Source organism: Salmo salar, chromosome 02, assembly GCF_965601325.2.
Source record: "Salmo salar chromosome 02, fSalSal1, whole genome shotgun sequence".
Classification (NCBI taxonomy): domain Eukaryota; kingdom Metazoa; phylum Chordata; class Actinopteri; order Salmoniformes; family Salmonidae; genus Salmo; species Salmo salar.
The window spans coordinates 86,875,669-86,947,757 of NC_138292.1; the positions used below are offsets into that span (position 1 = coordinate 86,875,669).

General features: G+C 43.1%; 4 protein-coding genes across 4 annotated transcripts in view; 1 reads left to right on the forward strand and 3 right to left on the reverse strand.

Annotated features, from left to right (window-relative positions):
* Nucleotides 1–998, reverse strand: part of LOC106592137 (uncharacterized) — a 15,246-nt gene extending 14,248 nt beyond the window's left edge. The window contains exon 1 of the mRNA XM_082967888.1: nucleotides 371–998. Within this exon, the coding sequence (XP_082824014.1) occupies nucleotides 371–761 (391 nt within the window). The 5' untranslated portion in view covers nucleotides 762–998. The remainder of the gene's footprint in view (nucleotides 1–370) is intronic.
* A 2,731-nt stretch (nucleotides 999–3,729) lies between these two features.
* LOC106593263 (uncharacterized) lies at nucleotides 3,730–17,468 on the forward strand. The gene is made up of 10 exons (XM_014184605.2): nucleotides 3,730–4,376; nucleotides 11,702–11,874; nucleotides 12,260–12,711; nucleotides 12,787–13,108; nucleotides 13,211–14,015; nucleotides 14,096–14,308; nucleotides 14,413–14,750; nucleotides 15,347–15,606; nucleotides 15,756–16,004; nucleotides 16,096–17,468. The coding sequence occupies exons 1-10, from the start codon at nucleotides 3,959–3,961 to the stop codon at nucleotides 16,643–16,645; spliced, it is 3,780 nt and encodes a 1,259-aa protein (XP_014040080.2). The 5' UTR covers nucleotides 3,730–3,958; the 3' UTR covers nucleotides 16,646–17,468.
* A 2,675-nt stretch (nucleotides 17,469–20,143) lies between these two features.
* On the reverse strand, nucleotides 20,144–27,547 carry LOC106594001 (uncharacterized). Its single transcript, XM_014185379.3, has 2 exons — nucleotides 26,798–27,547; nucleotides 20,144–22,673 (listed from the first exon to the last, which is right to left on the reverse strand). Exons 1-2 carry the CDS (start codon nucleotides 27,303–27,305, stop codon nucleotides 21,628–21,630), a joined length of 1,554 nt encoding a protein of 517 aa, XP_014040854.2. The 5' UTR covers nucleotides 27,306–27,547; the 3' UTR covers nucleotides 20,144–21,627.
* A 7,485-nt stretch (nucleotides 27,548–35,032) lies between these two features.
* On the reverse strand, nucleotides 35,033–44,106 carry LOC145850243 (uncharacterized). The gene is made up of 2 exons (XM_082967982.1): nucleotides 43,620–44,106; nucleotides 35,033–36,698 (listed from the first exon to the last, which is right to left on the reverse strand). The coding sequence occupies exons 1-2, from the start codon at nucleotides 43,849–43,851 to the stop codon at nucleotides 35,764–35,766; spliced, it is 1,167 nt and encodes a 388-aa protein (XP_082824108.1). The 5' UTR covers nucleotides 43,852–44,106; the 3' UTR covers nucleotides 35,033–35,763.
* Between the last annotated feature and the right edge of the window lie 27,983 nt (nucleotides 44,107–72,089).

Below are 72,089 nucleotides of genomic sequence, written 5' to 3' on the forward strand. Positions count from 1 at the left end.
CCACTGTTTTGGTAATAAGATGAGGGATGGGGCTGGAGAAATGTAACTACTCTCAAATTCATCTACAGACCTATGGATGCAAGGACTGACCATCCATGATATCAACATTATAGTTTAAACCATGTTGAGGCTATACAGTGTTGATTTACATTGTTTCTAAACATTGGAGTAAAAAAAGCTTATTTGGGGTTTTGATGGGGTACAACAGAACTAAGCTCATGAGGCATGTGTTATATTCTTCAAGAATCAATGGCTATATATAAATAATTTAAAGTCAAAATATGGATGTAAGTGCAGATTTCCCCTTTAACACCACATTTCAGTTCAACAACTGCAGAGTTTGTGCCTCTGTTTTTAAGACAGTACTTACTAGTGTTAATCAGGGCCCGGTTTTTCAAAACCGTTTCACGGCTAACTTCATTGTTAGAACCATTGGACGGCATAAGTTGCCTTTGGGAAACCGAGCCCAGATATCCAGTTTCCTCCTCCTCCCTTTTCGATGTGACAGTCATCTCCCCCTCCTCCTCTTTCACTCCATAAACTGCATCCTCCTCTCTCTCTGCCGCCTCTTCTTTTACTGTAACATCCTCCTCCTCTTTCACTCTGAACGCGTCTTCCTCTTCCTTCACGGTAACAGCCACAACCTCTATTTGTTTTTGTATTGTAACAGCCTCCTCTTCCTCCTCCTCTTTCACGAGAGTTTCTTTCTCCGTCCAGCAGACCTCTTCTTTAGCAGGAGAAGAGTAGCTTTGTGAGCTCATGGTCGGAGATGTTAGCTAGCTAGGCTAATGCTAATTTAACCAGCCCGCTAGCTGACCAATAACAACACCGTAAATATCAAAATAAATCGGATAACTAATTTGACGACAGAAGTGGGTTTAAAACACAGTGGCTAATATACACTAAATCGTCTAAAGAGCTTTCTTGTTTCGACTATTTTGTGTAGCAAGACACCGAGGTGGTTGACGAACTGTTGTTGCTGTTGAAAGCAGCGTTCCGTCCACTACATTATACGTGACACTAACAGCATCGCCTTAAAGCCTCAGATCGCCATCTGCTGACTGGAGTGGGTAAAATATTGTTATGATTATAACATTTCTTGTCACCTTCAATTATTGCAAATGTTCTCATAAAAAGTCTATTTCAACACTCTGTCTGCTCAGGCAAATTTGCCGAACTCCTAAACTTGGAACCAATCAGAAGTCCCGTACATACCCCTGGTGATGTAGGCAGCCAATGGCCTGCTTTTATCTACTATATAACTACAGCCTCTTGTGAAAACGTGAGCTGCTGTCTGATGAAGAGAAACATATTTATCTATCTCCCATAGACTGAAATAAGATTTATATTTATAAAACATATATTTATATCTGAAATATTCAGCATGCTATAAGAATTCTCTTGATAGTATGAAGAGGTAACTCCACCATTTATCCAATGTATTGAAAGCTAGCCAATGTTACAGTTTGAATAGCCTAGCCAGCTACTGTAAATGTCAATTTGTGTTTCATTAGCTAGCTATCCATGTCAGTTAATAGCATTTTTTTATCATGTTTTGGCCTGATTATACAGTACCTTGCTAAAGTATTCGGCCCCCTTGAACTTTTCGACCTTTTGCCACATTTCAGGCTTCAAACATAAAGATATAAAACTGTAATTTTTTGTGAAGAATCAACAACAAGTGGGACACAATCACAGACAGCAGGAGCGGTAGAGGTACTCTGAATGATCAGCTATGAAAAGCCAACTGACATTTACTCCTGAGGTGCTGACCTGTTGCATCCTCTACAACCACTTATTATTATTTGACCCTGCTGGTCATCTATGAATATTTGAACATCTTGGCCATGTTCTGTTATAATCTCCACTCGGCACAGCCAGAAGAGGACTGGCCACCCCTCATAGCCTAGTTCCTCTCTAGGTTTCTTCATAGGTTCTGGCCTTTCTTAGGAGTTTTTCCTAGCCACCGTGCTTCTACATCTGCATTGCTTGCTGTTTGGGGTTCATAGATGACCAGCAGGGTCAAATAAAAATAATCACAGTGGTTGTAGAGGGTGCAACAGGTCAGCACCTCAGGAGTAAATGGCAGTTGGCTTTTCATAGCCGATCATTCAGAGTATCTCTACCGCTCCTGCTGTCTCTAGAGAGTTGAAAACAGCAGGTCTGGGACAAGGTAGCACGTCTGGTGAACAGGTCAGGGTTCCATAGCAGCAGGCAGAACAGTTGAAACTGGAGCAGCAGCACGACCAGGTGGACTGGGGACAGCAAGGAGTCATCAGGCCAGGGAGTCCTGAGGCATGGTCATAGGGCTCTGGTCCTCAGAGAGAGAGAGAGAGAATAGTTAAATTCACACAGGACACTGGATAAGACAGGAGAAATACTCCAGATATAACAGACTGACCCTAGCCCCCCGAAACATAAACTATTGCAGCATAAATACTGGAGGCTGAGACAGGAGGGGTCGGGAGACATTGTGGCCCTGTCCGATGATAGCCCTGGACAGGGCCAAGCAGGCAGGATATAACCCCACCCACTTTGCCAAAGCACAGCCCCCACACCATTAGAGGGATATCGTCAACCACCAACTTACTATCTTGAGACATGGCCAAGTATAGCCCACGAAGATCTCCCCCCACGGCACAAACCCACGGACCGAGTCCTGTATCTCTGCACCACTCAGTAGTCTCACAGCAGCAGCAGAGCCTGCTCACATAGGGCTGCTGCTACAGAGGGTGTTGGCCCAGGCCTGGCACAGAGACCGCAGAACCTGGACACACAGTCACACACACAGTCAACAGCATTGGCATATATATAGTGGTTCTTCCTTTAAAAGTTAGGAGTTTATGCAGTGACTGTTAGTGGTAGACGGTGGCATTCTGTCATTTCACCAGACGACCACAAGGAGGAGTTAGAAAGCTGTTCTATTTGGTAGTCTAAACTGTGGCAATTAATGGAGGCGTTTTCAGAGTGAGAGTCTCTCCTCTGGCGCTAGAGTCATGCATCAGGCAACAACAACAAAAACTGTCGGTGGTCCTGGAGTTCAGAGAGACCTTGGGTAAATACAATGGGGGAATTTCACTTGGGTTTCTGTGCAAAGTATATGATTGGAATGACTCTTCAAGCCTGCAGCTAGTTATTTGAAATTAGACATATAATCAGGCCAAAACATGATTCAAAAATTATATTAACTGACATGGATTGCTAGCTAATGAAACACAAATTGACATTTACAGTAGCTGGCTAGGCTATTCAAACTGTAACATTAGCTAGCTTTCAATAAATTGGATAAATGGTCCATGGAGTTACCTCTTCATATTATCAAGAGAATCCTTATTGCATGCTGACTATTTTAAATGCACTCTAAAACATATATTTATCTTATTTCAGTCTTTGGGCGTTAGACATATCTGTTTCTCTTCATCAGACAGCAGCTCACGTTTCACAAGAGGCTGTAGTTATATAGTAGATAAAAGCAGGCCATTGGCTGCCTACATCACCAGGGGTATGTACGAGACTTCTGATTGGTTCCAAGTTTAGTAGTTCTGCAAATTTGCCTGAGCAGACAGAGTGTTAAAATATACTTTTTATGAGAAAATGTGCAATAATTGAAGGTGACAACAAATGTTATAGTCATAACAATATTTTAGCCACTCCAGTCAGCAGATGGCGTTCTGGGAATTTAAGGCGATGCTGCTAGTGTGACGTATAATCTAGTGGACGGAACGCTTCTTTCAACAGCAGCAACAGTTCGTCAGCCACCTCGGTAGCTTGCTAGACAACATAGCCGAACCAATAAAGCACTATAGACGCTTTAGTGTATATTAGCCACTATGTTTTAAACCCACTTATGTCTTCTAGTTAATTATCCAATTTAATTTCATATTTACGGCGCTGTTGTTTTTAGTCATCCAGCTGGCAGTTAAGTTATCACTAGCCTAGCTAGCTAACATCCCCGACCATGAGGTCACTAAGCTACTCTCCTGCTAAAGAAGATGAGGTCTGCTGGACGGAGAAAGAAGTTAACGTTAAAGAGGAGGAGGAAGAGAAGGCTGTTACAGTAAAACAAGAAGTAGACGGTGAGGCTGTTAACGTGAAAGAAGAGGAAGACGCGTTGAGAGTGAAAGAGGAGGATGATGTTACAGTGAAAGAGGAGGAGGATGTTACAGTAAAAGAAGAGGAGGAAGAGGAGGATGCTGTTTTTGGAGTGAAAGAGGAGGAGGGGGAGATGACTGTCACATTGAAAAAGGAGGAGGAAGAAGAGGAGGAAACTGGATATCTGGGCCTGGTTTCCCAAAGGCATCTTATGTCATACAGTGGTTCTAATGATGAACTTAGCCGTGAAATGGTTTTGAAAAACCGGTCCCTGATTAACACTGGTAAGTGCTGTCTTAAAAACAGAGGCACAAACTCTGCAGTTGTTGAACTGATGTGTGGTGTTAAAGGGGAAATCTGCAATTACATCCATATTTGGACATTTAAATCATTTATATATAGCCATTGATTCTTGAAGAATATAACACATGCCTCATGAGCGTAGTTCAACTGTTGTACCCCATCAGAACCCTAAATAAGTTTTTTTTTACTCCAATGTTTAGAAACAATGTAAATCAACACTGTATAGCCTCAACATGGTTAAAACTATAATGTTGATATCATGGATGGTCAGTCCTTGCCTCCATAGGTCTGTAGATGAATTTGAGAGTAGTTACATTTCTCCAGCCCCTTCCCTCATCTTATTACCAAAACAGTGGTGGAATTACAGCTTTGTTATTGTTTTGACTGCATATTGGTTGATTGATCTGTGGATTTTTTTAAAGGTACAACCTAGGATTTAAACAGCAACAAAATGGCTCCCCGGAGACTTGGTTTGGTAAACAGCTGGGGGATGGGGGCTGGAGAAATGTAACCACTCTTAAATTTATAGAAAAAGCTATTTTAGAAACCTTAACCCCAAACCTAGCGACCTCGTCAAGAAGTTCAGACATCTTGGTGTAACAGTTATAAGGTGTTGGCTTGACAGTCGCTGGACCCAGGTTTGAGTCCTGCTCAAGGCTACCCCCTGAATTCACTACACTATGAATACAAGGACTGGCCATCCATGATGTCATTACGATAGTTTAACCAGATTGAGGCTATACAGTGTTTGTTTACAAACAGTGGCGTTATACAAGCTTATGTTTTGGTTTCTGATGGGCATAGAGCATACAGGTTGAAACATTTGAGGCATTTATAAGTTCTATTCTTCAAGAATCAATGTCTATAATGCCTGACCCCATTTAGTCGACTGGTCGATAGGCTGTTGGTCGACCAACATCTTTTTAGTCGAGCAAATTATATATGTTTTTTATGGCACAAGACACCTGTCTTGCGCTGTTTCAGTGGACTAATCCATTGCGGAGGCTGTGGGGGTGGCACAGTACAAGAAGGGGTGTGTACACTACATGATTTTGGCCCCGATTTAGCTGTCTGACAAGTTTTTGTGATCGGGACGAAGTCCCCATGTCGTTGCCTACTCGGGGTGTGCGGCCGTCACCGACACTCGTTTAATGTGAGCTGGTCAGAGACACAATCTGAGGGCTACTGATCACATCTTTGAGCAGTCCCAGATGTCCCGATATTTTCAAGCATGTTTGATTTTATCTGCACACAATGCTTTTTTTAGTGGTGAGATGTGCAATGACAAGTTTTGAGAACGGTGATCAGAAATAGCCAATGAGAGCTCACCAGAGAAGAAGCCATGGAGATGATGATGATGTTGTGTAGACTCCAGCAGGAGAGATGACTACTAGTATGTGTTTGTATTTGCCTTTAACCAAAGCCAGTGTGAAATCGTTACAGCTTTGATGTTCACAAGCAATGTTATTCAAAATGTTTGGTAGATATTTCAACTCTGTAGTGTAAGGGTGAATATCTGACTGCTTTGAGCCACAGCTAGTTCTAGCTACGTTAACAATCTAATTACATTATCACGTCATTGTTTTAGAGAGAACATGGTGGTAAATCAAATCAAATTTTATTTGTCACGTGCACCGAATACAACAGGTATAGATAGACCTTACAGTGAAATGCTTACTTACAGGCCCTAACCAACAGTGCAATTTTTAAGTAAAAAATAGACAAATAAAAAAACACTAAAATGACAGTGAAAATAACAGTAGCGAGGCTATATACAGGTGGTACCGGTACAGACTCAATGTGGAGGCTGTATACAGGGGGTACCGGTACAGAGTCAATGTGCGGGGGCACCGGTTAGTTGGGCTAATTGAGGTAGTATGTACATGAATGTATAGTTAAAGTGACTATGCATAGACGATAAACAGAGAGTAGCAGTAGCGTAAAAGAGGGGGAGTGACGGGACACAATGCAAATAGTCCGGTTAGCCATTTGGTTACCTGTTCCGGAGTCTTATGGCTTGGGGGGTAAAATCTGTTGAGATGCCTAGACTTGGCGCTCTGGTACCGCTTGCCATGCGGTAGCAGAGAGAACAGTCTATGACTGGGGTGGTTGAGGTCTTTGACCATTTTTAGGGCCTTCCTCTAACACCACCTGGTGTAGAGGTCCTGGATGGCAGGCAGCTTAGCCCCAGTGATGTAATGGGCTGTACCCATACCCTCTGTAGTGCCTTGCGGTCGGAGGCAGAGCAGTTGCCGTACCAGGCAGTGATGCAACCAGTCAGGATGTTCTTGATGTTGCCCCTGTAGAAACTTTTGAGGATCTGAGGACCCATGCCAAATCTTTTCAGTCTCCTGAGGGGGAATAGGTTTTGTCGTGCCCTCTTCACGACTGTCTTGGTATGTTTGGACCATTCTAGTTTGTTGGTGATGTGGACACCAAGGAACTTGAAGCTCTCAACCTGCTCCACTACAGCCCCATCGATGAGAATGGGGGCGTCCTCGGTACTCCTTTTCCTGTAGTCCACAATCATCTCCTTTGTCTTGATTACTTTGAGGGATATGTTGTTATTCTGGCACCAACTTAATGATTGTGTTGGAGTCGTGCCTGGCCATGCAGTCGTTGGTGAATAGGGAGTACAGGAGAGGACTGAGCAGGCACCCCTGAGGGGCTCCAGTGTTGAGGATCAACATGGCAGATGTGTTGCTACCTATCCTCACCACCTGGGGGCGGCCCGTCAGGAAGTCCAGGATCCAGTTGCAGAGGGAGGTGTTTAGTCCCAGGGTCCTTAGCTTCGTGATGAGCTTTGAGGGTACTATGGTGTTGAACGCTGAGCTGTAGTCAATGAATAGCATTCTCACATAGGTGTTCCTTTTGTCCAGGTGGGAAAGGGCAGTGTGGAGTGCAATAGAGATTGCATCATCTGTGGATCTGTTTGGGCGGTATGCAAATTGGAGTGGGTCTAGGGTTTCTGGGATAATGGTGTTGATGTGAGCCATTACCAGCCTTTCAAAGCACTTCATGGCTACGGACGTGAGTTCTACGGATCTGTAGTCATTTAGGCAGGTTGCCTTTGTGTTCTTGGACACATGGACTATGGTGGTCTGCTTGAAGCATGTTGGTATTACAGACTCAATCAGGGACATGTTGAAAATGTCAGTGAAGACACCTGCCAGTTGGTCAGCACATGCCCGGAGCACACATCCTGGTAATCTGTCTGGCCCAGCGGCCTTGTGAACGTTGACCTGTTTTAAGGTCTTACTCACATCGGCTACGGAGAGCGTGAACACGCAGTCATCCGGAACAGCTGACGCTCTCATGTATATCTCAGCGTTGCTTGCCTCAAAGCGAGCATAGAAGTGATTTAGCTCGTCTGGTAGGTTCATGTCACTGGGCAGCTCGCGGCTGTGCTTCCCTTTGTAGTCTGTAATAGTTTGCAGGACCTGCCACATCCGACGAGCGTCGGAGACGGTGTAGTACGATTCAATCCACAGTCACTGTGGGAACGACGTCCTCGATGAATTTATTGATAAAGCCAGTAACTGATGTGGTGTACTCCTCAATGCCATAGGAAGAATCCTGGAACATATTCCAGTCTGTGCTAGCAAAACAATCTTGTAGTTTAGCATATGCTTCATTTATTTTTATGTTATTTTGTTTTTTTCTCCCCAATTTCGTGATATCCAATTGGTAGTAGTTACAGTCTTGTCTCATCGCTGCAACTCCCATACGGACTCGGGAGAGGCGAAGGTCGAGAGCCATGCGTCCTCCGAAACACAACCCAACCAAGCCGCACTGCTTCTTGACACAATGCACATCCAACCCGGAAGCCAGCCGCACCAATGTGTCAAAGGAAACACCGTACACCTGGCGACCTGGTCAGCGTGCACTGTGCCCGGCCCGCCACAGGAGTCGCTAGTGCGCGATGAGACAAGGATATCCCTGCCAGCCAAACCCTCCCTAACCCGGACGACGCTGGGCCAATTGTGCATCGCCCCATGGACCTCCCGGTCGCGGCTGGCTGCGACAGCCTGGGCTCGAACCCAGAATCTCTGGTGGCGCAGTGGTCTAAGGCACTTTATCGTAGTGCTAGCTGGGCCACCAGAGATTCTGGGTTCAAGCCCAGGCTGTCGCAGCCGGCTGCGACCGGGAGGTCCATGGGGCGATGCACAATTGGCCCAGCGTCGTCCAGGTTAGGGAGCTACACTCTAGCGACTTGTGAGACACAGCTAGCACTGCGATGCAGTGTCTTAGACCACTGCGCCACCTGGGAGGCCAGCATATGCTTCATTTGACCTCTTTCTTTTTAGACCAAGTCACTGGTGCTTCCTGCTTTAAGTTTTGCTTGTAAGCAGGAATCAGGAGGATAGAATTATGGTCAGATTTGCCAAATGGAGGGCGAGGGAGAACTTTGAATGCATCTCTGTGTGGAGTAAAGGTGATCTAGAATTTATTTCCCCTCTGGTTGCACATTTAACATGCTGATAGAAATGAGGTAAAACTGATTTCAGTTTCCCTGCATTAAAGTCCCCGAACACTAGGAGCGCCGCCTCTCGGTGAGCGGTTTCCTGTTTGCTTATTTCCTTATACAGCTGACTCAGTGCGGTCTTACTGCCAGCGTCTGTCTGTGGTGGTAAATGAAGAGCCACAAACAATGTTTATGAAAACTCTCTTGGCAAATCGTGTGGTCTACAGCTTATCATGAGATACTCTACTTCAGGCGAGCAAAATCTTGAGACTTCTTTAGATTTCGTGCACCAGCAGTTGTTTACAAATATTCACAGACCGCTCCCCCCTCATCTTACCGGAGTGTGCTGTTCTGTGTAGCCGGTGCAGCGTATATATCCCGCTAGCTGAATGTTTTCCAAGATATTACAGTTTTTGATGTCCCGTTGGTCGGATATTCGTGATCGTAGTCTAATTTATTCTCCAATGTTGGCAAGTAATGTTGATGGTAAGGGCAGATTGGGGGTAAAAGCAGATCTCAAAGTTGTAATTCTATACTATTTAATTGACTATTTACTTTCGTTTTTTGATGGCATGCGTTATGCGTTTGAAGTGTATGTAGTTGAATGCATTCTATGATATGTGACAACCTGATGGCCATTGGGGCAAACGTGTCTTTCTTTGTAAACTGAATTAAACTGCATATGAAGTAATGATCAATTCGGACACAGAGGTGGTCAAAGCAGCTGCTGACATGTATGTTTTTACTTCACTATTAATTGACAAATGACATTTGGTAAGTTTTGGTAAGTATTCAGTTAAAGTATTAAAGTGTTTTCAATTTTTTCCTATCATCAGCCCAAGGAAATGTATTGGTAAGAGTCATCTGGGTTTAAAGGAGAATCACTGCATGTATGCACTATTAAATATCTTACCTTGTTGCTGTCATCCTCCATGTAGCTGTCATCCAATGTGTTGCTGTCATCCTCCATGTGTCATCCTCCATGTAGCTGTCATCCTCCATGTAGCTGTCATCCTCCATGTAGCTGTCATCCTCCATGTAGCTGTCATCCTCCATGTAGCGGTCATCCTCCATGTAGCGGTCATCCTCCATGTAGCGGTCATCCTCCATGTAGCGGTCATCCTCCATGTAGCGGTCATCCTCCATGTAGCTGTCATCCTCCATGTAGCTGTCATCCTGTATGTTGCGGTCATCCTCCATGTAGCGGTCATCCTGTATGTAGCGGTCATCCTGTATGTAGCGGTAATCCTGTATGTATCGGTCATCCTCCATGTAACGGTCATCCTCCATGTAGCGGTCATCCTCCATGTAGCGGTCATCCTCCATGTAGCGGTCATCCTCCATGTAGCGGTCATCCTGTATGTAGCGGTCATCCTCCATGTAGCGGTCATCCTCCATGTAGCGGTCATCCTGTATGTAGCGGTCATCCTCCATGTAGCTGTCATCCTCCATGTAGCGGTCATCCTCCATGTAGCGGTCATCCTCCATGTAGCGGTCATCCTCCATGTAGCGGTCATCCTGTATGTAGCGGTCATCCTGTATCTAGCGGTCATCCTCCATGTAGCGGTCATCCTCCATGTAGCGGTCATCCTCCATGTAACGGTCATCCTCCATGTAACGGTCATCCTCCATGTAGCGGTCATCCTCCATGTAACGGTCATCCTGCATGTAACGGTCATCCTGCATGTAGCGGTCATCCTGTATGTAGCGGTCATCCTCCATGTAGCGGTCATCCTCCATGTAGCGGTCATCCTGTATGTAGCGGTCATCCTCCATGTAGCGGTCATCCTCCATGTAGCGGTCATCCTCCATGTAGCGGTCATCCTCCATGTAGCGGTCATCCTGTATGTAGCGGTCATCCTGTATCTAGCGGTCATCCTCCATGTAGCGGTCATCCTCCATGTAGCGGTCATCCTCCATGTAGCGGTCATCCTGTATGTAGCGGTCATCCTGTATGTAGCGGTCATCCTGTATGTAGCGGTCATCCTCCATGTAGCGGTCATCCTCCATGTAGCGGTCATCCTCCATGTAGCGGTCATCCTCCATGTAGCGGTCATCCTGTATGTAGCGGTCATCCTCCATGTAGCGGTCATCCTCCATGTAGCTGTCATCCTCCATGTAGCGCTCATCCTGCATGTAGCGGTCATCCTGCATGTAGCGGTCATCCTCCATGTAGCGGTCATCCTCCATGTAGCGGTCATCCTGCATGTAGCGGTCATCCTGCATGTAGCGGTCATCCTCCATGTAGCGGTCATCCTCCATGTAGCGGTCATCCTCCATGTAACGGTCATCCTCCATGTAACGGTCATCCTCCATGTAGCGGTCATCCTCCATGTAGCGGTCATCCTGTATGTAGCGGTCATCCTCCATGTAACGGTCATCCTCCATGTAGCGGTCATCCTCCATGTAACGGTCATCCTGCATGTAACGGTCATCCTCCATGTAGCGGTCATCCTGCATGTAGCGGTCATCCTGTATGTAGCGGTCATCCTGTATGTAGCGGTCATCCTGTATGTAGCGGTCATCCTCCATGTAGCGGTCATCCTCCATGTAGCGGTCATCCTCCATGTAGCTGTCATCCTGTATATCACGTAATCATGAGTTTCTCTTTTCCATTTTAATCACTAATTTCATTTCAGTTTTACTCTCAAACTTGACCAACACTCATTTCATTATTTTGTTACATCCTGTCAGTGATTGATATTCATGTGGGCATGTTTGAATGTGCTATTAATTTAATCAATGTAATCTAAATTTGTGATATGTCTTCATTCATGCATGCATTTATTTATTTTATTTATTCATTCATTCAACTTATTTATTTCTGTGTCACTTCAAAAGCCGTAGCCCTACAGGTCCCCCCATCGCTCCCTCGGCCTCTGCCTCCAACTGACCAAGTCCCGGCCCCGGTTCCTGTCCCGGCCCCTGCTCCTGCCCTACTGGGGCAGAGCGAAGAGGAGGATTTGCCCCGGCAGTCCTTCCTGCCTCCAAGGCCTGCCTCAGAAAGTGCTGAGGTAAATTCATCAACTGTAATGACACCACACAGTTAAGATATTAAACAGTATGCCATAGTATGCCATTCTACACAGTTGTCTTGTCTCCTGCATACTCTCTCCATACTCTCTCCCTGTCTGTTTCTCTGAAACATTACCATTACCAGCCCTTCCTTCCCCCCTCACTCTCCCCTCACTCTCTCCCCTCACTCTCTCCCCTCACTCTCTCCCCTCACTCTCTCCTCTCACTCTCTCCTCTCACTCTCTCCCCCCACTCTCTCCCCCCACTCTCTCCCCCCACTCTCTCCTCTCACTCTCTCCTCTCACTCTCCCCTCACTCTCCCCCATCACTCTCTCCCCTCACTCTCCCCCATCACGCTCCCTCTCACTCTCTCCCCTCACTCAGCTGCTGCTTCCAGAGAGTTGGCGTTCATCTCTTACCAAGGAGCAGCAGCGGTGGATCGGCCGCACGCTGTTCACCAGGAACAGCTTTGGGAGGTCGACACTCACCACTGACCTGGTCACGTGGTGGACGCCTCCCCAACCGCGGCCGATCTACAATCAGCCACCCGCATCCCCTGACCCCTTCTTCGCATGTCAGCTGTTCCTTTGGATGCCCGTACGTATATGGGCATACAAGCTGGCATGTCCCCAGTCTGGGTGCAGAGGCACACTCTGCAAGGCTGGGCTCTACAAGACCATCCGGAGGGTCTTGGACATCGACCGCTGGTATCTCATGGCCACTGAGTACCTGGAATGCGGTCGGTGTAAGAAGAAGGTCGCGGGGTGGTCACGGGACCTTGTCAGTCAGCTGGACGCTCGGCATCGCTGCCAGTTCCCAGCAATATTGACATACAAGTAAGTTCACAAGATTTTAAGTAATTAAGTAAAATGAATGCATGTCATTCATATGCTTTATCTCTCTCTCTCTAGGCTGTCCTGTGACCTGCGGGTTGTGAGGATGCTGAGGTCGCGCACTTTGGGGAACAGTGCGTCACAGACCTACAGCAAGCTGTGTGAAAGTCACAGCGAGTCCTGGATGCGGAGTTGTATACGGTACCTCGGGGAGTGCGAGCAGTTTCTGGCCTTGGGCTCTGGGCGGCAGTTCACTGATCCACCGGAGATGCCCCCGGTGCCCTCACCCGTCTGGCTGCTGACAGTCTACAGCCATGACGTGCTGTCGCGGCTGGTCGAGCTGAAGTCCAGGGTCACCTCCATCTTTGGGTCCATCTTAAAGATGGACTCTACCAAGAAGGTGAGTTTTCACTTAAAAATGTAAAGCTAAGTCATGTCTGATTTTGTATATCTATATTTAAAAAATGTCTTTACCTTTCTGTCTTTGCGTGTCTGTCTCAAGGTGACTAAAAAGCTTGCGAGTACCGCTGCAGACACGGCCGCCTGGGTTACCAACGTCGGTAACGAGTATGGCCAGGTCCTCGTCAGTGTCCTCACTGCCGGTGAGAGCGAGGGCCTGCTCCCCATGGCGGCTGGTCTCATGGAGCGGTACCGGCTTGCCGGGGTGGCGCCCCCCCAGCTCATGTACGTGGACCGAGACTGCTGCTCCAGCTTCGGCGGATCAAAGACAGCTGCCATGTACAATGAGTGGGACCAGCTGGTGGTTCGGCTGGACATCTGGCACCTGATGCGGCGGTTCGCGTCAGGTGTCACCACTGAGAGCCACCAGCTCTACGGTCCCTTCATGCGGCAGCTGTCAGCCTGCATCTTTGAGTGGGATGCAGGCGATGTCCGCCGACTGCTGGAGGCCAAGAGGTCTGAGCTGGAGGGGAAGCACGGGATGGTCGGCCTCACCGAGGCGGAGGTTTCGAGGCAGATCGGCAGGAAGGAGATGGCACTTCACTGTCGGCGTCGTACGCGTGGAGCTGCGGTAACCGAAGTCCTTCTCCTCGACCTCCTCGAGACCTTCAACAGCGAGAAGCGGGTCGACACCCTGGGCATCCCGTTGCTGGACTCCATCCGCATCCAGGCAATCTGGAAAGAGCAGAGGCGCCACCTCCACTGCATACAGGACCCACCCGGTGTACAGCTGTACACCGAGACCGGCAAAATCACCAAGGGCGGCGTGATTTTGCCGGTTTATCGCTGCGCACGGGGCTCTACATCCTTGGAGTCATTCCACCTCCACCTCAACCGGTTCATCCCAGGTAATTGACGTTGTGGATGCTTAATGTTTAATGTTAACAGCAAACAGCTCTCCCACCCTAATCATGCATTGTTCTCTCAGGTACCAGGGCAAATGCCATGCATTTCCAGGCATTCCTGTTGGATGGACTTGTGAGGTGGAACGAGGACCGTGCGCAAGCGGCAGTGGAGGGAAAGAACAGGCAGCCCCTGCTCTCCTACAGTGGCCATCTGCAGCACATCCTTAACCTTAGCAGCCAAAGGGTGCTTGGCAAGGAACAGGTTAAGGACTACACCAAGCCTAGCGAGTACACGGGTAAGTCGAGTAAGAGAATGACCATTTACATCAATTGCATTAATTACATCCCATTAACACTTCCCTACTCTGCTTTTGGCTGATTTTTTTTTGTGCTTTAATAGGGGAACTCCTCGGAGTGGAGTACCTGTACTCGCAGACTGGCAGAGTGCTGCAGGATGTCAGCGCGGACCCTGACCTTCCGGAAGAGGCAGCCGCCGTCGAGCAGCTCGACGAGGAGGATGAGGGCTTTCAGGAGGAGGATGTGGACCCAACAGTCCACATCCCTCATGTTACTCCTATGAGCGCCCCGTCCTCCAGCTCAGCGGCACCTCTATCAGGGGAACCCGCTGATGCACCCAGGTCTGGGCCATCCAGTCCCACCGCCCCTGAAGACGGAAGCTCTCCTGAGGCCCCTGATCGACACGGTTCTCCTCACCCTGACCACTCCTCTGATCCAGAGGTAATTATAATTTACCTTTTGTGTTGTTGAAAAGAAAAATGCTATTGCAACCTCTTTGACGTAAGGAATTGAGACAAAAAAAACTCTAGACAATTTTCAGGTCTTTAATAATACCAAGGATGCCATCAGCTGAGTGCATACATTTAGAAAGCTCACAACACATCTTATTCTCTTCCCTTGCAGGCGTCAACTCCCCAGCTATACATTTTATAACCCCAATGACTTTCCCCTCCTTTCCCCTGTGGAATGTCCATGGTCCTCTCATTGTTTAGCTATCCATCTTCTGGGCCTGACCCTGAGCTCTGATCCTAGGCAATTTCCTCTTATCTGATTAGGTCATGGTTTCTAAATTAGCAAACACAAAGTTTCATGACCTGAACTCCATTAATACTCACAGTAATCATTCACTAAACAGGATACAAACAAACTACAGTTTAACTTGAAACATGTTACATTTTAACAGAATCCATCAGTGTGACTTTCAGTTACATAATATAAAATAACATCTCCTATTTCCTTTGTAGAAGAATCTTATGTGTTACCCCTAAATGTGTGACATTGTCCTCATCGATTTTTCCATGTCTTTTTATCTTCAGGGGGAGACACAAGGCCCTGATGCAATGCCGGGCTACCAGCATGTCTGCAGGCTTGCCAGGGCCTTGGTGAGGGTGAGGAACCATCAGGGGCTCTCGGACCGCAGGGTAGACGGTCTGGTGGCGCTGTGGCTGGCGTTGCCAGACTTCGAAAAGCAACACTTGATCAACCCTGCCCGACACCAGGAGAGGATCGTTCAGGGGCGGTTCAAGGCAACGAAGGGGAAGTCGTCCATTATCCTAGGAAAAGACTCTCTCCAACGGTATGTTGTTAGTGTTCATGTCCTCCACCTTACTATTATATTGCCTGCCTCTACATTAAATGCATATGAAGGTCAGGCGATGGCTATCATTATACTTTGGCTATCATTATTTTTCAATGTTCTCTAATTATTTATCTCCTCTGTTTCAGTTGCCTTCTCGGACTCAACATGGGCCCTGCAAGTTGGCCAGGCACCAGCCGTTTGGTGGAGGCAATTTGCAGACAGCTCTGTCAAATCCATCCCAGCGCCACGCAGTCTGCCGGCGTCAAGAAGAGCAGGTGGGCGCTCATTCTGGCAGACTACGTGGCCATCAGGGAGGCAGTGCTGAACAGCCCGAGGTTGATGGCCCAGACCAACCTTCAGCTCTTTGAGCTGAATCAAAAGACCATCAGTCAGTGGTAAGACATTAACTTATGGAAGACTTGTTACATATGTGACTAATGACAATCTGAGTGACAGCTTTGTGTTTGTTTTCTCTCCCTGTTTCAGGTACTCCCGGTGTCAGAGGGAGAGGATGGCGCTGCAGCAGGGATTGGGGCTCGCTCCTGCCCCCAGCGTCACCGCCCAGCCCCTCCCTGCAGCCAAGCCCCTCCACTACCAGCGGGAGGGAATCCAGGCACTCTTCCCTTTCCCTACGCCGCCCCCCCCGGTCCCACGCCAGACCACCCAGCAAGGAGGGCCCGCCCACGCGCCCATTCTGCCAGCCTACCTGGAGCAACAACCCCCCGCACTTCCCGGCCCCTCCCAAGCCCTGCAAGCCCAAGGACCACAGACGGGCTCCTCTTTACCTCCTCCGGTGCCAAGGACAACGGCTTGGAGGAGGAAGAGGATGGCGGAGGACAAAGAGGAGGGGACAGCTGGGAAGAGAAAGAAACGCGAGCAGTACGTCTGCTCCAAATGCGGGTTGCCGAAGCGGCGGGAGACGGGGCACAGCCGCTTCGGCGGAGTGGGATTCTGCTCTGTTGCTGCGGGGGGTAAGACCGTGGCCCAGTGGCTGGCGGAAATGAAGGACGCTAAGGGGCGAGGTGAAGGACACTGACCCACTGGCTGGGTGGTCGGACGTTTTTATTGTAAATAGTTCCCTGTTCCCCTCTACCTGGACCGAGACCTTGAATGCGGTGTAGAGGCTTGTGTGTGTTGAGGACCCTCAGAGCTATATTGTCTGTAGTCTATAAGACTACTGGTAGGTTAACCCATGGTAAGCAGTCCTGAGGCGAGACACCAGACTAACATCGGTCCGTTCCCAAGCAAAATGCACGTTTTATGAGCACATGAACATTTTATTTACATAGTTCAATAAAAGGACTGTGTAGCAAAGACAGACAGGATCGTGATGAACCTGTAAAAAAAAAAAAAAGGGATAGACATTAAAATATACATGTATAAATCAAACATGATTTATCAATACATCTTCAAGTGAAAACTCAACTTCTTTGTAGAGCTAATGTTTTTTTCTACAGCAGTAGCTATAACACATAGATAAAACAATATAAGGCATGAATAACTTACCTTTTGCAAGTATAGAAATTTCTGTCCACAGGTCAGTGGCCCAGATGCACTTCAAACTGCTCTTGATGGTGTAACGCCAATCAATCAATGCTCCAGGCGCCCTATCACTGCGAATGATATACATACACCTGACGGTTAAAAGAAATAGAGCCTGTATGCATGCAAATGTCCCATGTACTAAGGCATACACACATACACAATACATTAGAGCAATTATGGTGTGTTATTTTGTGTATAGAGATTGCTGACATTATTATTTAATGTTTATTGGATTTACATTGCAATAATTATCTTTCATTTGATCCTGTTTCCCTATATATACTCTGGTTCATCATTAAAACTCTTAGACTGGGCTTCTGTGTCTGTCATCACTGTTTTGACCTGGTGCTCAAAGCACATGGCTACTTAATATGCTTTGTTGCCAACTCCTCCTCTCACCCAGCAAACCCCCCCCCCCCATTTCCCCTCCTCATTGGACTGAGAAGAATGGGCAATTTCTTCGTGTAATCCTTTCACGCATTCCTCTCTGTTTCCGATTGTCCAAATTGTTCCATTACTCCTCTCCTCCAATCAGATGCTTCAGCTTGTTCCAATTCAGAGAAAGAGAGCAAAAACCCGCCAATGAAGAGCCTAGCTTGTTCCAATTGGTTTTAAGCCAATCATGTACCTCCGAAATGTTCGTAACGTCACTTCATCACAAAATATTTTGGGGGGGCAGCCATTGATGATACCCGGTGAGTATATGAGGGAAATGTGCAATGAATGTAACATCGACGACTAAATGTGATGAAATATGACAATAACAGCGTAACAAAAGCCATTGCACGAAACCCCACCAACGAAACCTACACACTAGAAACATGCTCTGCAGCTGCATTCACAATACGTCCTTAAGCAAAGACTAGCAGTGAATGCTGGGTAGCCTACGTAAAAAAAATACTGTAACGTGATTTAAAAACTCTTGAATCCTATGTGAAAATGTATAATTTGTTTTAATGTTGGGAAGTAGAACAACTATGAAAAGCAGCTTATTTGTGACATTTAGACTTTATTTGTAGATGTAGAACTGGCCTAGAAAAGACATTGTATTCCCATATCACCTCTGATTCAATATTCTACCCTATCACCGACCTAGACGGGACATATATGATATCCCATATCACCTCTGATTCAGATGCTAGAACAGCAAGACACAAAAGGTTCATTCAAAAATACAATACTCTCCCTACCAGCCTTCTGTGGGAATATTCTAGTGGTGGTTTCTGAGGGTCTGAAGGTCAGTTTGAACCCCGTTGGACCCCAACCATGACCAGAACCATCATTAGGGTTAGCAGTGTGGTTAGGGTTATTTAAGGTAAGGTCCAGGACAAGGTAGGCATTTGGGTTAGCAGTGTGGTTAAGGTTAGGGTTATTTAAGGTAAGTTCCGGGACAAGGTAGGCATTAGGGTTAGCAGTGTGGTAAAGGTTAGGGTTATTTAAGGTAAGGGTTAGTTAGGCATTAGGGTTAGCAGTGTGGTAAAGGTTAGGGTTATTTAAGGTAAGGGTTAGTTAGGCATTAGGGTTAGCAGTGTGGTAAAGGTTAGGGTTATTTAAGGTAAGGGTTAGTTAGGCATTAGGGTTAGCAGTGTGGTAAAGGTTAGGGTTATTTAAGGTAAGGGTTAGTTAGGCATTAGGGTTAGCAGTGTGGTAAAGGTTAGGGTTATTTAAGGTAAGGGTTAGTTAGGCATTAGGGTTAGCAGTGTGGTTAAGGTTAGGGTTATTTAAGGTAAGTTCCGGGACAAGGTAGGCATTAGGGTTAGCAGTGTGGTAAAGGTTAGGGTTATTTAAGGTAAGGGTTAGTTAGGCATTAGGGTTAGCAGTGTGGTTAAGGTTAGGGTTATTTAAGGTAAGTTCCGGGACAAGGTAGGCATTAGGGTTAGCAGTGTGGTAAAGGTTAGGGTTATTTAAGGTAAGGGTTAGTTAGGCATTAGGGTTAGCAGTGTGGTAAAGGTTAGGGTTATTTAAGGTAAGGGTTAGTTAGGCATTAGGGTTAGCAGTGTGGTTAAGGTTAGGGTTATTTAAGGTAAGTTCCGGGACAAGGTAGGCATTAGGGTTAGCAGTGTGGTAAAGGTTAGGGTTATTTAAGGTAAGGGTTAGTTAGGCATTAGGGTTAGCAGTGTGGTTAAGGTTATAGATTTTATGACTGTGGTATTAACTTGAACCTCTTGAGGAGAAAGTAATCAGATTATGTTACTGAGTTTGGGGAATCCAAGTTACTTTACTGATGACACTTTTAGATAGGTTACTAGTAACTAACGGATTACATTTAGAAAGTAACCTACCCAGCCCTGGATACAGTATATAGGTCTCTCCATGGGTGGGAGATGGACATTTAAGATGATCAACACTCTCTTTATATTACTGACTTGTTGACTGATCAGCCTTCCTCTCCTCTGAAGACCCGGTGAGGGTGGAGCTCAGTCTGAGAGCTGTTGAGGGACTGGTTAGGAAGAACACTTCTACAGCCAGAGGTAAGAGGTCACACATTTCTCCTGTCTTATCTGGTGTCCTGTGTGAATTTAAGTATGCTCCCTCTAATTCTTCCATCTCTCTCTCTCTCTTTCGGAGGACCTGAGCCCTAATCCCGACGTATGGTCCTATCTGGCCTGATCTCCTGGCTGTCCCCAGTCCACCTGGGCTCCTGGCTGCTGATCCAGTTTCAACTGTTCTTCCTGCGGCTATGGAACCCTGACCTGTTCACCGGACAAGCTACCTTGTCCCGGACCTGCTTATTTGACCTGCTTATTTGTTTGTTTCAGTTTTCAGTAGTTGAATCCTTTGACGTATTGTACAAAATGTACTGGAGTGGTTGAAAAGTAATACTAAACTTACATAACATGCACAATTTTGACATAGCGGGAGATATACTGGACTTATACTGTCTTTCATAGTAAGATTCACCAAGATATGTGTTGCTTTTGCAAATATTTGTTCATTGGTTTAGCAAGAGTCTGTTGATTGGTCAGTCATTGGGTTCATTTGTTTTGCAATATGTTCAAATCAAGCTTTATTTATATAGAACATTTCAGACATGGATTCAACGCAATGTGCTTTACAGGAAAAAAATGAAAATTGAAATATTTACTACACAACAAACATAAGAGGGAAAAAAAGAATGAATAACAAAAAAATGTAAGACTAATGAGCATTCTAAGGAAAGGCCATTGGTTAAAACAGTAAGATCAGGATGTAATGACTCCTGGCACAAACTTGATTTACTACATTGTACAAAAATTGTAAGTTAGTTGCATAAATAATTATGATTACTAAATGTTACATTACATTTATGGAATATGAAATATCAAAACTAAATGTACACCCCTTTGGTAATATGTTTTGGCAATAATTGATAAAGACAATTAGCAATTGAATGTTGTAAAGAAATACTGTGTGTGTAAATATTGGGAGTGATGTAAAATTGTTCCTAAACCAATTTTCTGTACTGCAAGTACGTTAAAATTAGGTTGATCCAATGGAGTCGTTGAAACGACTTGAAAAATAAGTCTATTCAACGTTCAACCAAAAGCGACTGACGTTGTTAAATAGTCGTCTTTTCAAAGACATGAAAAAATACTTATTTTCCAAGACCTAAAAAAATCTATTTTCAACTTTCACTTTCAACCTAAACCGAATGTAGATTGGAAGTTGGCATAGTCTTCTTTTCAATTACATTTTGCAAGGTGGGATAGCCCCAATGTCAAAACAGTTTTAACGTGTCCAAATCAATAACCAATATGCAGAAACCGTTTGTGATATATTGAAAAACTAAACATAACATGTACTATCGACACAATCATATTACTTGTATTTTTTAAAACACCTTATAAACTGCACAAACACCAAACACACTTGTTATACAAGTAGCAATAAATCACGGATATAGATTAGTTGGGAAATCAGGTTGTACTGTTGAAACTAATGCAACTAAAAATGGAAACGGGAGATATCTTTTTCCTCACTGGTTAGAGGACAATCTGCAGAAAACAGTCAGCTACCTTTTGGAGTGATGCATTTACATGTAGGGGTCCCTAGAATGAAGAGAAATGCAACACTTATTTGTCATCACTCATATCGATATCACGTTGAAATCAATTGCGAGAGAGGGGAGAGATGAGGTTGCACATCCCGCTCAAACACCACACAGAATCTGGGAATAATGTGTACATCACTGGTTAGAGCACAACTTGTAGAAAACAGCTAGCTACATTTTGAATTGTTGCATTTTCATTCAAGTGGGTCGCAAATGCAACTTTTTTGTGTTAGACACTTTTTGTTAAATCACATAAATAGTACTCTTCCATTTCAGAGCCTGGATTTTCCCCCTGAGGCTAATATCCATATCATGTTGAAATCAATAGAACAGGGGGCAAACGTTTAGGGTTCTACATTGTGACATCATTAAAATACTCCTACTACAATGTTAAAACATTCTACATTGTGACATTATTTCATTGATATCATGAAGCAACTCCTTCAGGTATGTATTTTCTGATGTTTAATCAGAGATCTTTTACCAGAGTATCTCTTCCCACAATGATCACAGCTATGAGGTTTCTCTCCTGTGTGTGTTCTCTGGTGTATAGTCAGATGGCTAGACGTAACAAAACTCTTCCCACATTGATCACAGCTGTAAGGTTTCTCTCCTGTGTGTATTCTCTGGTGTGATTGTAATGTATATAATTTTGAAAAGGTCTTCCCACAGTCAGAGCAGCTATAAGGTTTCTCTCCAGTGTGAATTCTCTGGTGTGATTGCAATGTAGATGATTTTGAAAAGGTCTTCCCACAGTCAGAGCAGCAATAAGGTTTCTCTCCAGTGTGAATTCTCTGGTGTGTTTTCAGGCTGCTTGTATCATTAAAACTCTTCCCACAGAGATCACAGTTATAAGGTTTTTCTCCAGTGTGAATTCTCTGGTGTGTTTTCAGGCTGCTTGTGTTATTACAACTCTTCCCACATTGATAACAGCTATAAGGTTTCTCTCCAGTGTGAATTCTCTGGTGCACTTTCAGTGAATCTGATCTTGAGTAACTCTTTCCACAGTCAAAGCAGTGATGAGGTTTCTCTCCTGTGTGTGTTCTCTGGTGTATAGTCAAATGGCTAGATGAAGAAAAACTCTTCCCACATTGATCACAGCTATAGGGTTTCTCTGCGGTGTGTATTCTCTGGTGTGCTTTCAGATTACTTGTACGAGTAAAACTCTTCCCACATTGATCACAGCTATAAGGTTTCTCTCCTGTATGGATTCTAAAATGTTTTTTAAGGTCTGCTGAAGAGGTGAATCTCTTCCCACAGTCAGTACAGCAGTGAGAATTCTCTCCAGTGTGTATTCTCAGGTGAAGTTGTAATGAATCTGATCTTGAGTAACTCTTCCCACAGTCAGAGCAGCAGTGAGATTTCTTCCCTGTGAGTCTCTGCCGGTGTTTTTTGAGACGTTCTGATGTGGAGAGACTCTTCTCTGTCTCTTCAGCTTCATGATGTTGTTGAGGCTCCCCAGAGGATCCACGATAGTCCCGTCTCTCTCCTGTGTGAACACCAAAGTCAGACAGATGGTTAAAGGCCACAACAGCAGAAATCCACTGTATCTTTCAGCTAAAAGGTGATGCCCATGATGTTGTACAACAATTTACGACTGTAATGAATGTTTACAAGCTTTTATAAACTTATTTGACAATTGTCTTAATATGACAGTCAGTGATCAACAACAGTTATATTAAGTCATATTCTTTCACTTTTGTAGTAAAATGTATGATTCTAGGCTAGAATATAGGCACCTTTCTGTGTTTGCTAAAGGGAAGGAGGGTGATGTGCACGCATGGTTGCAGAAACTCTAACTGCTAATACAGAAACCATTAGTTAAGGATGTAGTAAATCTGCATGGAGCAATTCATTTTTTGCCATCGTCTCAAATCAACTGCTAGCAAAGCTCGCCAAAGATAATTTTACCAGTTGAAGTGTTTTTTACGTATAAACTTAAAAAACACTTCAACTGGTAAAATTATCTTTGGCGAGCTTTGCTACTAGTTTGTCAATGAGCATTAGCATTCAAGCTAACAAGTGCTGCATCCAAAATAGGTATTTTGCAACTATCAAAACCGAATATTATCTTAGCGACTGTTCAAGCAATAATCAAAACAATTGTAAGCATTTTGAGAACCCCAAAAAGTGTTTTTGTTTAGAAGTATAAACCTGGTAAATCTAGACTGTTGAATGGTCCCAGATGGTGAACAGTTTATTTAGTAATAACCTGGTAAATCTAGACTGTTGAATGGTCCCTGATGGTGAACAGTTTATTTAGTAATAACCTGGTAAATCTAGACTGTTGAATGGTCCCAGATGGTGAACAGTTTATTTAGTAATAACCTGGTAAATCTAGACTGTTGAATGGTCCCAGATGGTGAACAGTTTATTTAGTAATAACCTGGTAAATCTAGACTGTTGAATGGTCCCAGATGGTGAACAGTTTATTTAGTAATAACCTGGTAAATCTAGACTGTTGAATGGTCCCAGATGGTGAACAGTTTATTTAGTAATAACCTGGTAAATCTAGACTGTTGAATGGTCCCAGATGGTGAACAGTTTATTTAGTAATAACCTGGTAAATCTAGACTGTTGAATGGTCCGAGATGGTGAACAGTTTATTTAGTAATAACCTGGTAAATCTAGACTGTTGAATGGTCCCAGATGGTGAACAGTTTATTTAGTAATAACCTGGTAAATCTAGACTGTTGAATGGTCCCAGATGGTGAACAGTTTATTTAGTAATAACCTGGTAAATCTAAACTGTTGAATGGTCCCAGATGGTGAACAGCAGTTGTTTTCCGTGGCTGTTGTACATGTTTATGACGTGACTTTAGTTTTAAACTAATACTATACTGTATATGAGTCTTTCTATTAATAAAGAGGACAATGTGGGACATTGGGATCACATTTCTAAATGACTGGAAACAAAAACACATTTCATGCAGTTCCACATGTGAACTTACAGGGACAGAAGACTTTATACACTGAGTGCACAAAACATTAGGAACACCTGCTCTTTCCATGACAGATTGACCAGGATAAAGATATGATCCTTATTGATGTTATTTGCTAAATCCAGTCCAATCAGTGTAGATGAAGGGGAGGAGACAGGTTAACCGCCTACAGCTGAAAAGGAATTAGCATAATACAAAACCCACCATTTACAAGTAGGCCGTCATTGTAAATAAGAAAAGTTCTTAACTGACTTTTAAATAAATATATATAAAAATGTGTCTGTTTAGGCTGCAGTGAAAGGTGGTAGAGATACATCGGTGTTTGTCAGACCATGAGACATACTGAAAATTAGAGGTCGACCGATTAATCGGAATGGCCGATTAATTAGGGCCGATTTCAAGTTTTCATGACAATCGGAAATCGGTATTTTTGGACGCCGATTTGGCCGATTTTTTAAGACCTTTATTTAACTAGGCAAGTCAGTTAAGAACACATTCTTATTTTCAATGACGGCCTAGGAACAGTGGGTTAACTGCCTTGTTCAGGGGCAAAAAGACAGATTTTTACCTTGTCAGCTCTGGGATTCAGTCTTGCAACCTTACGGTTAACTAGTCCAATGCTCTAACCACCTGCTTTACATTGCACTCCACGAGGTTACGCGAATGCAGTAAGAATTCCAAGGTAAGTCGCTAGCTAGCATTAAACTTATCTTATAAAAAACAATCAATCAATCATAATCACTAGTTAACTACACATGGTTGATGATATTACTAGTTTATCTAGCCTGTCCTGCGTTGCATATAATCGCTTAGGTACACGTTGCTCCAACCATAAACATCAATGCCTTTCTTAAAATCGATACACAAGTATATATTTTTAAACCTGCATATTTAGTTAATATTGCCTGCTAACATGAATTTCTTTTAACTATATTATTAAACCTGCATATTTAGCTAAATGAAATCCAGGTTAGCAGGCAATATTAACCAGGTGAAATTGTGGCATTTTGCGTTCATTGCACGCAGTCAGGGTATATGCAACAGTTTGGGTAATTTGTCAGAATTTTACGTAATTATGACATAACACTGAAGGTTGTGCAATGTAACGTTTTGTTTTCGAGATGATAGTTTCCGGATTCAACCATATTAATGACCTAAGGCTCGTGTTTCTGTGTGTTATTATGTTATAATTAAGTCTATGATTTGATAGAGCAGTCTGACTGAGCGATGGTAGGCACCAGCAGGCTCGTAAGCGTTCATTCAAAATAGTATTTTCGTGCGTTTTGCCAGCAGCCCTTCGAATGCAATTGGCTGTTTATGACTTCAAGCCTGTCAACTCCCAAGATTAGGCTGGTGTAACCGATGTGAAATGGCTAGCTAGTTAGCTGGGTGCGCGCTAATAGCGTTTCAAACGTCACTCGCTCTGAGACTTGGAGTAGTTTTTTCCCTTCCTCTACGTGGGTAACGCTGCTTCGAGGGTGGCTGTTGTCAATGTGTTCCTGGTTCGAGCCCAGGTAGGAGCGAGGAGAGGGACGGAAGCTATACTGTTATACTGGCAATACTAAAGTGCCTATAAGAACATCCAATAGTCAAAGGTATATGAAATACAAATCGTATAGAGAGAAATAGTCCTATAATTCCTATAATAACTACAACCTAAAACTTCTTACCTGGGAATATTGAAGACTCATGTTAAAAGGAACCACTAGCTTTCATATGTTCTCATGTTCTGAGCAAGGAACTTAAACATTAGCTTTTTTACATGGCACATATTGCACTTTTACTTTCTTCTCCAACACTTTGTTTTTGCATTATTTAAATCAAATTGAACATGTTTCATTATTTATTTGAGGCTAAATAGATTTTTTTGATGTATTATATTAAGTTAAAATAAGTGTTCATTCAGTATTGTTGTAATTGTCATTATTACAAATAAATAAATAAATACCGGCTGATTAATCGGTATCGGCTTTTTTGGTCCTCCAATAATCGGTATCGGTGTTGAAAAATCATAATCGGCCGACCTCTACTGAAAATCAGTCTTCTCACGAAAACATCTGAACAGTTTGGGCTACACACTAATATGATCCCTCTGTGGAAAGGTAAGTCTCTAACCAACACGTACATGTGGACGCCCAAAACAAGTCTCAGGGCTGACATTGTGTTGCTGTTTAAATCCTAGGTTGCCCCACATCAATCAATCTGCAGTTGAAACAATAACAAAGCTGTCATTCTGCCACTGTTTTGGTAAACAGCTGAGGGATGGGGGCTGGAGAAATGTAACTTCTCTCAAATTCATAGAAAAAGCGATTGAAGCAACCTTAATCCAAAACCTAGAGACCTCGTCAAGAAGTTAAGACATCTTGGCATAACAGTTATAAGGTGTTGACTTAACAGTCGCTCAAATTCATAGACAGACCTATGGAGGCAAGGACTGACCATCCATGATATCAACATTATAGTTTTAACCATGTTGAGGATATACAGTGTTGGTTTACATTGTTTATAAACATTGGAGTAAAAAAAGCTTATTTGGGGTTCTTCAAGGATCAATGGCTATAAATAAATAATTTAAAAGTACAAATATGGATGTAGCATTGCATCCCTTTAACACCACACATCAGTTCAACAACTGCAGAGTTTGTGCCTCTGTATTTAAGACAGTACTTACTAGTGTTAATCAGGGAACGGTTTCTCAAAACAATTTCACGGCTAAGTTCAACGTTAGAACCATTGGACGCCTTAAGTTGCCTTTGGGAAACCGGGCTCAGATATCCAGTTTCCTCCTCTTCTTCCTCCTCCTTTTTCAATGTGACAGCCATCTCCTCCACTCCAAAAACGGAATCCTCTTTCTCTTCCTCCTCTTCTTTTACAGTAAAATCCTCCTCCTCTTTCACTCTGAACGCGTCTTCCTCTTCTTTCACTGTAACGGCCTCAACCTCTACTTGTTTTTGTATTGTAACAGCCTCCTCTTCCTCCTCCTCTTTCACCCTGAACGCGACTTTCTCATCTTTCACTGTAACGTCTTTCTCTTCTTCTTTCACGGTAACAGCTTCACCCTCTACTTGTTTTTGTATTGTAACTGCCTCCTCTTCCTCATCTTCTTTCACCAGAGCTTCTTTCTCCGTCCAGCAGGCCTCCCCTTCTTTAGCAGGAGGAGAGTAGCTTAGTGAACTCATTGTCGGAGATGTTAGCTCGCTAGGCTAATGCTAACTTAACCAGCCAGCTAGCTGACCAATAACAACGTAAATGTGACAGTAAATGGTATTACTAACTAGACGACAGAAGTGGGCTTAAAACACAGTGGGTAATATACACTAAAGCGTCTAAAGAGCTTTATTAGTTCGGCTATGTTGTCTAGCAAGCTACCGAGGTGGCTGACTAACTGTTGTTGCTGTTGAAAGAAGCGTTCCGTCCACTACATTATACGTCACACCAACAGCATTGCCTTAAATTCCCAGACCGCCATCTGCTGACTGGAGTGGGTAACGCAACTGTGTAAAATGTATATTTTATTTTCAGACAAAAGGTTAAAGGGAAAGGGCGACACCGAGTCAGTTGTACAACTGAATGCATTCAACTGAAATATGTTTTCCGCATTTAACACAACCCCTCTGAATCAGAGAGATCGGGGGCTGCCATAAAGAGTAGGAAGCAAAACTCAATGTAACAACACAGTGTGGTTAAAGATTTAGTAAATTCATTTTAGTCACGATCTGGTTACCTATAAGTACAAAGAGTTATTTTTGCTTTATTACATATTTATTAACTTATTTCCGGATATCGTCCCACAATGCAGTATTTCTCTACTTCACCTGGTTAAATAAAGGTGAAAAAAAAAAAAAAAAAATACACAAAAATATGGATCTAGTCTGTGCTACCGAGTTCATATGCTCGCAGAGACGCTGTTTATAGCTGGGAGGGCCAAGATGGCTGCTCACCATAATTAAAAAAAAATAAAAGTAGTTTCCAGTCATTCCTATCATTGGTTTTATTTGTTCAGGATATGAAGAACTTCCCTGTGATTGGAATGATAACTGGATAATTTATTTTGGCTTGTCCATGCGAAGTCTTCACAGAAAGAGAAAGGAATATACTAGCCGTTCTGTTGCTAAGCAACAAGAGATGAACGTGCTTGTTAAAGACAACTGCTTTCGCTATGCTTGCCCTATATGGAAAATCTCACACTTTCGACAGCTGTTGAAGATTATGAGTTCCCCTCTTTAGCGGTTACTCCGTGCAAACTTCCAGTTTCCAAGAAAACAACATGCACTTCGTGGCTACCCTCTCATTACTCATCAACGCCATTGAGAAAATGGTAGGCGTAAACACCATGGTAATCGAAGGCTGGAAAAAGACTGGAGTTTGCATGTAGTATAATCAAGGATGTGAAAATGAAAGTGCATAAAGTTGAAAAAAGTGTGGAAAAGGTGGAACCATAGACATCTCACTGATCTGGAACAATACACAAGAAGATGGATGCTAAGACTCTATGGTGTGCACGAGGTGGAGAATGAGGATGTGAGGCTTGAGGCTATCCGCATCTGCCAATAAGTTATGCCTGCAGAGAAAAACAAAGTTGCTGATACCATTGACATTGTGCATTGCCTCGGCAAGAAGGAACAGCAAAACGCCAGATTCTACAGGGATGCTGTCTGGAAAGCTGCTAGGGAAAAAAACGCATTCCTTCAGAGCCATGGTCTGCGTTTCGCTGAGCATCTCAGCCCGGAGGACATAGAGAAGAGGAACAATTTGTGGCCAACGAACAAGAAAGCACGACATCAGGGAAAGGCTGCCTACTTTGTCGGAGGACAAGGCTTTTGTTCTGAATTCAATATTCCTCCTACAACCTCAACAGCAGGACCAGATTTATACTCTCAGCCATGGTATTCAAAACATTTTGTACTGACTACCTAACCATCGTTGGGTGACTATTTTTTGGACTACTCAGGTACCTCAATCATTTAGTAGCTTTTTGGAGCGCCTCTTCAACCTTAGGCAAACTCGAAGTGGGCAGTCATGTGCCTTTTACTGTGCCTTTTACTGAAGACTGGCCACTCTACGATAAAGATTAGTGGAGTGCTGCAGAGATGGTTGTCCTTCTGGAAGGTTCTCCCATCTCCATAAACAAACTCTGGAGCTCTGTCAGAGTGACCATTGGGTTCTTGGTCACCTCCCTGACCAAGGCCCTTTCCACCCAATTGCTCAGTTTGGCCAGGCGGCCAGCTCTAGGAAGAGTCTTGGTGGTTCCATACTTCTTGTAGAGTGGAGACAATTATGGGAGTGGCTGGGCTGACTCGGGGAGTAACGTCAACACGATGTAATGCGATGATGAAGGCTCTAGCCGGTAGCCGGGAGGTCCTAGCGCAGTGGCGGTCAGGAGAATAGCGGCGGTAACGGTGCTCCCGCGGCGGTGACTCAGGCCGGGTATGACCTCCTGACCTCTTTCCTCTCATAGAGCCTCGTAGTCCCTCTGTAGCTTCCAACTGGAGAGGGTGTGGTCGCTCCATGACCTCTGAGGAGGCCTGGAGCAGGGAGTGTAGTAGTCTCTTAGATGAGATCGGGTTGTAAGGCCTTGCAGCTCATCTTCCTCAGGTGCATGACGGCTTCGTGGGGCGGTGTGGGCTGAGGTGGTTGGTGACCAGTGGCTCGTGGTGAGATCAACTAACTCCTCTTCAGGGTACCTAAACATCTCAAATGTAGCAGGTCAGAATCCAGCGATACGAAGGACCATAAAAAAAACTGTTGGAGCTGGTCTGAGTGGTTGGCTTCTGAGCCCTCACCCGCAATTAACTTATGCTCACTACAATGTTGTCTGGTTAGAACAACATGTTGAGGCCCATTACTGTAATTTGGTCACCAACACACACACATGCGGACACAGCTGCTTCCATTGAAGGGTTTAATATTGGTGTGTGGTATTCCTAGGGACGCACAACACTTTAGCGTGGCTCAGTTGGTAGAGCATGGTGTTTGCAACACCAGGGTTGTGGGTTCGATTCCCACGTGGGACCAGTATGGGGAAAAAATGTATGAAATGTATGCATTCACTACTGTAAGTCGCTCTGGATAAGAGCATCTGCTAAATGACTAAAATGTAAATGTAATGTAGTAAGGAAACAGCATGTGAATGGTCCATCAGCATCAAACAGTTATTTTCTCTAGACTGCAAAACACCCTCTAACGCCCGGAGTGTGTCCCCGAGCCCTGATTGGTTGGAATAAATCAGTAACCGTGATGGAGTTTCCTTCCACTAAGGCTACAACTTAATATTTCACCTCAGTAACCGTGACAGAGTTTCCTTCCACTAAGGCTTCAGTTTAATCCTTCACCTCAGTAACTGTATTGCAACTCACTACACCCAAAAGGTGCCAGAAGAGCTCTCTTGTGACATAAACAGACAGTCATGCAGCGAACCTCAAAAATACAGAGTTGACTCTTCCCACTGGGCACACAGTGGTTGAATCAATGTTATTTACATGTGATTTCATTAAAACTACATTCAATCAAATGTTGTTTTTCTTCACCTTTACACACCAGACAGTATCAATCAAACTCCTTTTCAACCTATGTTCTTTGTTAACTAGTCTGAGTCTGGGGCCGCCTCTAGGGGTGGCATGGATTCCCCAGATAGAATTTGTATTTGTGCCCCCCCTCCTCCCCTAGTTTTGTTTCCCATAAACAATGGAATCAGAATCAGAGAATGGAATCAGACATTTCTCATGTGTGATATTATTAAGGCACTTTTAATTCTAACTAAATAATAATACAGAATCAAAATGTGTACCAATAAGTAAATATGCTTTTAATTGATCTAAATGTTGATAATACGATCTGTATGCTCTATTGATGTCTGATCTGAGTTTTGATTGATTATACCTAAGAATTCCTATCGGGGCGCTCGGGGCTTCCCAGCTCATTCATTAGTGACTTGAAGCCGTAGCTATATCTCCTTGTCATTTATTTCCATATATCTTCCTTTTAGGTATGAACGCGATTTCAAATGTATTTGTTCATGTCAGAATGTTACAGATGTTACTGTGTGTTATTTAGTCAGTAGCAAACATGTTTAAAACAATGTAAAATGTGTTATTTGTATGTTTAGACAACTTGGAAATGAGCCATTAGCCGTTTTGCTAGCTACCTTGCTAAAAGGCTGCTCACCGACTTCGTGCCCGACAGAGACCGTATGCTCAGCTCCTGTGTGTGTGGGTGAATGGGAGCAATGGAAAACTGAATGTTGTTGTAATCTAAAAATGAAAACAAGGTTATACATGTTGTCTTTGTTATTAGGATGGTTATACATTAAAAAGAGGGACAATAAACATGTATTAATTGAGCCATTGTAATGTATAATGAGACAATACTGGTTTATTGAACAATTGTAACAGCTATGTAACTTGAGAGAAGATATTTTGTGCATTTGTGAAACATTCTCTGTGGGATTTATTTGTATATTTCCACCTTTCAGGGGTATAACAGAGGCAAGTCTGGTGGGGTAAGTATGTTGTCAGAGCTATATGTAAGTTGATTATACAGACAATTTGTATATTTCCACACAATATTTCTCACAAAAAAGAAGAATTGATGTAGTTATTCTCTCGTCAATCTTCAACCAGGAAAGACTGGCATGCATGTTGTTTGTTCTGTATGTGCAGTTAAGGGCAAGGCGCTGCTCTGTTTTGAGCCAGCTGCAGCTTTGCTGGATCTTTCTTTGCTTCATTTGCCCATATTAACATATCACCTGACCATATTACCATATCACCTGACCATATTAAATGACCATATTACCATATCACTTGACCATATTACCATATCCCCTGACCATATTACCATATTACCTGACCATATTACCATATCACCTGACCATATTACCATATCACCTGACCATATTACATGACCATATTACCATATCACCTGACCATATTACCATATCACCTGACCATATTACCATATTACCTGACCATATTACCATATCACCTGACCATATTACCTGAACATATCACCTGACCATATTACCATATCACCTGACCATATTACCTGACCATATTACCATATCTCCTGACCATATTACCATATCACCTGACCATATTACAGGACCATATTACCATATCACCTGACCATATCACCTGACCATATTACCATATCACCTGACCATATTACCTGACCATATTACCATATGACCTGTCCATATTACCTGACCATATCACCTGACCATATTACCATATCACCTGACCATATTACCATATCACCTGACCATATTACCTGACCATATTACCATATCACCTGACCATATTACCATATTACCTGACCATATTACCATATCACCTGACCATATTACCATATCACCCCACCATATCTCCTGACCATATTACTATATCACCTGACCATATTACCATATAACCTGACCATATTACCATATCACCTGACCATATTACCGGAGAGTAATCAAGACAGGACAAGACCAGAGCCCGAACAACTGGTACAGTTCATTTGTGTCAAAAATGCAGAACATCTTTTTTATAACAGATATACCCCTCCCCATCTTCACAACAACTCAGTCAATATGACTTGACCATGGTAATTGAGTGTCCAATGTTATACCTAGGAGTTTAGCTTCCTCAACTTGCTCAATGCTCACAACCTTTATACACAACTCCAGTTGAGGTTTAGGTCTTAAGAATATGTTTTGAACCAAATACATCAGCTTTTACAGTAGTTTTAGATGCATTTAAGACCAGTTTATTACCCATTCTGATACTGACTGTAACTCCTTATTTAGAATGTCAGTGAGGTCACAGACTTTGGGTGCTGCCATATAGAGCATGGAATCATAAATAGTCATTCTAGCTTTGTGGTGTCATCATTTATTTAAAAAAATAGAGAAGTGTAACGGCCCAAGGGAACTGCCCTGAGGGATACCGCACTGTACATATCTGATGTTAAAGACGTTTCCATTGAAGAACATTCTCTGGGTTCTATTGGACAAATAACTCTCTGCAACCATGTGGTGGCATGTGATGTATCGCCATAGCAAGTGAATTTCTTCAATAACAATTTATGATCAATAACATCAAAGGGCTGCACATAAACTATCATCTTATTATCCATTTCTTTTAACCAGTCATCAGTCATCTGAGTCAGTGCAGTACAAGTTGAGTGCCCTTCTCTATATGCATGCTGAAAGTCAGTAGATAACTTGTTCTCTGAAAAATAGCATTGCATTTGGTCAAACAAAAATTCTCTCAATCAGTTTACTAAGAACAGGCAGCAAACTGATTGAACAACTGTTAGGGCCTATTTTTAGGAAGTGGAATGACTTTTGCTTTCTTCCACGCCCTGTGTGGACACACTCCTTTAGGCTTTGGTTAAAGATGTAGCAAATAGGGGTGACAATACAGTCTGCTACCATTCTCCATAGTTTCCCATCCAAGTTGTCTATACCTGGTGGTAATACAGTCTGCTACCATTCTCCATAGTTTCCCAGTTGTCTATACCTGGTGGTAATACAATCTGCTACCATTCTCCATAGTTTCCCATCAAGGTTGTCTATACCTGGTGGTAATACAGTCTGCTACCATTCTCCATAGTTTCCCATCCAGGTTGTCTATACCTGGTGGTAATACAGTCTGCTACCATTCTCCATAGTTTCCCATCCAGGTTGTCTATACCTGGTGGTAATACAGTCTGCTACCATTCTCCATAGTTTCCCATCCAAGTTGTCTATACCTGGTGGTAATACAGTCTGCTACCATTCTCCATAGTTTCCCATCAAGGTTGTCTATACCTGGTGGTAATACAGTCTGCTACCATTCTCCATAGTTTCCCATCAAGGTTATCTATACCTGGTGGTAATACAGTCTGCTACCATTCTCCATAGTTTCCCATCCAGGTTGTCTTTACCTGGTGGTAATACAGTCTGCTACCATTCTCCATAGTTTCCCATCCAGGTTGTCTATACCTGGTGGTAATACAGTCTGCTACCATTCTCCATAGTTTCCCATCCAGGTTGTCCATACCTGCTGGTAATACAGTCTGCTACCATTCTCCATAGTTTCCCATCAAGGTTGTCTATACCTGGTGGTAATACAGTCTGCTACCATTCTCCATAGTTTCCCATCCAGGTTGTCCATACCTGCTGGTAATACAGTCTGCTACCATTCTCCATAGTTTCCCATCCAGGTTGTCTATACCTGGTGGCTCATCATTATTGGTGGTTAACAATAGTTTTCCACGTCTCCCACACAGACTTGACCAAATTTAAAACAGCAATCCTTCTCTTTCATTATTTGATCTTTTATACAAAAAAATATTATGGTTCACTGTTCAATGTTGTCATTTCACTTGTGAGTTTTTCCACTTTTGAAGTGAAATAGCCATTGAAATGATTGGCAATATCACAAAGTTTTGTTATAAATGACCCATCAACTTCAATGAACGATGGAGAATAATTGTGTTTTCTGCCCATGATACCATTTAAGGTACTCCAAAGTGTTTTTTTATTGTTTGGAATTTATCTTGGTTTGGTAATATAATTTATTGTTCTTTTTGTTAAGTTCACTCACAGCATTTCTAAATTGACAGTATGTTAACCAATCAGCTGAGCAGCCTGACTTGTTTGCCACCTCTTTTGTGTATTTATGTATTTATATAACAAGGCGTCTGGGGGGGGCGTAGCAAATTGATGAGGAAGTGTGTGGCGTTACGCATGCAAATAGCGTGCATATGAGAACCAATCAAAAAGTAGCTCAAAGTAAATAAGAATTGTGTGTGTGTGATGTGGGGCTGAAGCTACTGACCTGGAAGTTGATGGAAAATACATTTAATTTCCAGACAAAGGTTTTTAAATTTAATTTAACTAAATAGCTAACAATAATGTATTGAGACGTACAAAGAGAAGCAAGTGTTGATTGATTAGTGAAGATTTTAATGAGTGAGAATAAAATTTAAAAAAATGTAACATCTACCACAGATCTGCATTTAAGGCAATTTCTTATTCAGTCATTCAAACAAACAGATATCATCAAAATAAACAACTAGCTCTATACTACTCCTACATGGTGTAACAATACATAGATGTATATAATGAACTGACTAGCTCTATACTGCTCCTACATCTAACAATACATTGATGTATGTATATAATGAATGATCACTAATGGCGTTCCACATTTTACTTATATTCAGAAAAAAATGTTTGCATTAATCAAATGTGTTTTACAATCAGCACATGTGTTTTCTCTGCCATGGTGGAATAATACTGATGGGAACATTGATGAAGTACACCACATGGTCAACAGTATGTGGACACCACTTCAAATGAGTGGATTTTGCTATTTCAGCTACACCCTTTGCATTTACATTACATTTACGTCATTTAGCAGACGCTCTTATCCAGAGCGACTTAGAAATTGGTGCATTCACCTTATGATATCCAGTGGAACAACCACTTTACAATAGTAGATCTTTGCTCACAGGTGTATAAAATACGAGTAGACATTATTTGGGTATGACTTTAACAGAATATGAACTTTGAAAAGTTAGATTTCCACTAGGCAATTACTTTAAAATAACATTAACCGGTTCCCAAGCTTTCAAAATAACGGTTCTGTTCTTGAACAGTGGAGATCACTTTCGTTATCGGTTCTGTTTCTGTTCCTCAAATGTTTTGCTCTTTTCCGGTTTCAGGTTCTGTTCCCTGAACCGGTTCCAACTCCTGTTCCTCACTGGGCGCATTGGAAAGAGTGTGTGTATTCTCTCATGCCTTTTCAGGTTCCCTAACCGTGTAAAATCCTTTCCACACAGAGAGCAATGGTAAGATGTCTCCCCTGTATGTGTCTTTTCATGCTCCTTCAGGTTCCCTAACTGTGTAAAGCTCTTTCCACACTGCGAGCACTGGAAAGGCTTTTCTCCTGTGTGTGTTTTCTCATGCATATTCAGGTTCCCTAACAGGGTAAAACCTTTTCCACACTGGGAGCATTGGAAAGGTCTCTCTCCTGTGTGTATTCTTTTATGTTCCTTCAGATGCCCTAACCGTGTGAAACCTTTTCCACACTGGGAACATTGGAAAGGTTTCTCTCCTGTGTGTATTCTTTTATGCACTTTTAGGCTCCCTAACTTGGTGAAATCCTTTCCACACAGAGAGCAATGGTAAGAGTTCTCCCCTGTGTGTGTCCTTTCATGCTCCTTCAGGTTCCTTAACTTGGTAAAACCTTTTCCACACTGGGAGCATTGGAAAGGCTTCTCTCCTGTGTGTGTTCTCTCATGCTTTTTCAGGTTCCCTAATCGTGTAAAGCCCTTTCCACACTGGGAGCATTGGAAAGGCTTCTCTCCTGTGTGTATTCTCTCATGCCTTTTCAGGGTCCCTAACTGGGTAAAACTCTTTCCACACTGGGAGCATTGGAAAGGCTTCTCTCCTGTGTGTATTTTCTCATGCCTTTTCAGCTTATATAACCACTTAAAATTCTTATTACACTGGGAGCAGTGGTGTGGTCTCGCTGGTTTGGGCGTCTCTGGGTCTTGTTTCCCTGAAGTACCCTTTCCACTGTCAGAGTGAGAGTCTGGTCTCTCGCCTGCCAAAGACAACCATAATATTTGGTTAAAAACAGAGAGACTTAAATTAAATCTCCACATGATAAAACAGTCTTCCTATGAGGTAACTGCAAAATACACAGGCAATGAAAATATTGATCGGGGAACTAGTTGCTGAGGAAAGTGGCTGTTGTAAAAAATAGAGTTTTTAACAGTAAAACAACAACAGTATGTGCAGGAGGGGATAAAAGATGGGCTTGTCGAGTAACCCCGCCCCCCTCTAATGGTGATAAATCACACAGATTCAGCAGTGTGGACAAACAAAAACTACACGCAGAACAGATAAAGGAATAGAACATCTAAACAGAGTCAAGCTACTGAGGGTGTAGAACATTAACTAATAACCAGTGGTCACAGTTTATAGAACATTAACTAATAGAACTAATAACCGGTGGCCACAGTTTATAGAACATTAACTAATAACCGGTGGCCAGAGTTTATAGAACAGTAACTAATAGAACTAATAACCGGTGGTCAGAGTTTATAGAACAGTAACTAATAGAACTAATAACCGGTGGCCAGAGTTTATAGAACATTAACTAATAGAACTAATAACCAGTGGTCACAGTTTATAGAACATTAACTAATAGAACTAATAACTGGTGGTCAGAGTTTATAGAACAGTAACTAATAGAACTAATAACTGGTGGCCACAGTTTATAGAACATTAACTAATAACCGGTGGCCACAGTTTATAGAACATTAACTAATAGAACTAATAACCGGTGGCCACAGTTTATAGAACATTAACTAATAGAACTAATAACCGGTGGCCACAGTTTATAGAACATTAACTAATAGAACTAATAACTGGTGGCCACAGTTTATAGAACATTAACTAATAACCGGTGGCCAGAGTTTATAGAACATTAACTAATAGAACTAATAACCGGTGGCCACAGTTTATAGAACATTAACTAATAACCGGTGGCCAGAGTTTATAGAACATTAACTAATAGAACTAATAACTGGTGGTCAGAGTTTATAGAACATTAACTAATAGAACTAATAACTGGTGGCCACAGTTTATAGAACATTAACTAATAACCGGTGGCCAGAGTTTATAGAACAGTAACTAATAGAACTAATAACCGGTGGCCACAGTTTATAGAACAGTAACTAATAGAACTAATAACCGGTGGCCACAGTTTATAGAACATTAACTAATAGAACTAATAACCGGTGGCCACAGTTTATAGAACATTAACTAATAGAACTAATAACCAGTGGCCACAGTTTATAGAACATTAACTAATAACCGGTGGCCAGAGTTTATAGAACATTAACTAATAACCGGTGGCCAGAGTTTATAGAACATTAACTAATAGCACTAATAACCGGTGGCCACAGTTTATAGAACATTAACTAATAGAACTAATAACCGGTGGCCACAGTTTATAGAACATTAACTAATAGAACTAATAACTGGTGGCCACAGTTTATAGAACATTAACTAATAACCGGTGGCCAGAGTTTATAGAACATTAACTAATAGAACTAATAACCGGTGGCCACAGTTTATAGAACATTAACTAATAGAACTAATAACTGGTGGCCACAGTTTATAGAACATTAACTAATAACCGGTGGCCAGAGTTTATAGAACATTAACTAATAGCACTAATTACCGGTGGCCACAGTTTATAGAACAGTACCTAACAGAACTAATAACCAGTGGTCAGAGTTTAAAGATGTTATATATATTTTTTTTAATTTCACCTTTATTTAACCAGGTAGGCCAGTTGAGAACAAGTTCTCATTTACAACTGCGACCTGGCCAAGACAAATCAAAGCAGTGCGACAAAAAACAACACAGAGTTACACATGGAGTAAACAAAAGTACAGTCGATAACGCAATAGAAAAATCTATATACAGTATCATATACACAATCATATCAGTCCGTCTTACCTAAAAACTATATAATATATATATGTATCATACACATTCATATCAGTCCATCTTACATTTTATATATATATATAGTTTTTAGGTAAGACGGACTGATATGATTGTTTATATACACACATATATATATATATATATATATATATATATATATATATATATATATACACATATATACACACACACATATATATATATATACACACATACATATATACATATACATACATACATACATACATACATACATACATACATACATACATACATACATGCACACACACATACATATACATACACATAGTTTTTAGATATCATATAAATAATCATATCAGTCCGTCTTACCTAAAAACCATATAACATAATACACACTACCAGTCAAAAGTTTTACAACACCTACTCATTCAAGGGTTTCTCTTTATTTTTACTATTTTCTACATTGTAGAATAATAGTGAAGACATCAAAACTATGAAATAACATGTATGAAATCATGTAGTAACCAAAAAAGTGTTAAACAAATCAAAATATATTTTATTTTAGTTTCTTCAAATAGCCACCCTTTGCCTTGATGACAGCTTTGCACACTCTTGGCATTCTCTCAACCAGCTTGACCTGGAATGCTTTTCCAACAGTCTTGAAGGAGTTCCCACATACGCTGAGCACTTGTTGGCTGCTTTTCCTTCAACTCTTTCAGTCCAACTCATCCCAAACCATCTCGGTTTGGATGAGGTCAGGGGATTGTGGAGGCCAGGTCTTCTAATGCAGCACTCCATCACTCTCCTTCTTGGTAAAATTGCCCTTACACAGCCTGGAGGTGTGTTGGGTCATTGTCCTGTTGAAAAACAAATTATAGTCCCACTAAGCCCAAACCAGATGGGATGGCGTATCACTGCAGAATGCTGAGGTAGCCATGTTGGTTAGGTGTGCCTTGAATTCTAAATAAATCACAGACAGTGTCACCAGCAAAGCACCCCAACACCATAACACTTCCTCCTTCATGCTTTACTGTGGGAAATACACATGCGGAGATCATGCATTCACCCACACCGCATCTCACAAATACACGGCGGTTGGAACCAAAAATGTCAAATTTGGAATCCAGACCAAAGGACAAATTTCCACCAGTCTAATGTCCATTTCTCGTGTTTCTTGGCCCAAGTAAGTCTCTTCTTCTTATTGGTGTCCTTTAGTAGTGGTGTCTTTGCAGCAATTCGACCATGAAGGCCTGATTTCACGCAGTCTCCTCTGAACAGTTGATGTTGAGATGTGTCTGTTACTTGAACTCTGTGAAGCATTTATTTGGGCTGCAATTTCTGAGGCTAGTAACTCTAATGAACTTATCCTTTGCAGCAGAGGTAACTCTGGGTCTTCCATTCCTGTGACGGTCCTCATAAGAGCCAGTTTCATCATAGCGTTTGATGGTTTTTGCGACTGCACTTGAAAAAACTTTCAAAGTTCTTGAAATTTTCCGTATTGACTGACCCTCATGTCTAAAAGTGGACAGTCGTTTCTCTTTGCTTATTTGAGCTGTTCTTGACATAATATGGACTTGGTCTTTTACCAAATAGGGCTATATTCTGTATACCACCCCTACCTTGTCACAACACAACTGATTGGCTCAAACGCATTGAGGAAAGGAATTCCACAAATGAACTTTTAAGACGGCACACCTGTTAATTGAAATGTATTCCAGGTGACTACCTCATGAAGCTGGCTGAGAGAATGCCAAGAGTGTGCAATGCTGTCATCAAGGCAAAGGCTGGCTGTTTGAAGAATCTCAAATATAAAATATATTTAGATTTGTTTTAACACTTTTTTGGTTACAACATGATTCCATGTGTTATTTCATAGTTTTGATGTCTTCACTATTATTCTACAATGTAGAAAATTGTAAAAATAAAGAAAAACCCTGGAATGAGTAGGTGTTCTAAAACTTTTGACCGTTAGTGTATATGTATCATATCAGTCTGTCTTACCTAAAAACCATATATATATATATATATATATATATATATATATATATATATATATATATATATATATACATACATACATACACACACACACAATCATGGACACTCTTACTGACAGTTGTGGCTGCTAAGCGTGATGTATTGTTATCTCTACCTTCTTGCTCTTTGTGCTGTTGTCTGTGCCCAATAATGTTTGTACCATGTTTTGTGCTTCTACCATGTTGTTGTCATGTTGTGTTGCTACCATGCTGTCATGCTACCATGTCATCTTAGATTTCTCTTTATGTAGTGTTGTCTCTCTTGTCGTGATGTGTGTTTACTCCTATATTTTTATTTCATTTATGTTTAATCCCAGCCCCCATCCCCACAGGAAGCCTTTTGCCTTCTGGTCAGCCCTTATTGTAATTAAGAATTTGTTCTTAACTGACTTGTCTAGATACATACAGATTGAAATATAATTATATCTTTTTTATTTAATCATGTCAGTCTGTCTTACCTTAACTAAAAACCATATAACAATTTTATATGTAAAGCTTCAAATCATGTTTAAAAAATAATAATTTTGCTTTCATGGGATGTCGAAGTGTAGAGACTGATCAAAGCACCATAGAAAATAAGGGAGATTATGTTACGTCTAGTCTGTGAGACCAGGCTGTAAACCGAGGTAGTTGTGATCAATATGATGAATCCTGTTTTCACAACATTTAAGAACCGGGTGATAGAAAACAGTGTGAATGTAATAATGACAAGGGACTTATTCAGGAGTAATTTAGCTAACTGGTAGCGTTTTCATTTGACTTAGAAAGAGTAGGACCACAACGATTTCAATTGATTGTAGCAATATACCTGAGAACACAGCGTTTAAGTCAGTCAGTACTCTCAAGTCAGACTGAGACATTCACTTAATGTCCTGGAAATCAATCTTCTTCCCATCAATAAATGCAAAAGGACAGCTGAAAGATTCTCTCTTCCCGAGCCTTTCTTTATTGTTTTGAGAGACGGGGTTCCATCCCCCCAGGTAGATGGCCTGGTGTAGGATCCTTTAGGGTCAAAGTAGTGGGTTGGCCTGGTGTAGGATCCTTTAGGGTCAAAGTAGTGGGATGGCCTGGTGTAGGATCCTTTAGGGCCAAAGTAGTGGGATGGCCTGGTGTAGGATCCTTTAGGGCTAAAGTAGTGAGATGGCCTGGTGTAGGATCCTTTAGGGCCAAAGTAGTGGGATGGCCTAGTGTAGGATCCTTTAGGGCCAAAGTAGTGGGATGGCCTGGTGTAGGATCCTTTAGGGTCAAAGTAGTGGGATGGCCTGGTGTAGGATCCTTTAGGGTCAAAGTAGTGGGATGGCCTGGTGTAGGATCCTTTAGGGTCAAAGTAGTGGGATGGCCTGGTGTAGGATCCTTTAGGGCCAAAGTAGTGGGATGGCCTGGTGTAGGATCCTTTAGGGTCAAAGTAGTGGGTTGGCCTGGTGTAGGATCCTTTAGGGCCAAAGTAGTGGGATGGCCTGGTGTAGGATCCTTTAGGGTCAAAGTAGTGGGATGGCCTGGTGTAGGATCCTTTAGGGCCAAAGTAGTGGGTTGGCCTGGTGTAGGATCCTTTAGGGCCAAAGTAGTGGGATGGCCTGGTGTAGGATCCTTTAGGGCCAAAGTAGTGGGATGGCCTGGTGTAGGATCCTTTAGGGCTAAAGTAGTGGGATGGCCTGGTGTAGGATCCTTTAGGGTCAAAGTAGTGGGATGGCCTGGTGTAGGATCCTTTAGGGCTAAAGTAGTGAGATGGCCTGGTGTAGGATCCTTTAGGGCCAAAGTAGTGGGATGGCCTGGTGTAGGATCCTTTAGGGCCAAAGTAGTGGGATGGCCTGGTGTAGGATCCTTCAGGGCCAAAGTAGTGGGATGGCCTGGTGTAGGATCCTTTAGGGCCAAAGTAGTGGGATGGCCTGGTGTAGGATCCTTTAGGGCCAAAGTAGTGGGATGGCCTGGTGTAGGATCCTTTAGGGCCAAAGTGGTGGGATGGCCTGGTGTAGGATCCTTCAGGGGGGAGTGACCAAAATGTGCAAAACCACACTGACCTGTGAAAGGCATCAATACAGCTTCTTCATGTGAAAAGTCACATGAAGAAGAAGAAGGGTTGACATAGCAAGACTTGGCTCTGATTATAAAAAGAAGATATGGGCGTTTTTATAATCCCAAAGCCTAGGACCAAGAGGCATGGAGAGGCAGCCTTTAGTTACTATACCCCAGCCTCTGGAATAGTCAGTCAGAGAACCTGAGGGGGACCAAGAGGCATGGAGAGGCAGCCTTTAGTTACTATACCCCCAGCCTCTGGAATAGTCAGAGAACCTGAGGGGGACCAAGAGGCATGGAGAGGCAGCCTTTAGTTACTATACCCCCAGCCTCTGGAATAGCCTGTCAGAGAACCTGAGGGGGACCAAGAGGCATGGAGAGGCAGCCTTTAGTTACTATACCCCCAGCCTCTGGGATAGTCAGTCAGAGAACCTGAGGGGGACCAAGAGGCATGGAGAGGCAGCCTTTAGTTACTATACCCCCAGCCTCTGGAATAGTCAGTCAGAGAACCTGAGGGGGACCAAGAGGCATGGAGAGGCAGCCTTTAGTTACTATACCCCCAGCCTCTGGAATAGCCTGTCAGAGAACCTGAGGGGGACCAAGAGGCATGGAGAGGCAGCCTTTAGTTACTATACCCCCAGCCTCTGGAATAGCCAGTCAGAGAACCTGAGGGGGACCAAAACTGTGAACATATTTAAAAGAGATCTTAAAACACCTTTTTAGCTTTGCTTTTCCTTTAAAGTAGTTGCGTTTTTATTGTTACTCTTTTTTTTTATCCTCTGTTTGTTGTGTAGTAAATATATTTTTTCATTCGTTTTTATTTCCTGTAATGCACTGTTGCATTCCATGTCTGAAATGTGCTGCATAATAAATATTGATTTGATAGTGGGAGTGTAAATGTTACTGTGTGACGTTGCCCTTTAGTTCAACAACTGCATTGTGCTTCTGTTTTAAGACAGTAAGTAACTTACTGGGCTTAATCAGATGTCCAATATCCTCCTCTTCCTCTTCTTCCAATATGACAGTTATCTCTCCCTCCTCTTTCTCTTCCTTCACTGAAACATCCTCATCCTCTACTTTTGTTACTGTGACATCCTCCTCTTCCTTCTCCTCTTTCACAACAACGTTCAGCCACAGACCCTCTTTCTCCGTCCAGCAGATCTCCTCTTCTTTAGCAGGAGGAGAGTAGCTTAGTGAACTCATGGTCGGGGATGTTAGCTAACAGTTAGCTAGCTGTTAGCTAGCTAGGCTAGTGAACTTAACCAGCCAGCTACGTTAGCTGACTAATAACAACAACGTAAATATGAAATTAAATGGGATAACTAGCTAGACGACAGAGGTGAGTTTAAAACACAGTGGGTAATATACACGAACGCGTCTAAAGAGCTGCAATGTTTCAGCTAGCAAGCTACCGAAGTGGCTGACCACTGTCATTTAACTATAAAATAACATGGCTGTCTAGCTGGGTTGTCACTAGTTACCACAGCCACAAAGTCAACATTGGCTGTCGTAAACATGTATGAAAACAAACATGTTATTTTTTTTCTTAATTTAAGGTTAGGGTTAGCAATGTGGTTAAGGTTAGGTTTAAAAATCACATTTTAATAAGAGAAGTTGTAGAATTGAGCGAGGTTTAGCCATAATTATGACTTTGTGACTGTGGTAACTAGTGACGACCGACAAGCTGTTGTTGTTTAAAGAAGAGTCCAGTTCACCACACGTCACATTCTGGCAGACTTGCCTGAAAGACCCACAGCGCCCTCTGCTGATTGGAGTGGGAAACGCAGTTGAGGGAATGTTTTATTTTATAACAAAAAGTTTAAACAATTTCAATGATTGGTTTTATTTTATTTCCAAGAATAATATTATATCACATTATATGAAAGGAACCTCCAAGTTCAAATTGATCATTTGAAACATTTAGGCTGTATCTGCTAAATATCATCCTATATTCCTCTCTCTGTCTCTCTCTCCCTCTGTCTTTGAGCTTTTCTCTCCCTCTCTATTTGACCCTCTCTCTCTCTCTTTGACCCTCTCTCTCAATTCAATTCACTTTATTGACATGGCAAGTTCATTATTACTTACATTGTCAAAGTATACATATAGAAAATATATAAATAATAACAACACATTAAAGCAATGGTAGTAGACCAGTGTCAACATGACTGAAGACACATTACATAGTATGAAAGACAAAACAAAACAAGATGGGAAATATTATCGACATTACATTGCACTTTTCACTGGCTGTCCTTCAGGTTGTGGCAGGATTTGACCCTCTCTCTCCCTCTCTCTCTCTGACCCGCTCTATCACTCTCCCTTTGACCCTCTCTCCTTGACCCTCTCTCTCTGGATAGAGAGGGTCAAAGAGAGAGGGAGGTAGAGGGAGAGAGAGGGAGGGAGAGGGTCAGAGAGAGAGGGAGGTAGAGGGAGAGAGAGAGAGAGAGGGAGAAAGGAGGTAGAGGGAGAAAGAGGGTCAGAGAGAGAGGGAGAGAGAGGGTCAGAGCGAGAGGGAGAGAGAGGGTCAGAGAGAGAGAGGGGGTCAGAGAGAGAGGGAGGGAGAGAGATGGTCAGAGAGAGAGGGGGAGAGAGAGGGTCAGAGAGAGAGGGAGGGAGAGGGTCAGAGAGAGAGGATAGAGTGGGTCAAAGAGAGAGAGAGAGAGAGAGGGGGTCAGAGAGAGAGGGAGGGAGAGGGTCAAAGGGAGAGGAAGGTAGAGGGTCAGAGAGAGAGGGTCAAAGAGAGAGGGGGAGAGAGGGTCAAAGAGAGAGGGGGATAGAGAGGGTCAGAGAGAGAGAGAGGGGGGGTCAAAGAGACAGGGAGAGAGAGGGTCAAAGGGAGAGGAAAGTAGAGGGAGAGAGAGGGTCAGAGAGAGAGGATAGAGTGGGTCAAAGAGAGAGAGAGAGAGAGAGAGAGAGAGAGGGTCAAAGAGAGAGGGAGAGAGAGGGTCAGAGAGAGAGGGAGAGAGAGGGTCAAAGAGAGAGGGAGAGAGAGGGTCAGAGAGAGAGGGAGAAAGAGGGTCAAAGGGAGAGAAAGGTAGAGGGAGAGAGAGGGTGAAAGAGAGATGGGAGAGAGGGTCAGATAGAGAGGGTCAGAGAGAGAGGGAGAGAGAGGGATAGAGTGGGTAAGAGAGGGATAGAGATGGTCAAAGAGAGTGAGAGAGAGGGTCAGAGAGAGAGGGAGAGAGGGACAGAGAGCGGGAGAGAGGGTCAGAGAGAGATGGATAGAGTGGGTCAGAGAGAGAGAGAGAGAGAGGGGGTCAAAGAGAGAAGGAGAGAGATGGTCAAAGAGAGAGGGTCAAAGTATGAGGGTCATATAATATTATTCTTGAAAACTATTAACTTTTTGTCTGAAAATAAAAAACATTCCCTCAACTGCGTTAAACTCTCCAGTCAGCAGATGGCGACGTGGGTCTTTCAGGCAAGTCTGCCACAGACTGACGTATTAGCAAAGATTGTTATAACTTAACCAAGATAGACCACAGCCCATCGTTTCAAACCGGAACAAATGATTCATAGTGGGCAGAACAAGCACGGAGGTGGACAGAGCCAAACACGAGCAACCAAGATCCTATTGGCCCATTCTAGCGTACATGCGCATATTTCCGTTATGGAACGCCAACTCCATGAAGGGAGCGTGTGCAATAACCCAATTCGCCATTGCCCTCCTTCTAAACAACGCCATTTTTTAAACCGTTGGCAAAGGGTAATGTCTACAAAACTTAGTCCACGCTGTTCGTAACATAAAACTGTATTGAGATCAAATGTTTAATCGATGAGAATATTAGCATAATGTCGGCCACAATCCATCTCGTTCCATATTTTCCCACTGCCGGCCACTGGGCTTTCAATTCATCAAAGTGGATATCAAAAGGATATCAAAGTGAAACAGTTCTCTAAAGACACAAGAGACAATAATACAAGAAACAACACTTCTGTAGCTTGTCAACTATGTGTCTGTCTATCCCTGTTCTCTCCTCTCTGCACAGGCCATACAAACGCTTCACACCGCGTGGCCGCTGCCACTCTAACCTGGTGGTCCCAGCGCGCACGACCCACGTGGAGTTCCAGGTCTCCGGCAGCCTCTGGAACTGCCGGTCTGCAGCCAACAAGGCTGAGTTCATCTCAGCCTATGCTACCCTCCAGTCCCTAGACTTCCTGGCGCTGACGGAAACATGCATTACCACAGATAACACTGCTACTCCTACTGCTCTCTCTTCGTCTGCCCACGTGTTCTCGCATACCCCTAGAGCATCGAGCCAGCGGGGTGGTGGCACTGGAATCCTCATTTCTCCCAAGTGGACATTCTCTCTTTCTCCCCTGACCCATCTGTCTATCTCCTCATTTGAATTCCATGCTGTCACAGTTACCAGCCCTTTCAAGCTTAACATCCTTATCATTTATCGCCCTCCAGGTTCCCTTGGAGAGTTCATCAATGAGCTTGACGCCTTGATAAGTTCCTTTCCTGAGGATGGCTCACCTCTCACAGTTCTGGGTGACTTTAACCTCCCCACGTCTACCTTTGACTCATTCCTCTCTGCCTCCTTCTTTCCACTCCTCTCCTCTTTTGACCTCACCCTCTCACCTTCCCCCCCTACTCACAAGGCAGGCAATACGCTTGACCTCATCTTTACTAGATGCTGTTCTTCCACTAATCTCATTGCAACTCCCCTCCAAATCTCCGACCACTACCTTGTATCCTTTTCCCTCTTGCTCTCATCCAACACTTCTCACTCTGCCCCTACTCGGATGGTATTGCGCCGTCCCAACCTTCGCTCTCTCTCTCCCGCTACTCTCTCATCTTCCATCCTATCATCTCTTCCCTCTGCTCAAACCTTCTCCAACCTATCTCCTGATTCTGCCTCCTCAACCCTCCTCTCCTCCCTTTCTGCATCCTTTGATTTTCTCTGTCCCCTATCCTCCAGGCCGGCTCGGTCCTCCCCTCCTGCTCCGTGGCTCGACGACTCACTACGAGCTCACAGAACAAGGCTCCGGGCAGCCGAGCGGAAATGGAGGAAAACTCGCCTCCCTGCGGACCTGGCATCCTTTCACTCACTCCTCTCTACATTCTCCTCTTCTGTCTCTGCTGCTAAAGCCACTTTCTACCACTCTAAATTCCAAGCATCTGCCTCTAACCCTAGGAAGCTCTTTGCTACCTTCTCCTCCCTCCTGAATCCTCCTCCCCCTCCCCCCCCTCCTCCCTCTCTGCGGATGACTTCGTCAACCATTTTGAAAAGAAGGTTGACGATATCCGATCCTCGTTTGCTAAGTCAAACGACACCGCTGGTCCTGCTCACACTGCCCTACCCTGTGCTTTGACCTCTCTCTCCCCTCTCTCTCCAGATGAAATCTCGCGTCTTGTGACGGCCGGCCGCCCAACAACCTGCCCACTTGACCCTATCCCCTCCTCTCTTCTCCAGACCATTTCCGGAGACCTTCTCCCCTTCCTCACCTCGCTCATCAACTCATCCTTGACCGCTGGCTATGTCCCTTCCGTCTTCAAGAGAGCGAGAGTTGCACCCCTTCTGAAAAAACCTATACTCGATCCCTCCGATGTCAACAACTACAGACCAGTATCCCTTCTTTCTTTTCTCTCCAAAACTCTTGAACGTGCCGTCCTTGGCCAGCTCTCCTGCTATCTCTCTCAGAATGACCTTCTTGATCCTAATCAGTCAGGTTTCAAGACTGGGCATTCAACTGAGACTGCTCTTCTCTGTGTCACGGAGGCTCTCCGCACTGCTAAAGCTAACTCTCTCTCCTCTGCTCTCATCCTTCTAGACCTATCTGCTGCCTTTGATACTGTGAACCATCAGATCCTCCTCTCCACCCTCTCCGAGTTGGGCATGTCCGGCGCGGCCCACGCTTGGATTGCGTCATACCTGACAGGTCGCTCCTACCATGTGGCGTGGCGAGAATCTGTCTCCGCACCATGCGCTCTCACCACTGGTGTCTCCCAGGGCTCTGTTCTAGGCCCTCTCCTATTCTCGCTATACACCAAGTCACTTGGCTCTGTCATATCCTCACATGGTCTCTCCTATCATTGCTATGCAGACGACACACAATTAATCTTCTCCTTTCCCCCTTCTGATAACCAGGCGGCGAATCGCATCTCTGCATGTCTGTCAGACATATCAGTGTGGATGACGGATCACCAGCTCAAGCTGAACCTCGGCAAGACGGAGCTGCTCTTCCTCCCGGGGAAGGACTGCCCGTTCCATGATCTCGCCATCACGGTTGACAACTCCCTTGTGTCCTCCTCCCAGAGTGCTAAGAACCTTGGCGTGATCCTGGACAACACCCTGTCGTTCTCCACTAACATCAAGGCGGTGACCCGATCCTGTAGGTTCATGCTCTACAACATTCGCAGAGTACGACCCTGCCTCACACAGGAAGCGGCGCAGGTCCTAATCCAGGCACTTGTCATCTCCCGTCTGGATTACTGCAACTCGCTGTTGGCTGGGCTCCCTGCCTGTGCCATTAAACCCCTACAACTTATCCAGAACGCCGCAGCCCGTCTGGTGTTCAACCTTCCCAAGTTCTCTCACGTCACCCCGCTCCTCCGCTCTCTCCACTGGCTTCCAGTTGAAGCTCGCATCCGCTACAAGACCATGGTGATTGCCTACGGAGCTGTGAAGGGAACGGCACCTCCATACCTTCAGGCTCTGATCAGGCCCTACACCCAAACAAGGGCACTGCGTTCATCCACCACTGGCCTGCTGGCCCCCCTACCTCTGAGGAAGCACAGTTCCCGCTCAGCCCAGTCAAAACTGTTCGCTGCTCTGGCACCCCAATGGTGGAACAAGCTCCCTCACGACGCCAGGACAGCGGAGTCAATCACCACCTTCCGGAGACACCTGAAACCCCACCTCTTTAAGGAATACCTAGGATATGATAAAGTAATCCTTCTAACCCCCCCCCCTTAAAAGATTTAGATGCACTATTGTAAAGTGGTTGTTCCACTGGATATCATAAGGTGAATGCACCATTTTGTAAGTCGCTCTGGATAAGAGCGTCTGCTAAATGACTTAAATGTAATGTAATGTAATGTAATTCAAGGGGCTTTATTGGCATGGGAAACATATGTTAACATTGCCAAAGCAAGTGAAGTAGATAATATACACATGTGAAATAAACAAAAATTAACAGTAAACATTACACTCACAGATGTTCCAAAAGAATAAAGACATTACATTATTTTGTAGTGAGTGTAAACGCTAAGCGGATGCTTCATATTTATACATCCGGTGAATTATCTGTCTCATTGTTCGGTGGTGATTCTTTCAACATCAGCTAGTCGGTCGTCACTAGTTACCACAGTCATAAAGTCATAATTATGGCAAAACCCCATCCATTTCTACAACTTCTCTTCTTAAAATCTGATTTTTAAACCTAACCTTAACCACACTGCTAAGATTATGCCTAATCCTAACCTTAATTAAGACCAAAAAGTAAAATCCTGTTTTCATAAATGTTTTGCCAATGTTGACTTTGTGGCTGTGGTAACTAGTGACAAGCCAACTAGTCAGCCATGTTATTTTCTAGTTAAACGACAGGGGTCAGCCACTTCGGTAGCTTGCTAGCTGAAACATTGCAGCTCTTTAGACGCGTTCATGTATATTATCCACTGTGTTTTAAACATACTTCTGTCGTCTAGCTAGTTATCCCATTTAATTTCATATTTACGTTGTTGTTATTAGTCAGCTAACGTAGCTGGCTGGTTAAATTCACTAGCCTAGCTAGCTAACTGTTAGCTAACATCCCCGACCATGAGTTCACTAGGCTACTTTCCTCCTGTTAAAGAAGAGGAAGTCTGCTGGATGGAGAAAGAGGTTCTGGGGCTGAACGTTGTTGTGAAAGAGGAGAAGGAAGAGGAGGATGTCACAGTAACAAAAGTAGAGGATGAGGATGTTGCAGTGAAGGAAGAGAAAGAGGAGTGTTAGGGCTGCGTCAATTCGAATCTGGTATCAGAACAAAATAGTCGGCACAGAGTAACTTCCGATTTCTTTGTACTTTAATTAATGCAAACACTTGAATGGTATATATGATGTTCGTATATACGGGCTCACTGAAACACCACGCAGGGCAGACAGAGAACTGGAATGACATAAGTTTTTCTTTAAATACTTCTTGACAGACTTAGTTCCCTCTCCCTGAGGGCCTGTCATAGTAGAGGCGTGTGGTGTGGTTTAGACTTACTCCAGCCTATCGTTGGCGTGCAGGCTGGTCCCAGCCTCTAGACGCATCTTTGTTGCCAAGCATAGTTGTCTTCTAGCTTATCTTCGTGTGTGTACCCGAGAGTCAGACACCCAAGGACAGTGCCTGTTCTTATGCCACAGCCATTCTCCCCTCTATCAGTTCCTCACATACACCTGTCCTTGAGCGGCCCCACAACCAGGCAGTGTGTGTGTGTGTCACGAGTCTACTCAACCTACACTACTAGCCAGCAACCCTCCAGTTAGTCATGTCTATTATATGTTGCTCAATCTATGTTAATACAATATAAACCTCTTATGTTTAGCATTAGTATTCATAAGCTATGCACCACAACTAGGTTAAGAAAATATAACCCAACAATCCCCCTTTTCACACCCTCTGGGTGTGAATACATAAGTTCTTAAAATTTCAGGGATTCCCCCTTTTGACACCCACTAGGGTGTCATTCACTAAAATACAATACAAACACTTTTATTAATAGGCAATAACGATAACAAAAACCTTCAGTCCTCCAGCTACACCTAACTTGTACTAGGTTGACTACCAGCCACCCAGGAACTTCAAACCTTCACATAAGGAAAGACAAATAGTACCCAGGATAAATTCAGAACATTATTTAAAAAACGTATAAAAATAAGACCTTCCTATGGCAGCGGCTACACCTAACGTGTGGGACAGACTCTTTGTCCCAGAACTTAAAACCTTCACATCCACCTGCCACTACATTCAATACATATGAGAACATTTTGGATAAGCTTTATTCAACCACTTCCTCAACAGCAAACTAAGGATCGTCCTCAGACAGACCCGTCTTTTGCCCAGAGCTGGATTCAGTTTCCTCCGGGGTCACTTCCATCAAAGGCATCATTCCGGTTGCCATGACAACATCTGTAAGAGACTTTCTTAAGCAAGGGATTATACAGGCAGCACAACACATCAATAATAGGAACACAAGCACTAGGGTCAGAAATCCAGTAACCATCATAGATGTATCGTCTACCCCCGCTACACCCTTCATTTCAGCAGATAGCTTGTCAAGTCCCAGTAGGGCTTTGGTAATGCTACCATCAGGGCTGGTGTTATTAGGGATAAAAGTATAGCATTGTTCACCAAACATTTTATACACCCCCCATTATTAGCCAATATCATATCCAACTCCAATCTATTTCGTCTAGCGGTTCTAGTGGTAGCCTCTAGTTGCTCAGCCATACCTGTCAGTGCAGTGCAAGTATAGTTAACAAATCTCTGTTGGTTATAATATATCCTTCTATATTAACACACACACACACATCAGTAGAGAATTCAACCCAGCTTTAGGCGGCATTCCTTATCAACCTTGCCACCTGTCTTCTAATCTCCTGCCCACTAAGCCGTTCCCAGGTCGTTGTTTCTCTCCCTAACTTAAGGAGGCTTCTTCTCCTGTTCCTTTCCCAAGGTCGTCTTATCAACTCTGCCCTGCTCATTCTGGTAACAGTGTCTTACTCACACAGTATTGGAATATAGTTTTTAACCCATTATTATAGCCTTATTTCGAATACATTTCAACAGGTTATAAGGTTACTGAGTGAAATCATTTAGTCAAACCTTTCATTACATCCACCCGATTGGCTAAATATTTCACATACATTATAACACATCTATTTTTGTTGGATTCAGAAATTTCACACAAAATCAAACTAATTCAGGAAACTCTAAAGATGGTCTCTTCTTATCATGGGCTCCTCATAACTGAATGAATCCTCCACCAGGCTCGGCGGTAGGTATTTGTCATCCCACTGATCTGAACTTGGACTCGGTCCGTATCTCACCATCTGCTCCGTTATCGATCTCTCCAGAACCCTGGAAATGAGACCTCTCGCACAAGGGACCAAACAACAACCACACAAACACACTCATACAGGTGAAAGCAGCCCACACCACAGTGATTACAAAATGTTTCCATTTTCCAAAGGTACTATCGAACCACCCCGTGAGTGCAGTGTCCACCCGGAGTTTTCTGCTAACTCTTGAGCTAAATTGTTTAGACCGGCCAGGGCATTGGTCACTGATCCATCTGGAGCTGTGTTATCAGGAATGTACGTACAGCAATGAACCTAATCATTCTACCTACACCGCCCTCTTCTGCCAATAACATATCGAGAGTCAGTCTATTTTACCAGGTCATGAGGGAGGTGGCAGATAATTGGTCAGAGAACCTCTTTACTGCATCCCCGGTTTCATTCATGAATCTGTTGATTATAAAATATGTCATTAATCCAATCCACATTTTTATTTATTGTCAACTACCAAAATAATGTAGTGTTAAAGCCTTCACATATTTGATTCATAGCTTTGTATTCATCTGGAACTTCCCTGAGGATGCCAATAGCATCCATCTAGACAAAGCTACTCCCATCCTGGTCAAAACTCCTCCTGTGCCTACTTTAGCCTCTTATAACTGGCCTCTGATGACTAATTTGAACTGGTTGGACCTATAACCCCAGGGCGCAATTCCTAACCACCCTTTGTGGTAATTTCTGTTGTATGCATCCTTTGCTGGTACTAGCCCACCCTTCATCAGTTATAGGTGCTGTGAGGTCAAGAATTTTCTATTCATCTTTCAAACCTAATTCAGTCACATTAACGATTACTTTCAGCCATTAAAATCATCTAAGTTCTCGGTGCCATTCTTGTATCTATAACACTGGTACTCATCAGGAGTTAAGGTGAACCGAGGTGGGTTGGCTAAGCACTTCTATCTGGCCAACCCCAATTCCTGTACAGTAGTCTGCTTTCCCAGGAAATTGTTTAATGTTTACCTTAAATTCTTCATCTTGATTTTCTTTAATGCCTTATTCTGTATGTCACTCATCAGTGTATTATATAGTTTATCTTTTCATTCTTATAAATAACAACGGTGTCGTATGATTGGTATCGTATGATTAGTACTGGAAGGTGGTGGATCTGAATGTATCAGAAAGATTAGACTATGATGCAGCTCAGTCTCTACTCTTCCCAAAAACCGCCAACCCTCTCCTGCCCCTAGTCGATCTGCTAGGTACCACCCCATACTCACACCTCTAGGAGCACACACAGTGATGAACGGTCGGGATAGGGAATCTTCGTTAAGGAGGTAACCCCCGGACCCTGTTGGTATCGGTTCTTCTCCTAACTCTGTGTGTGATCATCAGTGCTCATATGTGTACATACCTTCTTGCAGTGGATAACGTGGACCCAAGTGACTCTCTCAGCTTTTCTAATGGCAAAGGCAGTGGTTTAACAGAACCTGGTATGGGCCTTCCCCACGGGGCTGCTTCCCGTCTTTTCTCCTCAGGGACTGGATCCACACCCAGTCTCCTGGTTGGATTGAGTGAATCACCTTCTCCTGTAATTCACCTGTTGGACACAAAATCTTGGACATACGGGTTTGGTTAACAAACAGTCTTCTCATGTGTTCTGTTAGTATTTCTTTAACTTCTATGTCTACCTGTTCTGGTATCTCTAACTCTGGCATTCTGTAGGCTTTACCTGATTAGCTAAACTGTCATCCATCATTTAAAGAGATGGCTCCTAGTAAACCAACTCTAGGGATAATATCTTGACTTAATATTTTAGCTACCATAATCATGTCCACCAAGTAAGTTGGGAACGCTTCTACCCATTTGCTATACTTATCTGTTATTGTTAAACACCCCTTCTTCCCCTCAATTCGGAATAGTTCACTAAGTCCATTTCCAAATGTTGGAATGGATATTCTACAAAAAATGTTTTTGTTTAAGTAATTATCCTAACCTGTTCTATCACCTGCCCTACCATACTCCCCCTATTTATACATGGCTCAAGCCATGTATCAATATTGCTGCATATCTAAACAAATTATCCTTATGTCAGCCCTTCTGTTGTAGGATTGCCCCCTTTCATTTTCCACATGTCCAATTCTCCCTGGGGCATTCATCCTTAGCTACCCTGTGACAATTCTCTGTCAAGTGTCTCATTTAAGATTTATCTGTGCTGCTTTGTATGGTTTTAAATGCCCATGTGCTTGTCTGTGTAAATAGTCATATCTCTTCTTAGCGAATTTACCAAACATAAACTTAAAATCAAAACTAAAATACATGCCAAATGGAGCCGATAGTCTCTCCATGAATTAATATCCTAACTAAACGAACCAAACTAAATTCTCTTCCTATCTTCTATTCTTATTATGTATTTTCTGTCTGTCCCAGTATTATTTCTGTCCTCACCTGTTTATAATTTAACTATGCTGGTCTCCACTCACTAACTGTTATCTAATTCTTCTGTGTCCCTTTAATCTTCTCTTCCTTGTTTATGCTCTCCTCCTGCTACTTCCAACCCATCAAGGTCTCAGCAGTGCAGGGGAGTACTAAATGCCTCACTATCTTATTACATAGCTACTTAAATGTATCTCGATACCCTCAATGATCCTGGATCACCTACAGATGTCATATATTCCTGTCCCGTTGGCTTAGAATATATCCTGATACTTGACATAAGTCTACCATTATTAAACTTATTCAACAACAAAATATAATAATACTATTATATTAATTCCACAGGCTTGTTGTGTTAAATCTCTTCCACTGCTTTCAACCACAGCTGACTTCCTAAGGGAAAATAAACTTATCTAGATCATGTAAAAAATACCCCTGCTACTAGTCAAAATATTTTCAAATAACATAATCAGATCAAAATGACTAATCTGATTTACTCCATCCAAATGCAACCTAGCTAATTTCCAAAACATATGAAATTGTTTTACTACAGAGGTACCAAAACTATACTTCAAGGGCTCAGAGCGAGTGACGTCACCGATTGAAATGCTATTAGTGCGCACCACCGCGGTTACACTCACCCCCCTTACAAAGAGCGCGTCCTCGCGTTAGCTTGCGACTCTACGTCCTACAGGAATGCGCACGCCGGCCAGGCACACGCACAACTGTGATTCATTTGCACTGTTCCTGCGAAATAAAATAAGCTCACCCTGCAATCCACCTTTCTGACCTGACATTGTTTCATGCAATGGAAACATTATAATGTTAGCATACATTCACTTCCCGTTCAATTCACTGGTGTTACTAAACAATCAAACCACGAATCAATAACCAGAATTTATCACAAAACTTTTACGATTCCATTATTCAGACCAGAATCGCTTCCAGCCACATATAGTCCAGTGCTCACAACCAACTCTCCTCGTTTTACCCGTAGGAAATATTACCTCTTTTCAAACAGCGTTCTGCCTTTCCTCTATCGTAAGATTAAAACCAATGTTACAACTGTATCTCTCTTTCGGCTTCACACTTATGAAATGTCTATGACCTTATATGTACCATGTAAATCGCCAAATTTATATAATACTTAATACAACTTAATACAACTCCCTTCAAACCTATCCGCTCATTATAATTCATTAGATTTCGGTAACTGTCTCTTCAATTTAAACTAAACAAACCATCAAAACGTTCGGTTTATATCTTAAACAACCACTAACAACCGTATCTTTCCAGGCAAAACATACCAATAGTTGAATAACAATCAGCACCTAAAATTTTTATCCACTGATGCATAGGCTGAGAATCGAACCCGAGCCTCCCCAATGGCAGGCGAGACTTCTACCACAGAACCACCAACTCGCTATTGAACTGATGGACACTCCTCACTCCTGAATGTCTGTAGTCGTACAATTAGGCACGTACTATCGATACAATTTCCAGAACATAGCCCTAATGTAAATGTCTAAGCCTTTCTCCTGCGACCGTTGACTCTGCCTCTCTCTCTTTCTACACTTGCCTTCTTCTGCGGGCTTCAGACAGCCACACCCTGGCTATGTCTAACCCTCGACATGCTGTTTCCCAGTCTTGTCCCCACATACCTTATGCATCTTCCTTACCATTAATCCCAACTTTTCCACATCCAAATCTCCATCAAATTCCTATTTCCTTCTCCACATTGGACCGAAATAAACATTTATTTTATAACATTTAACTCCATGTATCGCTCATCTCCCATTAATTCCTGCACCTGCTTTGAGGATTTACTACCCATGTTTGTTAAATTACTATCGTAGTTATTCTGCTCCTTCTCCCACTCTAGAATTTTTAAAAGGAGTATTCGTATGAATCTTAAATTATCTTTCATTCTATGTGTTTTTTCAAACTCTGATTCAATTACAATCTGTGTGTACTTGCTATTGATCTCTATGTGTGTGCTGTATTTTCCTTTGTCAATGTCCTACTGGTAATTTCCTCTAGGATCCCAGAATAATTTCTTTCATGACTTTTGATAGATCCATTAGGTCTCACATGTATATGGCTTTTGACCCTCTTATCCATCTCACACGCAATTATCCTCTTACCCCTGTGGAAACTTCCCAATGTGTCTATGTGTTATACAATCTATGTGTATCTCTTTCTTGAAACTTTATCTATAGAGGTGACTTTTGATCGGACATTAGGTCGCATACGTATGCAACTATAAGCTATTTTCCAGGGGTCGTAAAGCCCTAGTTAACAGCCTATTTATCTGTTGCTCCTTGTAACTTTGACAATAATATCTGTATCTCACTCCGCCATATAAGGTTTCCCTTCTTCAATGGATAATCAGACCTAGATTTGCTCCTCCGGAAGATCTGACCATCCCCTCCTTTTCCACTCTTTCCCCCCATTTATCTTGAGGGTGGATTTCAATGCTTTTAACACCCTCTCCCCATCAGTTTTCGTAGCCATTTCTGTTTTCTTATACTACTCCAACCCTCTTATGGCTCTATTAACAGTCTATATAAGTTTAATATTCAATTTCTATATTTGCCAATTTTGTACACTCTCACATTCACTGGGATCATTCACACTCTCATACATACAACCACCTATACTTTAAAGTGCTCCTCCGCTCTGGGGTGTACCCCCAAGTACACCTCTCTGTCGGAGCGCAACAGTATCGTGTACTTTATAGTGCACCTGCGATCCTAGCCATACTAGTTACGGACCTTGTCGTCAGCGCTACACTTTCTATAATTTAAGTGTTCCTATGATTGTGGCCGCACCCTCGTAGTTACGGTCCTTGTCAATACCACAACACCATCTAATCAATTATTTCCCTATACCCTCAGTTACCACCCTGTGGTCCTAGCCTGAGGATTTCAACATGGCCATGTCTGCATAACTCTCACATTTACCACGCTTAAGTTTTGCTCAATTTAATATTCGTTACGGTTACAATAATTCGTAATTTAGTTCACTTACATCGAACAGGTGCTTCACAAAATTAATTTGGATATAGCCAATATGCAGATCTTCAGTTATTATAACAATAGGTGTCTGCTTACCTGTTTGTAGTTGTCCGGACTCTTTGTGAAACACACCGTCCCACGACAGCGATGTCCAATCGGCTGATCAATACTCAGCGAAGTTCCTCTACCAGATCACGTCGGGGTCACCAATTGTTAGGGCTGCGTCTATTCGAATCTGCTATCAGAACAAAATAGTCAGCACAGAGTAACTTTCGATTTCTTTGTACTTTAATTAATGCAAACACTTGAATGGTAAATATGATGTTCGTATATACGGGCTCACTGAAACACCACGCAGGGCAGACAGAGAACTGGAATGACATCACAAGTTTTTCTTTAAATACTTCTTGACAGACTTAGTTCCCTCTCCCTGAGGGCCTGTCATAGTAGAGGCTTGGGTGTGGTTTAGACTTACTCCAGCCTATCGTTGGCGTGCAGGCTGGTCCCAGCCTCTAGACGCATCTTTGTTGCCAAGCATAGTTGTCTTCTAGCTTATCTTCGTGTGTGTACCTGAGAGTCAGACACCCAAGGACAGTGCCTGTTCTTATGCCACAGCCATTCTCCCCTCTATCAGTTCCTCACATACACCTGTCCTTGAGCGGCCCCACAACCAGGCATTGTGTGTGTGTGTGTGTCACGAGTCTACTCAGCCTACACTACTAGCCAATAACCCTCCAGTTAGTCATGTCTATTATATGTTGCTCAATCTATGTTAATACAATATAAACCTCTTATGTTTAGCATTAGTATTCATAAACTATGCACCACAACTAGGTTAAGAAAATATAACCCAACAGGAGGGAGAGATAACTGTCATATTGGAAGAAGAGGAAGAGGAGGATATTGGACATCTGATTAAGCCCAGTAAGTTACTTACTGTCTTAAAACAGAAGCACAATGCAGTTGTTGAACTAAAGGGCAAGGTCACGCTCTCACTATCAAAACAGCCATATCTTTGAACCCTTATTCAAGTTGATGAGACTTTTCGTCAGACTAGATGTTGTATTACTGCCTGTCGCAGGTCGGAGTGCAGTTGTGTGTATTTTGGTCACCCCCCAAAAAATGGGAATGACAAAATTTGAAATTACACCACTATCTAACCCTGTACCTATACACACACTATCTACCATCTAACCCTGTACCTATACACACACTATCTACCATCTAACCCTGTACCTATACACACACTATCTACCATCTAACCCTGTACCTATACACACACTATCTACCATCTAACCCTGTACCTATACACTATCTACCATCTAACCCTGTACCTATACACTATCTACCATCTAACCCTGTACCCATACACGATCTACCATCTAACCCTGTACCTATACACACACTATCTACCATCTAACCCTGTACTAGAGGTCGACCGATTCAGATTTTTTTTCAACGCCGATACTGATTAAAAACCCGATGACGATTAATCGGCCAATTTTTGGGACGATTTTATTTATTTATTTATTTGTAATAATGACAATTACAACAATACTGAATGAACACTTATTTTAACTTAATATAATACATCAATCAATAAAATCAATTTAGCCTCAAATAAATAATGAAACATGTTCAATTTGGTTTAAATAATGCAAAACAAAGTGTTGGAGAAGAAAGTAAAAGTGCAATATGTGCCATGTAAGAAAGCTAATGTTTAAGTGCCTTGCTCAGAACATGGGAACATATGAAAGCTGGTGGTTCCTTTTAACATGAGTCTTCAATATTCCCAGGTAAGAAGTTTTAGGTTGTAGTTATTATAGGAATTATAGGACTATTTCTCTCTTTACGATTTGTATTTCATATACCTTTGACTATTGGATGTTCTTATAGGCACTTTAGTATTGCCAGTGTAACAGTATAGCTTCCGTCCCTCTCCTCGCTCCTACCTGGGCTCGAACCAGGAACACATCGACAACAGCCACCCTCGAAGCAGCGTTACACATGTAGAGGAAGGGGAACAACTACTCCAAGTCTCAGAGCGAGTGATGTTTGAAACGCTATTAGCGCGCACCCCGCTAACTAGCTAGCCATTTCACATCGGTTACACCAGCCTCATCTTGGGAGTTGATAGGCTTGAAGGGGTGGGTATAATTTGTGAAACGTTCCAACAGGAATCTGTTCCAAAAAACGTGAAGTAGAAGGTTGCCAACCAACAATGCATACAAAGTAGCAACGCATACAAACCTAGCTAACTTGCTGCCGAATAGGCATCAACTCACCACATAGCTTATTCTTAATGTTTATCCATAGGCAACCAGAGTGAGGACAGACATTTTTCGGAATAAACGTGATGAGTGAAAAACGCAATGAAATAGACCATTCCCTACCCGGTATCTTATTCTGCCGCTATACAACTTTGTATGCGTTGTTTTTTGGCAACCTTGTTATTTACGAAGTTTTTGGAATAGATTCCTGTTGGAACGTTCCACAAGTTATACCCACCCGGGTTGAAGTCATAAACAGCGCAATGCTTGAAGCACAGCGAAGTGCTGTTTGAATGAATGCTTACGAGCCTACTGGTGCCTACCACCGCTCAGCCAGACTGCTCTATCAAATCATAGACTTAATTATAATATAATAAACACACAGAAATACGAGCCTTAGGTCATTAATATGGTAGAATCCGAAACTATCATCTCGAAAACAAACGTTTTTTCTTTCAGTGAAATACGGAACCGTTCCGTATTTTATCTAACGGGTGGCTAAGTCTAAATATTCCTGTTAGGCATTGATGTTTATGGTTAGGTACATTGGTGCAACGACAGTGCTTTTTTCGCTAATGCACTTGTTAAATCAAAACCCGTTTGTCGAAGTAGGCTGTGATTCCATTAAAATTAAGAGGCACCGCATCGATTATATGCAACGCAGGACACGTTAGATAAACTAGTGATATCATCAACCATGTGTAGTTAACTAGTGATTATGTTAAGATTGATCGTTTTTTATAAGATAAGTTTAATGCTAGCTAGCAACTTACCTTTGCTTCCTGCTGCCCTCGCGTAACAGGCAGTCAGCCTGCCATGCAGGCTCCTCGTGGAGTGCAATGTAAGGCAGGTGGTTAGAGCATTGGACTAGTAACCGAAGGTTGCAAAAACGAATCCCCCCTGAACAAGGCAGTTAACCCCTGTTCCTAGGTCGTCATTGAAAATAAGAATGTGTTCTTAATCTGACTTGCCTAGTTAAATAAAGGTGTAAAAAAATAAAAATAATAAATAAATAAATAAATAGGCAAATCGGTGGCCAAAAATACCGATTACCGATTGTTATGAAAACTTTAAATCGGCCCCAATTAATCGGCCATTCCGATTAATCGGTCGACCTCTACCCTGTACCCATACACACACTATCTACCATCTAACCCTGCACCTATACACTATCTACCATCTAACCCTGCACCTATACACTATCTACCATCTAACCCTGCACCTATACACTATCCCCCAAAACCCACCAGCCCATCCCACTACTTTGGCCCTAAACGATCGTACACCAGGCCATTGACCTGGGAGACGTAACATAGTAAATGTAAATCCAGAACACTAATTATACTGAACAAAAAATATAAACGCAACATTCTACAATGACCTTTGATATATATTTTAAAGAGCCGGTACATGGGATCAGACAGCAGCCTCCATGGTGTCCTCACTACATTATGCTTACTTTTCATAACATACATAGAGACGCCGCAAATTGTTGGTAATGGGAAATTACATTAAAAGTCATGGAGATTAGAGGTCGACCGATTAATCGTAATGGCCAATTTTTTTATTTATTTTTTTGTAATTTAAAAAAAACATTTTTTTAGACCTTTATTTAACTAGGCAAGTCAGTTAAGAACACATTGTTATTTTCAATGACGGCCTAGGAATGGTGGGTTAACTGCCTCGTTCAGGGGCAGAACGACAGATTTTTACCTTGTCAGCTCGGGGATTCAATCTTGCAACCTCACGGTTAACTAGTCCAACGCTCTAACCACCTGCTTTACATTGCACTCCACGAGGAGCCTGCCTGTTACGCGAATGCAGTAAGAAGCCAAGGTAAGTTGCTAGCTAGCATTAAACTTATCTTATAAAAAACAATCAATCATAATCACTAGTTAACTACACATGGTTGATGATATTACTAGCTTATCTAGCCTGTCCTGCATTGCATATAATCGCTTAGGTACACGTTGCTCCAACCATAAACATCAATGCCTTTCTTAAAATCAATACACAAGTATATATTTTTAAACCTGCATATTTAGTTAATATTGCCTGCTAACATGAATTTATTTTAACTAGGGAAAATGTGTCACTTCTCTTGCAAACAGGGTCAGGGTATATGCAGCAGTTTGGGCCGCATGGCTCGTTGCGAACTGTGAAGACTATTTGTTCCTAACAAAGACAGCCGACTTTGCCAAACGGGGGATGATTTAACAAATGCGCATTTGTGAAAAAAGCACAATCGTTGCACGACTGTACCTAACCATAAACATCAATGCCTTTCTTAAAATCAATACAGAGAAGTATATATTTTTAAACCTGCATATTTAGCTAAAAGAAATCCAGGTTAGCAGGCAATATTAACCAGGTGAAATTGTGTCATTTTGCGTTCATTGCACGGTATATGCAACAGTTTGGGCCGCCTGGCTCGTTGCGAACTAATTTGCCAGAATTTTACGTAATTATGACATAACATTGAAGGTTGTGCAATGTAACAGGAATATTTAGACTTAGCCACCCGTTAGATAAAATACGGAACGGTTCCGTATTTCACTGACAGGAAAAACGTTTTGTTTTCGAGATGATAGTTTCCGGATTCGACCATATTAATAACCTAAGGCTCGTATTTCTGTGTGTTATTATGTTATAATTAAGTCTGTGATTTGATAGAGCAGTCTGACTGAGCGGTGGTAGGCAGCAGCAGGCTCGTAAGCGTTCTTTCAAACAGCACTTTCATGTGTTTGCCAGCAGCCCTTCGCAATGCTTCAAGCGTTTCAAACGTCACTCGCTCTGAGACTTGGGAGTGGTTGTTCCCCTTGCTCTGCATGGGTAACGCTGCTTCGAGGGTGGCTGTTGTCGATGTGTTCCTGGTACGAGCCCAGGTAGGAGCGAGGAGAGGGACGGAAGCTATACTGTTACACTGGCAACATCCAATAGTCAAAGGTATATGAAATACAAATCGTATAGAGAGAAATAGTCCTACAATTGCTATAATAACCACAACCTAAAACTTCTTACCTGGGAATATTGAAGACTCATGTTAAAAGGAACCACCAGCTTTCATATGTTCTCATGTTCTGAGCAAGGAACTTAAACATGAGCTTTTTTACATGGCACATATTGCACTTTTACTTTCATCTCCAACACTTTGTTTTTGCATTATTTAAACCAAATTGAACATGTTTCATTATTTATTTGAGGCTAAATTGATTTTATTGATGTATTATATGAAGTTAAAATAAGTGTTAATTCAGTATTGTTGTAATTGTCATTATTACAAATAAACATATAAATAAAATAAAAAAACGGCCGATTAATCGGTATCGGCTTTTTTTGGTCCTCCAATAATCGATATCGGTATCGGCGTTGAAAAATCATATTCGGTCGACCTCTAATCAGAACAGCGATCACTCATCTCGGATTAGACAAAGATTTTTTCTTCAACGAGCAGGAAGCACAGGATGTACTTCAGACACCAGACAAGGCCAACATCCCGTCATTGGCAAGAGAAAGAGACGCAGAGGAAGGATCAGCCGACGGTGGGAAATCTGCCCTTACCATCAACATTACTTGCCAACATTGGACAATAAATTAGACTACGATCACGAATATCCTACCAACGGGACATCAAAAACTGTAATATCTTATGTTTCACCGAATCGTGGCAGAATGACGACATGGAAAACATTCAGCAAGCGGGAAATACGCTGCACCGGCAAGACAGAACAGGGGGGCGGTCTGTGTATATTTGTAAACAACTGCTGGTGCACGAAATATAAGGAAGTCTCGAGATTTTGCTCGTCTGAAGTAGAGAATCTCATGATAAGCTGTAGACCACACTATTTGCCAAGAGTTTTCATTCAAAAGAATTGTGGCTCTTTATTTACCACCACAGACAGACGCTGGCAGGAAGACCACACTGAGTCAGCTGTATAAGGAAATAAGCAAACAGGAAAACGCTCACCGAGAGGCGGCGCTCCTAGTGGCCGTGGACTTTAATGCAGGGAAACTGAAATCAGCTTTACCTCATTTCTATCAGCATGTTAAATGCGCAACCAGAGGGGGAAAAAATTCTAGATCACCTTTACTCCACACAGAGATGCGTACAAAGCTCTCCCTCGCCCTACATTTGGCAAATCTGACCATAATTCTATCCTGCTTACAAGCAAAAATTAAAGCTGGAAGCACCAGTGACTTGGTCTATAAAAAAGAGGTCAAATGAAGAAGATGCTAAGCAACAGGACTGTTTTGCTAGCACAGACTAGAATATGTTCCGGGATTCTTCCGATGGCATTGAGGAGTACACCACATCAGTTACTGGCTTTATCAATAAGTGCATCGAGGACGTCATCCCCTCAGTGACTGTACGTACATACCCCAACCAGAAGCCATGGATTACAGGCAACATCCGCACTGAGCTAAAGGGTAGAGCTGCCGCTTTCAAGGTGCGGGACACTAACCCGGAAGCTTATAAGAAATCCTGCTATGCCCTAAGACAAACCATCAAAACAGGCAAAGTGCCAATACAGGACGAAGATTGAATCGTACTGCACCGGCTCCGATGCTCATCGGATGTGGCAGGGCCTGCAAACTATTACAGACTACAAAGGGAAGCACAGCCGCGAGCTGCCCAGTGACATGAACCTACCAGACGAGCTGGATCACTTCTATGCTCGCGTTGAGGCAAGCAACACTGAGACATGCATGAGAGCATCAGCTGTTCTGGACGAGTTTGTGTTCACGCTCTCCATAGCCGATGTGAGTAAGACCTTAAAACAGGTCAACGTTCACAAGGCCGCTGGGCCAGACGGACTACCAGGATGTGTGCTCCGGACATGTGCTGACCAACTGGCAGGTGTCTTCACTGACATTTTCAACACGTCCCTGATTGAGTCTGTAATACCAACATGCTTCAAGCAGATCACCATAGTCCCTGTGCCCAAGATCACTAAGGTAACCTGCCTAAATGACTACAGACCCTTAGCACTCATGTCCGTAGCCATGAAGTGCTTTGAAAGGCTGGTAATGGCTCACATTAACACCATTTTCCCAGAAACCCTAGACCCACTCCAATTCGCATACCATTCAAACAGATCCACAAATTATGCAATCTCTATTGCACTCCACACGCCTTTTCCCACCTGGACAAAAGGAACACCTACGTGAGAATGCTATTCATTGACTACAGCTCTGCGTTCAACACCATAGTGCCCTCAAAGCTCATCACTAAGCTAAGGATCCTGGGACTAAACACCTCCCTCTGCAACTGGATCCTGGACTTCCTGACGGGCCACCCCCAGGTGGTGAGGATAGGTAGCAACACATCTGCCAGGCACCCTCAGGGGTGCCTGCTCAGTCCTCTCCTGTACTCCCTATTCACCCACGACTACATGGCCAGGCACGACTCCAACACAATCATTAAGTTGGTGCCAGAATAACAACCGAACCCTTAACGTAATCAAGACAAAGGAGATGATTGTGGACTACAGGAAAAGGAGTACCGAGGATGCCCCCATTCTCATCGACGGGGCTGTAGTGGAGCAGGTTGAGAGCTTCAAGTTCCTTGGTGTCCACATCACCAACAAACTAGAATGGTCCAAGCACACCAAGACAGTCGTGAAGAAGGCACGACAAAACCTGTTCCCCCTCAGGAGACTGAAAAGATTTGGCATGGGTCCTCAGATCCTCAAAAGGTTCTACAGCTGCAACATCGAGAGCATCCTGACTGGTTGCATCACTGCCTGGTACGGCAACTGCTCGGCCTCCGACCGCAAGGCACTACAGAGGGTAGTGCGTACGGCCCATTACATCACTGGGGCTAAGCTGCCTGCCATCCAGGACCTATACACCAGGCGGTGTCAGAGGAAGGCCCTAAAAATGGTCAAAGACCTCAACCACCCCAGTCATAGACTGTTCTCTCTGCTACCGCATGACAAGCGGTACCAGAGAGCAGATTTTACCCCCCAAGCCATAAGACTGCTGAACAGGTAATCAAATGGCTAACCGGACTATTTGCATTGTGTCCCGCCACTCCCCCTCTTTTACGCTGCTGCTACTCTCTGTTTATCGTCTATGCATAGTCACTTTAACTATACATTCATGTACATATTACCTCAATTAGCCCGACTAACCGGTGTCCCCACACATTGACTCTGTACCGGTACCACCTGTATACAGCCTCCACATTGACTCTGTACCGGTACCCCCTGTACCGGTACCCCCTGTATATAGCCTCCACATTGACTCTGTACCGGTACCCCCTGTATACAGCCTTCACATTGACTCTGTACCGGTACCCCCTGTATACAGCCTCCACATTGACTCTGTACTGGTACCACCTGTATATAGCCTCGCTACTGTTATTTTCACTGTCATTTTACCTTTTTTTTTACTTAAAAATTGCACTGTTGGTTAGGGCCTGTAAGTAAGCATTTCACTGTAAGGTCTATCTATATCTGTTGTATTCGGCGCACGTGACAAATACAATTTGATTTGATTTACCACCACGTTCTCTCTAAAACAATGACGTGATGATGTAATTAGATTGTTAACGTAGCTAGAACAAGCTGTGGCTCAAAGCAGCCGCATAAAACTTTTCAGTCAGACATTCACCCTTACACTACAGAGTTGAAATATCTACCAAACATTTTGAATAACATTGCTTGTGAACTTCAAAGCTGTAACGATTTCCCACTGGCTTTGGTTAAAGGCAAATACAAACACATACTAGTATTCATCTCTCCTGCTGGAGTCGACACAACGTCATCATCTCCATGGCTTCTTCTCTGGTGAGCTCTCATTGGCTATTTCTGATCACCGTTCTCAAAACATGTCATTGCACACCTCACACTACAAGAGCATTGCAGATTATGTGCAGATAAAATCAAACATGTTTGAAAATATCGGGATGTCTGGGACTGCTCAAAGACGTGATCAGTAGCCTTCAGATTGTGTCTCTGACACGCTCACATTAAACGAGTGTCGGTGACGGCCACACACCCCGAGTAGGCAACGACATGGGGACTTCGTCCCGATCACCAAAACTTGTCAGACAGCTAAATCGGGGCCAAAATCATGTAGTGTACACACCCCTTCTTGTACTGTGCCACCCCCACAGCCTCCGCAATGGATTAGTCCACTGAAACAGCGCAAGACAGGTGTCTTGTGCCATAAAAAACATATATAATTTGCTCGACTAAAAAGATGTTGGTCGACCAACAGCCTATCGACCAGTCGACTAAATGGGGTCAGGCATTTTAGACATTGATTCTTGAAGAATAGAACTTATAAATGCCTCAAATGTTTCAACCTGTATTTCCCCATCAGAAACCAAAACATAAGCTTGTATAACGCCATTGTTCATAAACAAGCACTGTATAGCCTCAATCTGGTTAAACTATCATTATGACCTCATGGATGGCCAATCCTTGTATTCATAGTGTAGTGAATTCAGGGGGTAGCCCTGAGCAGAACTCAAATCTGGGTCCAGTGACTGTCAAGCTTATGACAGTACTGTGCAGCCGTCTTCATAGACCTGGCCAAGGCTTTCGACTCTGTCAATCACCGTATTCTTATCGACAGACTCAATAGCCTTGGTTTCTCTAATGACTGCCTCAACCTTGGTCACCAACTACTTTGCACACAGAGTTCAGTGTGTCAAATCGGAGGGTCTGTTGTCCGGAGCTCTGGCAGTGTCTATGGGGGTACCACAGGGTTCAATTCTCGGGCCGACTCTTTACTGTATATATCAATGAGGTTGCTCTTGCTGCGCGTGATTCCCTGATCCACCTCTACGCAGTCGACACCATTCTGTATACTTCTGGCCCTTCCTTGGACACTGTGCTAACTAACCTCCAGACAAGCTTCAATGCCATACAACACTCCTTCCGTGGCCACCAACTGCTCTTAAACGCTAGTAAAACCAAATGCATGCTTTTCAACTGGTCGCTGCCCGCACCCGCCCGACTAGCATCACCACCCTGGACGGTTCTGCCCTAGAATGTGGACAGCTATAAATACCTAGGTGTCTGGTTAGACTGTAAACTCTCCTTCCAGACTCATATTAAACATCTCCAATCCAAAATCAAATCTAGAATCGGCTTTCTATTTCGCTCCTTCACTCACGCCGCCAAACTTACCCTAGTAAAACTGACTATCCTACCGATCCTTGACTTCGGCGATGTCATCTACAAAATAGCTTCCAATACTCTACATCCGTTTTGTTACCAAATCACCTTATACCACCCACCACTGCGACCTGTATGCTCTAGTCGGCTGGCCCTCGCTACATATTCGTCGCCAGACCCACTGGCTCCAGGTCATCTATAAGTCTATGCTAGGTAAAGCTCCACCTTATCTCAGCTCACTGGTCACGATAACAACACCCACCCGTAGCACACATTCCAGCAGGTATATCTCACTGGTCATCCCCGAAGCCAACACCTCATTTGGCCACCTTTCCTTCCAGTTCTCTGCTGCCAATGACTGGAACCAATTGCAAAAATCGCTGAAGCTGGAGACTTATATTTCCCTCACCAACTTTAAACATCAGCTATCTGAGCAGCTAACCGATCGCTGCAGCTGTACATAGTCCATCTGTAAATAGCCCACCCAATCTACCTACCTCCTCCCCATACTGTTTTTATTTACTTTTCTGCTCCTTTGCACACCAGTATCTCTACTTGCACATCATCATCTGCTCATTTACCACTCCAGTGTTAATCTGCTAAATTGTAATTCTTCGCTACTATGGCCTATTTATTGCCTAGCTCCTCATGCCTTTTGCACACACTGTATATAGACTTTCTTTTTTTCTACTGTGTCATTGACTTGTTTATTGTGTTATTGGCTTGTTTATTCCATGTGTAACTCTCTGTTGTTGTCTGTGTCACACTGCTTTGCTTTATCTTGGCCAGATCGCAGTTGTAAATGAGAACTTGTTCTCAACTATCCTACCTAGTTAAATAAAGGTAAAATAAAAAAACATTTTAAAAAACTGTTATGCCAAGATGTCTGAACTTCTTGACAAGGTTGCTACAATAGCTTTCTCTATGAATTTGAGAGTGGTTACATTTCTCCAGCCCCCATCACTCAGCTGTTTACCAAACCAAGTCTCTGGGCTGCCATTTTGTTGCTGTTTAAATCCTAGTTTGTCCCTTTAAAAAAAGCCACACATCAATCAACCAATATGCAGTTGAAACAATAACAAAGCTGTAATTCCACCACTGTTTTGGTAATAAGATGAGGGATGGGGCTCGAGAAATGTAACTACTCTCAAATTCATCTACAGACCTATGGATGCAAGGACTGACCATCCATGATATCAACATTACAGTTTTAACCATGTTGAGGCGATACAGTGTTGATTTACATTGTTTCTAAACATTGGAGTAAAAAAGCTTATTTGGGGTTCTGATGGGGTACAACAGAACTAAGCTCATGAGGCATGTGTTATATTCTTCAAGAATCAATGGCTATATATAAATAATTTAAAAGTCAAAATATGGATGTAAGTGCAGATTTCCCCTTTAACACCACATTTCAGTTCAACAACTGCAGAGTTTGTGCCTCTGTTTTTAAGAAAGTACTTACTAATGTTAATCATGGTTCGGTTTTTCAAAAACATTTCACGGCTAAGTTCATCGTTAGAACCATTGGACGCCTTAAGTTGCCTTTGGGAAACAGGGCCCAGATATCCAGTTTCCTCCTCCTCCATTTTCGATGTGACAGTCATCTCCCCCTCCTCCTCTTTCACTCCATAAACTGCATCCTCCTCTTTCTCTGCCGCCTCTTCTTTTACTGTAACATCCTCCTCCTCTTTCACTCTGAACGCGTCTTCCTCTTCTTTCACTGTAATAGCCTCAACCTCTACTTGTTTTTGTATTGTAACTGCCTCCTCTTCCTCATCTTCTTTCACCAGAGTTTCTTTCTCCGTCCAGCGGAGCTTCTCTTCTTTAGCAGGAGCGTAGCTTAGTGAGCTCATTGTCGGAGCGTTAGCTAGCTAGGCTAATGATACCTTAACAAGCCAGCTAGCTGACCAATAACAACGTAAATGTGACAGTAAATGGTATTACTAACTAGACGACAGAAGTGGGTTTAAAACACAGTGGCTAATATACAGGAAAGCGTCTAAAGAGCTTTATTGGTTAAGCTATTTTGGCTAGCAAGCTACCGAGGTGGCTGACTAACTGTTGCTGCTGTTGAAAGAAGTGTTCCGTCCACTACATTATACGCCACACTAGCAGTGTTGCCTTAAAATCTCATACCGCCGTCTGCTGAAAGGAGTGGGTAACGCAATTGAGTAAAATCTCTATTTTATTTTCAGACAAAAAGTTAAAGGGAAAGGGCGACACCGAGTCAGTTGTACAACTGAATGCATTCAACTGAAATATGTTTTCCGCATTTAACACAACCCCTCTGAATCAGAGAGATCGGGGGCTGCCATAAAGAGTAGGAAGCAAAACTCAATGTAACAACACAGTGTGGTTAAAGATTTAGTAAATTCATTGTAGTCACGATCTGGTTACCTATAAGTACAAAGAGTTATTTTTGCGTTATTACATATTTATTAACTTATTTCCGGATATCGTCCCACAATGCAGTATTTCTCTACTTCACCTGGTTAAATAAAGGTGAAAAAAATAAAAATAAATACACAAAAATATGGATCTAGTCTGTGCTACCGAGTTCATATGCTCGCAGAGACGCTGTTTATTGCTGGGAGGGCCAAGATGGCTGCTCACCATAATTAAAAAAAATAAAAGTAGTTTCCAGTCATTCCTATCATTGGTTTTATTTGTTCAGGATATGAAGAACTTCCCTGTGATTGGAATGATAACTGGATAATTTATTTCGGCTTGTCCATGCGAAGTCTTCACAGAAAGAGAAAGGAATATACTAGCCGTTCTGTTGCTAAGCAACAAGAGATTAACGTGCTTGTTAAAGACAACTGCTTTCGCTATGCTTGCCCTATATGGAAAATCTCACACTTCGACAGCTGTTGAAGATTATGAGTTCCCCTCTTTAGCGGTTACTCCGTGCAAACTTCCAGTTTCCAAGAAAACAACATGCACTTCGTGGCTACCCTCTCATTACTCATCAACGCCATTGAGAAAATGGTAGGCGTAAACACCATGGTAATCGAAGGCTGGAAAAAGACTGGAGTTTGCATGTAGTATAATCAAGGATGTGAAAATGAAAGTGCCTAAAGTTGAAAAAAGTGTGGAAAAGGTGGAACCATAGACATCTCACTGATCTGGAACAATACACAAGAAGATGGATCCTAAGACTCTATGGTGTGCACGAGGTGGAGAATGAGGATGTGAGGCTTGAGGCTATCCGCATCTGCCAATAAGTTATGCCTGCAGAGAAAAACAAAGTTGCTGATACAATTGACATTGTGCATTGCCTCGGCAAGAAGAAACAGCAAAACGCCAGATTCTACAGGGATGCTGTCTGGAAAGCTGCTAGGGAAAAAAACGCATTCCTTCAGAGCCATGGTCTGCGTTTCGCTGAGCATCTCAGCCCGGAGGACATAGAGAAGAGGAACAATTTGTGGCCAACGAACAAGAAAGCACGACATCAGGGAAAGGCTGCCTACTTTGTCGGAGGACAAGGCTTTTGTTCTGAATTCAATATTCCTCCTACAACCTCAACAGCAGGACCAGATTTATACTCTCAGCCATGGTATTCAAAACATTTTGTACTGACTACTGACTACCTTGGGTGAC

What these genes read in the sequence shown, in the direction of transcription:
- LOC106593263 (XM_014184605.2), top strand. Translation starts at nt 3,959, where the DNA reads ATGAGGTCACTAAGCTACTCTCCTGCTAAAGAAGATGAGGTCTGCTGG. An exon ending in CTGCCTCAGAAAGTGCTGAG is followed by an intron (nt 11,875 to 12,259) that starts GTAAATTCATCA and finishes CCCCTCACTCAG; the next exon opens with CTGCTGCTTCCAGAGAGTTG. An exon ending in CCTCAACCGGTTCATCCCAG is followed by an intron (nt 14,016 to 14,095) that starts GTAATTGACGTT and finishes TTGTTCTCTCAG; the next exon opens with GTACCAGGGCAAATGCCATG.
- LOC106594001 (XM_014185379.3), bottom strand. Translation starts at nt 27,305, where the DNA reads ATGAGTTCACTAAGCTACTCTCCTCCTGCTAAAGAAGGGGAGGCCTGC. An exon ending in CCGTTCCCTGATTAACACTA is followed by an intron (nt 22,674 to 26,797) that starts GTAAGTACTGTC and finishes GTGTTCACACAG; the next exon opens with GAGAGAGACGGGACTATCGT.
- LOC145850243 (XM_082967982.1), bottom strand. Translation starts at nt 43,851, where the DNA reads ATGAGTTCACTAAGCTACTCTCCTCCTGCTAAAGAAGAGGAGATCTGC. An exon ending in TGGACATCTGATTAAGCCCA is followed by an intron (nt 36,699 to 43,619) that starts GTAAGTTACTTA and finishes TGTCTTTGGCAG; the next exon opens with GCGAGAGACCAGACTCTCAC.